At 37.5% G+C, this 57,985-nt stretch overlaps 3 protein-coding genes across 3 annotated transcripts; all 3 read left to right on the forward strand.

Annotated features, from left to right (window-relative positions):
- Nucleotides 1-1,117: 1,117 nt before the first annotated feature.
- On the forward strand, nucleotides 1,118-7,688 carry si:ch211-66e2.5 (hemicentin-1). The gene is made up of 5 exons (XM_059550381.1): nucleotides 1,118-1,456; nucleotides 1,940-2,206; nucleotides 3,349-3,681; nucleotides 3,768-4,016; nucleotides 7,657-7,688. Exons 1-5 carry the CDS (start codon nucleotides 1,408-1,410, stop codon nucleotides 7,686-7,688), a joined length of 930 nt encoding a protein of 309 aa, XP_059406364.1. The 5' UTR covers nucleotides 1,118-1,407.
- A 4,053-nt stretch (nucleotides 7,689-11,741) lies between these two features.
- Nucleotides 11,742-29,484, forward strand: tyk2 (tyrosine kinase 2). The gene is made up of 24 exons (XM_059559247.1): nucleotides 11,742-11,902; nucleotides 16,874-17,067; nucleotides 17,148-17,271; nucleotides 17,383-17,521; nucleotides 18,192-18,355; nucleotides 19,040-19,418; nucleotides 19,494-19,649; nucleotides 19,734-19,891; nucleotides 19,977-20,091; nucleotides 21,066-21,249; nucleotides 21,406-21,524; nucleotides 22,145-22,312; nucleotides 22,390-22,477; nucleotides 22,628-22,755; nucleotides 23,605-23,740; nucleotides 24,195-24,346; nucleotides 24,421-24,571; nucleotides 25,777-25,871; nucleotides 25,960-26,152; nucleotides 26,894-27,012; nucleotides 27,109-27,281; nucleotides 27,589-27,706; nucleotides 28,879-28,989; nucleotides 29,089-29,484. The coding sequence occupies exons 2-24, from the start codon at nucleotides 16,893-16,895 to the stop codon at nucleotides 29,230-29,232; spliced, it is 3,489 nt and encodes a 1,162-aa protein (XP_059415230.1). The 5' UTR covers nucleotides 11,742-11,902; nucleotides 16,874-16,892; the 3' UTR covers nucleotides 29,233-29,484.
- A 1,795-nt stretch (nucleotides 29,485-31,279) lies between these two features.
- Nucleotides 31,280-57,260, forward strand: raver1 (ribonucleoprotein, PTB-binding 1). Its single transcript, XM_059559229.1, has 15 exons — nucleotides 31,280-31,673; nucleotides 33,194-33,260; nucleotides 34,501-34,970; nucleotides 50,929-51,120; nucleotides 51,248-51,353; nucleotides 51,442-51,536; nucleotides 52,016-52,091; nucleotides 52,469-52,671; nucleotides 52,886-52,970; nucleotides 53,053-53,192; nucleotides 53,286-53,357; nucleotides 53,451-53,573; nucleotides 55,146-55,211; nucleotides 55,348-55,897; nucleotides 55,929-57,260. The coding sequence occupies exons 1-14, from the start codon at nucleotides 31,350-31,352 to the stop codon at nucleotides 55,492-55,494; spliced, it is 2,166 nt and encodes a 721-aa protein (XP_059415212.1). The 5' UTR covers nucleotides 31,280-31,349; the 3' UTR covers nucleotides 55,495-55,897; nucleotides 55,929-57,260.
- Nucleotides 57,261-57,985: the final 725 nt, after the last annotated feature.

Genomic DNA, 57,985 nt, shown 5'->3' on the forward strand with positions numbered 1-57,985 from the left:
CTTCATATTTATTTTCAAAGATGAAGCTCACGATTATGGAAAGGGGCATTACGTACATTGGCGACGAGTGCTTGCTGTGTTCAGCCAATCACAATGCACTGGGTCAGTTGGCCAATCAGAGCAGACTGTGTTTGTCTGAAGGAGGGACTTTGTAGAAAACAATGTGTTTGAGAGAGGCAAGGCAGAGGACCTACAATAATGTACAGTATTTGAAAAATAATGTGTTTTTTGAACATTAAAGCATGTCAGCATATTCACTTACACAGAATAATAATCTTTTTTTATAAAAGCATCATAGGACCCCTTTTTTTAAAACCCAAACAAATTACTTTCCATTTTATATTAGGTGGCCTAATATAGGTGACGTACTACTTACATAAAACAACAAGTACTTACTATAGTTATTATGTTCATGTTGCATTGCACTTTTGCTGCTATAGATAGGTAGATAGGATAGGTTTGGTGGTATGGCTCCCTGTAAAGGATGGGTCAGCAGTGTAATTATAAATGTAATTACAGAAATTAATTACAGGTTTAAATACATGAAGTATTTTTTTTTTAAGTACAACAAAACATGTAGTGCATTGTGCCAAATGATTAATTCAAGTGTAAGCACATAGTAGTAAAGGCCACCTAATATAAAGTGGGACCCATGAATCTTTCAAAGTCACTGTGGTGTGACTTTGAGGAAGTAGGGAAACATATCAATTCAAGGAAGTAGGGAAACACATAAAATCTGATCCTTATGTTGTTGTTGTTTTTTTAAACCAGGTCTTCTTTGTGTCGCTTTTGTGTGTTTAACACGGTGACCTGTGTGACTTCAGTCTGCCAAAACCTCTGCGAGTGAGTGTTGGCATAGCAACCTCGCTGCAGTGAAGCATTTTAAGACAGCTATATCTGGAGCTCAGTAGCTCTTTACTCATATAAGCTTGTTTAAAAATTAACAAGACGGTATGGGTACACGAATGAAATAATGAAAATTAAATGTGCACAATCAGTTAAAACATAGTTTATGTGTGATTAATGCAGTGATCCACTAAAACAATAAACATGAGCCATTTAACTATTTATTGCATTTAGCAAGTACAAGTTAAAACACAAATACGATTATAAGATTAAAGAGCCATTCTAATGTGGTAATGCTTCAGTAGGCTGTGTGACTCAAATGTGATATAAAAGGACAGTTTCACAAGATACAGGAGAGAGAGGATGAGAAATACTGAGGTGTGAGAAGAGGGAGAGCTGATTGTAATGAGGCCCACTACTTCAATCCCCCTCCAGGCCCTTCAGTACAAGGCTTTTGTTGGCTGTCACTGTTCACTGTTTTTAGTTGCCAAGCAAGACCAAGTCGGAATTCCTTTCGCCTCTGTGTGCGGACTATAGCAGATTTCAACCATTTTCATCAAAATGAAGAACAATCTCTTTTGCTTCCTCAGTCTGTCCATTATCGGAATAGGTAAGATGTTTCTCTGTCAAAATAACATTAATTGTTTAGTAATATTTCAGGTTAAGTTGAGAGTAAACTGTTTTGAGGTGCATATACTTCCCAAGAAAACTTATTGAACTGAACTGTAATGTTTCTGGAAGTTTTTAAAATTCATTCAAAACTTTTCTTTACATTTTTTTTACATCAGTATTTCTTAGAAAAAAATAAAATTTGGCTTACTGCAGAATAATTGTGTTCAAATAGCGTTTACATTTTCTATAAATAGCATATTACAAAAAAAAATGTTGGGTGGTTTCAACCCAACTTGGGGTCAAATATTTACTAACCCAACTTTTGGGTTAAAAATGTAATGTAAAAATTTAACCCAACATTGGGGGTTCCATATCCACATTTAACCCAGCTTTGGGGTCCCAATCCATGTTTGACCCAAAGTTGGGTCGAAACAACCCAGCATTTTGTGAAACTGTTGATTCTGATTCACACCTCCTTCAGTGTCCACTGACAGTTGCTCGCTAGAGATATCTCCCTCCAGAGTAGTGGTGAAATTTGGGGATCCGGTGTCGGTCAGCTGTGTGGCCTCGCGTCCAGTGCGCGTGCTGGGATGGGAATCGGTCATTGCCGCATCGCAAACTCAGAATGACCTCAGCGTTCAGTGGCGGGTGGACAGTTTGACTGACTGGATTGAGGAGCCAATCTGCTATGGTGTTTTTTTCACTGCACCCAGACAGTGTGAGGAAAAACTCAACCTTGTTCTATACAGTAAGTACACTATTTAAAACAATCTCCTGAAGAAATAAAAATCAGAGTTGATTAGATGCATCTAGCTTCAAATGACCAGCTTAGTATCGGTAACACTTTAGTATAGCGAACAGTTCTCACTATTAATAAGCTGCTTTTTAGAATGCCGATGATTAACATATTGGCTGTTTATTAATACTTATAAAGCACATATTCTGCATGACCATATTCTACATCTCTAATCCTACCCAATACCTAAACTTAACAACTAACTAAAGAAGCAGCCAATTTTATTGAGGCACAAGTCTTAGTTAATGGTTTGCTAGTAGCGAGAATTGGACCAAACGCAGATTATCCATTCTTATAGACTGATTTTCACATGGTTTCTTACACATTATAGGTTTTGGCATTTAATCACATAACCAGTCTCATATGTGTGGCTTTTCTGGCTTGGTGAAATTGGTCACCTGGTATAGCACTGCATTTGCGGTATGAGTCTCATGAAACACAAGGCATGTGACTTGTAGAAGCAAGCTACAATGGCATTGTTGCTTCAGCAAATGTGTTTGTTTCTCTTCTCACACTTTCTTTTGTTAACAACACTGGTTAGTTAGGTTTATGGTAGGGTTTAGGGTGTATGTGATCATATTAACAGTTCAGCACTAATCATCATTACATTTAATTTCTGAACTGTCATGAAACATAAAACAACCAATGTGATAAAGCATTTCCAGAGGAAAGTTCATCTGTTTCAGATAAAACTGAACTTTAAGTGCTACTCAATGCACATATTACTTTGAAAATGTTACGAAACATTTTTCTGAGTCTTGAGTGGCAGCATTTTTGGGAACATAAGCAGAATTTAAATTTCAAGAGATTTGGTGAAGAAAAAGATCATCAAGGAATAATGAGGGTGATTAAACAATGGCACAGTTGTCATTTTGGTGCAAACTATACTTTTGGTTACCAAGTGGCTTTTAACATGGTTACACTGGTAAAACAGGTTGACCTGCAACAATAACCAGCTTGTGCCAGAAACAGACCAGGACTAATCATCTAAAACAAAACCACTTTGGAATTTAAGCTGGTCCAAACTGGTCTAAACTAATATGTTTTTTGAACATTAAATGCCTTTGTATAAATTTGAAATTGTCTTCACGCAGAGAAACCAGACAGTGTATCCATAAATTTAGTAAATCACAGCAGTCCAGTGGCGGAAGGAAGAGAGTACCAGCTACAGTGTGAGGTGCAGAACGTCGCACCTGTCCAGTACCTTGTTTTGCGATGGTACAGAGGAAAAACTGAGGTTTACAACCACTCGTTCTCAGAGTTATCCCCTGCAACACCAGTCCAGGTGTCCTCCACCTTGCTGATTGTCCCAAACAGAGCTGATGATGGAGCTCAATACAGGTGTGAAGCACAGCTGGAACTGGGAGCGGAAGGACCTCAACCTCCTCCAACAGTTCAGTCTGATGTTCTCAACATTGCTGTTCAATGTAGGTGAATAAAGTCATCAATACTCAATAGTGAAGACATTTTAGCTATTAATGTTAAACCTTTGTTCAATTTTGTTTTTTATCAGACCCGCCGATCTTCCGCAGACCAGAGGAAGAGACACTGGACATCAGTGTGGATAGTGAAACGGTGCTGGATTGTACTGCGGAGGGTAACCCACCTCCTGTGTATGTCTGGTCCTCCTCAAACCTTCAGGAGAAGGCTGATCAGCCTGTTTTGACAGCTGCATCTTTGAGCCCAGGACTATATACATGCACTGCATCCAATATCCTGGGGAAAAAGAGCAAACAGTTTGTCATCAAGCACAAATCCAAAGGTGAGAGCAATAAAGCACTAGAAATTTAAATATTAATGTATTTTCTAATCAAGGCAACATGATGCACTTAGTTACTTGAGTTCTCTCTTAAAGTGATAGCTCACCCAAAAATTCTGTCATTAATTACTCACCCTCATGTCGTTTCAAACCTTTAGGACGTGTGTTTATCTTCAGAACAAATTAAGATATTTTGGATGAATTCCAAGAGCTCTCTGACCCTCCCACACACAGCCAGGATCCTGTCACAATAAAGGCACGGAAACATAGCAAGGAGATCGTTAAAATAGTCCATGTGACATCAGGGGTTCAGCTGTAATTTTACGAAGCTATGAGAATACTTTTTGTGTGCAAAGAAAACATAATTTCAACAGTTTGTTTTCTTTGTTTAAATCCAAGCGTAAACAATGTAGAAAATGTATGCGCGTAACGCAGCTGACACAGAGCAGCATACGCTGTTTACGTTCAGTGGATACTCTGCAAAATGGCGCTATATGGTGACGCGGAAGAGATAAAATGTTCAATGAAGTCATTATTTTTGTTTTCTTTGTGCACAAAAAGTATTCCTACAGCTTCGTAAAATTAAAGTTGAACCCCTGATGTCACATGCATCATTTTATCAATGTCCTTGCTACATTTCTGGACCTTGATTGTGGTAATTACATTGTTGTCTATGCAGGGTCAGAAAGCTCTGGGAATTCATCAAAAATATCTTAATTTGTGTTTTGAAGACCGAGGTCTTACAGGTTTAGACAGACATGAAGGCGAGTAATTAATGACAGAATTTTCATTTTTGGGTGAACTATCCCTTTAATATCAGTCCCAACTAATACTCGTTTGCCCACTCAGTTTTAAATTATTGATCATTGCTTAGCTAATTATAATTTAGCAACACAAGAAGTTTTCAGTTGTCAATATTTTAGTTTTAAACCTAGTTAAAATTAAGTGAAGCTTAAATATTTGACTTTGAAGAGTAAAGCATTTTAAAAAGCAAAAGATGCAAACAGACCTCAACCGCTACAAACATCAAAATCATATACCACCTACTTCTTTCATGCACTGCCCCAAGCTTACGAAGCCCTAAAACTATTTTTTATTTTTTGTGGCCAGTGTAGCATTGTAGTACCATTCACCGAGCTGATCCCCTCAGTGTACAGATACTCCCAAAAACAGATACTCCCAAAAGATAAGACATTCCACACATTTTGTTTCAACAGATAGCATACAAACCTTGTGAACAAGAAGTACACTTTTGCAGGTTTAAAAAGAATACTACTTTCAGAAATTATAATCATGTTTTCAAACACTTCTTCATGAGTGAGTGAGTGAAAGTGATATTCAGCCAAGTATGGTGACCCATACTCAGAATTCGTGCTCTGCATTTAACCCATCCAAAGTGCACACACACAGCAGTGAGCACACACACACCGTGAACACACAACCAGAGCAGTGGGCAGCCATTTATGCTGCAGTACCCGGGGAGCAGTTGGGGGTTTGGTCCTTGCTCAAGGGCACCTCAGTCGTGATATTGCCAGCCTGAGATTTGAACCCACAACCCTAGGGTTAGGAGTCAAACTCTCTAATCACTAGGCCACAACTTCCCCATTGCAGTGTTAATTGCAATTTAAGGAAATTATTATAGTTTAAATTTATATTAAATAAAATTAGCTGAACTTTAGAGTGTTTCTTGTCTCTTATGTAGGACATGAGTGCATTTTTATATTTAATTTCATAATTACTTCTGTTGTCTTTGAAATATGCTTAAAGTGCACGGCAGAATGCATTAACAAGCATTTGATGGTAAACTAAAATATACTTTAATGTCTTGTAACTGGAATGCCATTTATTTAAATGTAAGTGTAAGGACACATTTGAAATGAAGTAGCAATTTAGTACTTATAAAATGTATTAAGTGTAATACTAAAAAAAACATTACAGTTTAAATTATAAACAAAATCATGTGTACTTTTTATATCACCACAAAATCATTAAAAGATAACATTTTGAAACTTTGAATTCAATAGTATCACAAAACCTTCACTTTTTCTTAAAACACTTCCTTTCACAAGTGTTAGTGGCATTTAGAAATGACACAGTGATACACATTCCTTTCAGTTTGGTAATTGGTTTCCTGTTTCCTGTTCTGGTTTTGTAGCCTCTCTGTAGATTAGTTGTTGATCTGTATGTATAGGCCTATGTTTCATATGTTCTTGGTTCACGAGCTCTGACCTCTAGTTCCCTGTCCCTGGTTCTTCTTTTAGGTTCTTCTTTTGCTTATTCATCAGTAAAATGTTGTGATTAGATCCTCACCTCTCTTCTCCTTTAAATTTACGCAACAACAAATAGTCTGCTCTTTACACAAAGCTTCAAAAACCCATGAAAGGGATGGACTAACATACATGCTTAGAGCTTTGAAGTAAAAAAAAAAGAAAAAGAAAATCGCCATCCTTTTTCACTGCATGGAAAACAGCAGCTATAACTTTTTTTTTTTTTTTTTAAATATCGGCTTTTGTGTTTAGCAGATAAAACAAAATCACATGAGTTTTGAGTGAAGTGTGTTAAGTTTTTGGGAAAGCTGTTCTTTATAGGCTTTCCAGAGTGAAAGAAAAAAAAACGTAACATGAGTTAGTGCTGCTATGATATCTCTATATAACACCAACAGGAGGAAAAGCAGAGACAGGATTTCCTGTAACTGGTCCTCTTTCACAAGAGACCTAATCATGACCACTTTTTATTGTTACAGATACTGCAGTAATATGAGTCCTGCTTGCTTTTTATCATGCGTCATGGGTCTACATGGAAAATAACCACATTGCATTGTCTTTTAAGTAAATTAAACATTGATGTACAGATCCTCCTGTTTGTGCACAAAACATCTAATGTCAGATCTGCACAAATGAGTTTTGAAATGTTTTGTTTATGTGTCCTGCTCAACATCTAGGCAATCTCAAAACAGCAGATGTTTTAATGTTTCATGAGCATTTTTACAATCCTAATCTGGAATTCACCATTAATGTGTGTGTTTCACAGGTGTTTAAGTCCAGAGACCTTGAGAACGAACCGAAGACAAATAGCTCTAGATGGTACGCTCAGGACCTTCTGGACATGGGAGATCAAAATCTAACTTGGCTCTTACATTTTAGGTGTATTTTTAGAGGACTCTCTTTTCAGGGTGATTATGATTTGTTAAATATGAGAGTCAAACCTACATATGTGTAAAATCCATCCTAGTAAGCTTTATTAATATTGTGTTTAAGATACTTTTAACAGAGCATTTGTATGTTCCATGACACACTGTGATGGCTCTGACATCTCAATGTTTTTGTAGAAATGTACTCACCCAATAATAATATGAATAATAATAATAAAAGTTATGAATACAGTACAAAAGATAAAGCATGTTTGATTAATTGGATGCTCTTTAAGACTAATTAAAGTTTTGTGTCAATTGGGTTATCATTCATTATTATGTAATTTGCAACATATCATTAAAGGGATAGAAAATGTACTCACCCACATGACAAGATGTAGTTGAGTTTGTTACCTTAGTTGAAACACATTTGTTAATGTTAATTTTGTTCATTACTTTAACTCTCAGAGATTCATCCTGGACAGTTGTGACATGTGTCTATGTGATTCACAGTCTCCTTTGAAATAATTTCTGGTCCACAGTAGTTGTGTAAACCTGGTGTTTGATTTTATAATGCAGTGGTTTGCAAACCAATGGCGGAAACTCCATTCCATTGTCTCGATCAAGAAACCCAAGGTCAACCGATGGCTGTATAAATAATACTTAGAAGAACACGAGGAAGTACATGCAAAGAGAAACAGTTTGCTTTCAAGGAAGAGGATGTAGGTTCAGGTTTTCTAAAACCAGACAATTTGCATTTTATAGACATAGAGGTTGCCTTGAGATTCTTGTTTGGATTTATGAGTTGGCTAAATTAAGGACTGTGGTTAACTTAAAAAGCCTTAAATAACACACAGTCATATCTAAGTATGAAAACTCCTAAGCAGCTGTGAAATAAAAGGACATGTATTATTTTCCAGGGGAATATGAGAGATATTAAGTTGTAAGGATGTTTGATGGGGTTTAAAAAATGACTCCCAGTTACTTCCCACATCTCTTCTTCGTCAATTCTTCACTCATCCCGCCATCATTTCCTTGAGTGAGTGTTTGTTTGTCGAATTGCTCCCTCTAGTGTTTAATAGCATCCCTTTCTCATCACAAATCTGAAGTGTCTTGAGGAGGTAAAAAAGAAGCCTCGTCCTCTAAAGAGAGTGCAAGGAAATGTGGAATAAATACAAGATAAACATTACATGTGAAACGTTACGTCAAAGTTACACAAATGCGATTTAATCTGTAAATTAATATTATTAATAATTGAAATAATTGAAATAACTATATATATATACAGGTCCTTCTCAAAAAATGTGCATATTGTGATAAAGTTCATTATTTTCCATAATGTAATGATAAAAATTAAACTTTCATATATTTTAGATACATTGCACACCAACTGAAATATTTCAGATCTTTTATTGTTTTAATACTGATGATTTTGGCATACAGCTCATGAAAACCCAAAATGTCTGTCTCAAAAAATTAGCATATTTCATCCGACCAATAAAAGAAAAGTGTTTTTAATACAAAAAAAGGCAACCTTCAAATAATTATGTTCAGTTATGCACTCAATACTTGGTCGGGAATCCTTTTGCAGAAATGACTGCTTCAATGCGGCGTGGCATGGAGGCAATCAGCCTGTGGCACTGCTGAGGTGTTATGGAGGCCCAGGATGCTTCGATAGCGGCCTTAAGCTCATCCAGAGTGTCGGGTCTTGCATCTCTCAACTTTCTCTTCACAATATCCCACAGATTCTCTATGGGGTTCAGGTCAGGAGAGTTGGCAGGCCAGTTGAGCACATTAATACCATGGTCAGTAAACCATTAACCAGTGGTTTTGGCACTGTGAGCAGGTGCCAGGTCGTGCTGAAAAATGAAATCTTCATCTCCATAAAGCTTTTCAGCAGATGGAAGCATGAAGTGCTCCAAAATCTCCTGATAGCTAGCTGCATTGACCCTGCCCTTGATAAAACACAGTGGACCAACACCAGCAGCTGACATGGCACCCCAGACCATCACTGACTGTGGGTACTTGACACTGGACTTCAGGTATTTTGGCATTTCCTTCTCCCCAGTCTTCCTCCAGACTCTGGCACCTTGATTTCCGAATGACATGCAAAATTGGTCCAAAAGACCAGTGCTGCTTCTCTGTAGCCCAGGTCAGGCGCTTCTGCTGCTGTTTCTGGTTCAAAAGTGGCTTGACCTGGGGAATGCGGCACCTGTAGCCCATTTCCTGCACACGCCTGTGCATGGTGGCTCTGGATGTTTCTACTCCAGACTCAGTCCACTGCTTCCGCAGGTCCCCCAAGGTCTGGAATCGGTCCTTCTCCACAATCTTCCTCAGGGTCCGGTCACCTGTTCTCGTTGTGCAGCGTTTTTTGCCACACTTTTTCCTTCTCACAGACTTCCCACTGAGGTGCCTTGATACAGCACTCTGGGAACAGCCTGTTCGTTCAGAAATTTCTTTCTGTGTCTTACCCTCTCGCTTGAGGGTGTCAATGATGGCCTTCTGGACAGCAGTCAGGTCGGCAGTCTTACCCATGATTGCGGTTTTGAGTAATGAACAAGGCTGGGAGTTTTTAAAAGCCTCAGGAATCTTTTGCAGGTGTTTAGAGTTAATTAGTTGATTCAGATGATTAGGTTAATAGCTCGTTTAGAGAACCTTTTCATGATATGCTAATTTTTTGAGATAGGAATTTTGGGTTTTCATGAGCTGTATGCCAAAATCATCAGTATTAAAACAATAAAAGACCTGAAATATTTCAGTTGGTGTGCAATGAATCTAAAATATATGAAAGTTTAATTTTTATCATTACATTATGGAAAATAATGAACTTTATCACAATCTGCTAATTTTTTGAGAAGGACCTGTATACAGTACAGACCAAAAGTTTGGAAACATTACTATTTTTAATGTTTTGAAAGAAGTTTCTTCTGCTCATCAAGCCTGCTTTTATTGGATCAAAAATACAGAAAAAAATGTGATATATAATTATTGAATGTGATACATAATTATGAAAATAATTGTTTTAAAATTTATTATACTTTAAATTATCATTTATTTCTGTGATGCAAAGCTGAATTTTTTGGATCATTATCACATGATCCTTTAGAAATCATTCTAATATGATGATTCATTATCAAAGTTGGAAACAGTTCTGCTGCTTAATATTTTTTCACAACATGTGATTTTTTAGGATACTTTGATGAATAAAAAGAAAAAAAAAAAAGAAAAAAAAAGAAGCTATGTTTTTTAAATATAAATATTTTGTAATAACAATATACACTACTGGTCAGTAATTTGGGGTCAGTTATTTTTTCTTTTCTTTCTTTTTAAATAAAATCAATACTTTTATTCAGCAAGGATGTGTTAAATTGATAAAAAGTGATAGTAAAGAAAATATATTATTAGAATATATATTATTAGAATTTTTTTTATTTTGAATAAATGCAGTTCTTTTTAACCTTTTATTCATCAAATATATTAGACAGCAGAACTGTTTCCAACACTCATAATAAATCAGAATATTAGAATGATTTCTAAATGATCATGTGATAGACTGGATGTTACATGTGACACTGAAGGCTGGAGTAATGATGCTGAAAATTCAGCTTTTCATCACAGGAATAAATTATTTTTTTTAAAGTATATTCAAATAGAAAACTATTATTTTAAGTTGTAATAATATTTCACAATATTAAATTTTTTTTCTGTAAATCATATAAATGCAGCCTTGATGAGCAGAAGAAACTTTTTTCAAAAACATTAAAAATATGTTTTCAAACTTTTGGTCTGTACTGTATATATATATATATATATAATTTACGGGCAATTTGTTTAAATTTTTTACATTACGTGCTCTCTTTGAATATATTTAAGTGATTGCATATGTATTTATTTATATATAAATAAAGAAGAATGAATATAGTGACTGAACTTGGGTTTATCATATGCCTATCTGTCATAGTATGCAATCACTTAAATATATTCAAAAAGAGATTGACTTGAAAAGCACTTAATGTAATTGAACAAATTACCCGTAAATTATTATATTAAAGCAATATTTATTTATTTAAACCATCACAGAAAAAAGCATCAATGAATAAATGAAGTTCTCGTTCGATATCTAGATTTTTTTTTATTTCTTTATCTCTTTATTTATAAAATAAAAAGTGAATTATTATACCTAAATGGTATCTAAACTTTAATTATGTGCGCGTTATCTTGATCCACACTCCATACCAGTTGGTGGCGGAAATACACCATTGTGTTCTTTGTCAACCGCCAATAAAATCCAAGAAGAAGAAGAAGAAGAATTATGTGCGCGTTTAGGGTATACTATTTGCCATTTACGAACTCTTAATTTGAAGAGCTCGTGGACGAAAACACTTGCTGGCTGTGTCTCAATAGCGTTGGAACTGAATATCCAGACAGCATGTTTCACTCGCCCCGTCCTCTCTGAGTAGACAGCTCACTCGTCTGGGCTCGCGGTCTGTGTGTGGAGTATGTGACGCGTGCTCTTCGGATCGTACTCGGGAGAGAGAGAGAGAGAGAGAGAGAGAGAGAGAGAGAGAGAGAGAGAGAGAGAGAGAGAAAGAGAGAGAGAGAGAGAGAGAGAGAGAGAGAGAGAGTTCACGCAGCGAGAGAAACATACGCAATGTCTGCTGTGCGCGTCAGTGGCTGATGTTAGAGATGTGAATCCTGCAGGAAGAGGACAACTAACCACTGTGTGACATAATAAACACCGTCGTTCATCTGCCTGCAGGTAAATACCAACTCATGAGCAGTTCTCAACACTTTTACCAATTGTTTTTAACATTTAAATGAGATCAGGGATAGCAACTGTAGCTGCCTAACGGGGCTGTAATGTGAATCAGGAAGTATCTGTGAGTTTATACGTAATTTTCTTTAAGGAAGATTGTTATAGCTACTTTGCGCCTACAGAATAGGACAGTAAACACATTAGTGATTTAGTAATAGTAATAGTTGGCCTTTGTCGACTTGATCAATCAGTTTTTGGTCATCTAAGACCACATCTTCTGAGATTTGCCAACTACGGCCATTACAGCAGTACAACATGATATATTAATAGTAGCTCTAGGTTTATGATGATGTAGATGTACTGTCTTACATCAGAGGTGTCAGACTCTTTTTGATGGACCCTCACTCTAATAAGGCAATGTCCTTGAGAGGGACTCCTTCCTTCCTAAAATACAAGAACTTTGATGTGTTTAAGGTGTACAATAGCATTAATTTAATGTACAAAATATCATACTAATCATACAAAATATCAACTAATAAAAAATACAACTTGTTGTTTGCCAATTAAGTTACTAGCTCTTTTATTGTCACTGTTTTATTGAAATATTATGTGCAAAGTATTCAATTGAGTATTAATATGTATTACATTTAGTCATTTAGCAGGTGCTTTTATCCAGTGTGACTTACAGTTGATGACAACAGAAGTATTAATAGTATTAAGTTTGGAGTTTATCAGAGATGTTACAGCTATTGATGTTTGATGTTTCAGTCTGAAGAGGAAGGTTTCATTTCAATGCAAGTGTATTTGTGTATTGTTGTCACAGTAAGTGTTTGGAGGATGATGCCAAAAACACACTCTACTGTGTAAAAGTACTATTCATAACGTCACTAGATAAGAGTGATGAGCTTGAAATATTTTTTTTTGTCAACCCCCCCCCCCCCCCCCCCCCATCCAACTATGAGCAGTTTTTTTTCTTCTTATCAGCGTACCTACTAAGGGGTGTTAAAAACCCTAGGAAAGAAATTATTAAAATAAATAATTAATCTCATGATTCTCATGTCTTAGAATGTTAGAATGAAACAGTTATGCAACCACATTGGGCAAATGTTTAACTATTTAATGTAAAATATTATAGATTTTATATTATACCATGTAAAATATTGAATCATTGGTAGCATCTTGACATCACAAAATTGTATATTTTGTACAAAAAGTGCAAAAAATCTTGCAAAACATTTTGCACTAATCCTGTAGTTTTGCCATGAGTGTTTCATAGACTATTGTTTTAGAGAATAACTGTCAAATATGGGGCTGTTTTCCAAAAAGGAGTGTTAACGTGCCGTCACATTAACCCTGAAATCTTGGCATGACTAGGCCCCTTTTTGGAAGGGCTTCAGCCCCCTAGAATTCTTCCCAGCCCTTTGAATTTTAATTTATTTGCTTTAGCCCCTTTAAAACTCATGTTGTGAAGACAGCAGCACTATCTTCAGATATTTCACTTCGACACCTTTCCCAGCTGAGTCTTTGTTATTCAATGCATTCTTCAATCGGCAGTGCCAACTACACAGAAGCAGATGACAAGATCTGTGTATTTATTCAGCGGCTGCCGTGACACCTGCATCTGTGCTGTTCTTTGTTATGAATGCAGTTTACACAACCTAATGCAAGAGCAATGCAAAACTGTTTCCCATTTCAAAATAGAGTATGTCACTCACTCTTCACAAAATATGCCTTTGCTTCATCATGTAGCCTATTAGAATGCACACAGCATTCATATTCATATGTGTGAGTTATATTTTAGACACACTATTGTATGTTTAATTTCACGAACAAAAACTGTTCCAACTAAGCCACAACAGAACTGTTGCACATCGCTGGGTAACACGCAACAGTATTTCGTTACTGAATGAATCTGTAATTTTGAACAAAACAGGTGAGTCAGTGATTCAACGACACGTTCCTGAATGAATCAGCTGCTAGAACAAATCGGTTGGTTGAATGACTCCCTCATTAAAACCTAGAGCCTTTTGTTTTTTAAGACATTAATGGAAAGGGTTAATTTCTGTTAACTGGTGCATATAATTTATTGATAGTTTTCATGTGACGTCACATACTTATAGTAACGGCAAAACAAAGCTTAGCTCCACTGACCGCCAGTTATTTTTTTTGGATCGTTTGGATTAAGTTGTAGGAAAACGCTGATATTAAAAAGGCGAAATTCAGTAAACACCTTATTTATGATGTTTATCTTGTACAGGCAAGTATAAGACCCAGAATATAAACATATTCCCATAGAAAACCATTATAAGGAAAACACTGAACTATTAAGTTGATTTCTGGCCTCATTTGCTTGCCTAGGCTTTGTAAACTATGCATCATTAATATAGAGATTACTGAATTTGATATTTTATTATTACTGTTTTAAATATATTAAGGCACTTTAAGTGTTTTTACAGCACTTTGTTGTGCAGTTTAATGATTGAAATTCTGCCGCAGATGCTTAATATGGATTGCAAATGGCCAAAACTGGTCCCACTTTATATTAGGTGGCCTTAACTACTATGTACTTACATAAAAAAATAAGTACAATGTACTTATTGTGTTCATATTGTATTGTAAAACACTTTTGCTGCTATTTAGGTGGGATAGGGGTAAGGTTAGGGAGAGGGTTGGTGGTATGGGTAAGTTTAAGGGTGGGTTAAGGTGTAAAGTATGGGTCAACAGTGTAATTATAAATGTAATTACAGAAATTAAATACAGATGTAATTACATGTAGTTTTTTTTTAAATATAAGTACAATGTAAAAACATGTATGTACACAATAAGTACATTGTACTAAATTATTAATTAAAATGTAAGTAGTTAAGGCCACTTAATATAAAGTGGGTCCCCGAAACTTGTTTTTTTTTTTGTTCACATACCTTTGTTTTATTCTTTTAAGAGGTGATCTAAATATTTGCATCTGTGAAACAGAGGGAAAATTGACAGGCTTGTGCTGCAGTTCTGTGGATGTTTCACCCTTCAGGCCTTCGAGGCGGTCACATGACTGAAAGATATGAATTGAATATGCAAATCTTCAGGAATCAGACAGGCCTGAACCAGGCAATGAACCGGCAAAAAAAAAAACATGTTGGTGCATTTCTATGTTTGTGTTTGTACAGGGAGCAGGTGTGCGTGTACCATGTTTTTACATGGAAAAAGGAATTAAAGGGTTAGTTCAACAACAAATGAAAATAAGTCCATTATTTACTCACCCTCAAGTCATTCTTTCAGACGAACCCTTCCATGTACAACAGTGAGCACAAGCTACATTAAAGTGACATTTTGAATATGGATATTTTTCTTACAAAAATGCAGCGATACGCTACGGAAGGCATTTGTTTACCCCATGTGAGACAGTTTTATTTTTCATGGATGGGAGCTTTTTATTTTACTTCTTTTGGACTGATGCATACAGCATCCGCTAAGTGGCATTAAACAGATTGAAATATCAAAGACATTTGATACCATAGCAAATTCGCTTTAGGCAAACCTCTAAGGTTAGCAAAAATACACAATACTGCGATGAGGGAAGGAGTCAATGGAGGAGACTCTGCACTACACAAAAATGGCTTATCATTTAATGAATCGACACCTTGTGGATAACCTTTAACATGTTTGCCATTAAATATATATTTTTTGATTTATCTATTTACACCAAAAAAAGCTGTTAGAATTAAGTTCACGGCACTTCTGATTCATTCCAATGGTATTTGTAAAAAGTGACTGACTGTCATACATCTCGGACAGAGATTGAGTAATGTCAAAGCTATAATGTGTTATCAAGGCATATGTGATCCAAGTTGATGTTACCGTCTCTGGCCACAGTTCTTTCTTCTTTTGTTTAATGGAAGTTTACGGTCTTATTGCATATCACCACCTACTGCTACAGTTGTGCAATTATTTCATTAACAAGGCAACATGAAATCAAAATGGACGATTCTTGTTTTTTATACCGAGTATTGCGACATTTAATCTTATTATTATAATTTTTTTTACATGTGCCCTCAAAATCTTTGATCAAAAACATCTTCAAAATGTGCAAAAAGTGCAAATACTATCAGTGACGAGAATTTAAATACAATTCAGGTTTTGGTAGGGATGACAGCTTTTTTAAATTAAATGTTACAAATGACCAAACGTGTTTAAATGAGCATTGTATGTTAAATTAATTATAAATCATGTTTCGTAATGTTCATATCAGGGAGTGGTCTTTTTACACCCCAGTCTGTTTTTGGTGAATTGTTTATAAAAAAAGGGTAGGTTTGATCCTCAAACACCACTGTATCAGTTATGATATTAATGTATGGAACCCAGAATAACAATAATAATAAAAACACAAAAACATACTGTCCCCCTTTTTAAATTCGTAGACAATGACAAGTGATATTTCAGTGATATTTTGACCACTGAACTAGGAAATGCCGTTGGTTTTCCTTTTTTTTGTTTCTTTTTTTTTTTTAGTAAATGACTGATCAATTCGCTCGTTAAGACCTCATTCCTCATGTGGTATCCTGTAGAGCCCTTTAAGCTTCAATGAAACTTTTGACCTTCAATCATTTGGTAGCCATTGAAGTCCACTATAAGGAGAATAATCATGGAACGTTTTCATCAAAACCCCTTTTTTTTTTGATTGATTGAAGAAAGTAAGATGTAAACATCTTTCAATCATCTGGATTAAATATTTTTTCATAAAATACATAAAACTTTCAATTAGTGTACATGGATTGTTTCTTGTATGCTCTATAAAGTTACAATAGTTACAATATATGATATTATTAGTGTGATTAAATATGAAATTTCCTGAAGATGGTACAAATGTTTTGAAATCATAGGAAACCAATATACAAAGACTACATTTGTAAGATCTTGACACAAGTATTTTAAACTAAACATATTTTTAATCGTGAAAGTTCTTGTATATTGTTGACCCAGGTGCTGAACTCGATGTATAATGTCTCGAAGAGGACGGTCAAAAAAATCCAAAGCTCACACATTCACAGGACAGTGTGAAGGTCCAGGGGTCCATGTTTTTCTATTCTGGACCAAAGAGGGAGAGCGCTGCCTGACTTACAAGGAGGGTGAGGTGACTGCTGAAGATCTCACCATCTTCGCAGCAAAGGCTGTGGGTAGGTTTGGGTGTGGGTTCCAGTAAAAGCTTGAATTTTCTTTGCTCTCAGCCAGCTAAAATGTTTTCTGCCTTCCTCAGGGATCACTCCAGTCTGTCATGCCTTGTTTGCTCTGTATGACCCAGCATCGTCATGTTGGTACAGTCCAAATCACACATTTAATGCAGAAGACCAGTTTGGCCTTTTGTTGCATTTCCGTATGAGGTAAATATGAGATTGTGAGCACGTGAAGATTTATGCAATATGCATAGAGATATGTATTATGCTTGTCTGCTTGAATGGAGTTAAACATCAATAAACGTTATTGCTTCTTAGATTTTACTTCCATAACTGGCACGGATTAAGTGAAAAGGAACCAGTAGTGACACGTCATGCATTACGGACTGGAATAGGGGTTGAGCCGGTGACGTCTCCTTTGCTGGAGATGACCTCCCTGGAATACCTCTTTGCTCAGGTGAATTTTACAACCTGTAAAAAAGATATTACTGAAATGCCATAGCATCACTGTTTTTGAGATTTCTTTCTGGACTGAACAGCGATCTCTAGCGATTGTGAAACACCTGTATTACTCAAGCTAAATAATCTGTCCTTGTGAGGGTCTTATTATAATGTTTCCTCCTAATGTTGGCATGCAAGATCATTTAGGATGTAGTTTGTAGGACAGATTCATAAAACAAACCATGCACTAAAAGGTGTCGGATAATGTCAGGCTAAAAGGAGTCATTGTTAGATTCGCCATGCAATGCAAATTTACTCATTTTCTAAATGCATGTTATAAATCTAATTGTAAATGATTCATCCTTTTACATGGTACATTTAAAAGTAATTGTAACCTTTGTTTACTCAAAATGTCAGAACTGGTCCTTCCAGAGAAAATGACAGAAATCCTATTAACATCCGATTTATAGAATCCCTATATTTATTTATTTCTTTTTCAATAATATGCTACACTCGTGTGTGTCACATTTAACGTATATACATGTACACATAACAATAATAATGTAACGATAATAGAAAAACGAAATGATTAAGTTTTCTATGATACATTGTGTTTTACCATTTTTATGTACTAACTACTGTCCAAAAAAAGTCTTTTAAGTTGATTTTGTTGATTCTCTTACCAGGCTAAATATGATTTTGTGAATGACTTGACATGTTTGGATGCAGTGAGGGGAGAGGAAGAGATCAGTCGCTTTAAGAATGAATGTCTAGGTATGGCTGTGCTTCACCTCTCTTACACAGCACTGCAGAGTGGCTCTTCTCTACAGGATGTGGCCAAGCATACCAGGTGCGGGCTTCAGCTTTCTTTACTGAAACAGAGCTGTTTAATGAGGAACTTAATTCAAAGATATGTTATTGAAGAATGTTAGCTAGTGACTTTTCCCACCCTCTCTCATTTGCTACTGTGTCTTGTTGAATTCTGAGTGATTACTCTCATTGTATATGAAATACAATAGAAAATAGATTGAATTACAGCACTTTCCTGCAGTCAGTAACAAGCTGAAGGTTTGGTGTGTCAAATGCAGTTTTTAAATGTGTCATCTGTGAAATGTGACCCTGGACCACAAAACTAGTGTTAAGTTGCAGTAACATATTAAGTAAAGTAAAGTTAAGTAGCATATTAAGTAAAGTTCATGTTCCATGAAGATATTTTGTAATTTTCTTACTTTAAATAGATCAAAACTTTATTGGTAATATGTCTTGCTAAGATCTTAATTAGGACAAATTTAAAGTCGATTTTCTAAATATTTAGATTTTTTATTTTTGCACCTTCAGATTCCATATTTTCAAATAGTTGTATTTAACCAACCATACATCAATGGAAAGCTTATTTATTCACCTTTCAGTCGTATAAATCTCAATTTCAACAAATTGACCCTTAGGACTGGTTTTGTGGTCCAAATGTGCTATAGTCTATGCAAGTCATACTAAAATGATCAGGCACCTTGTTAAAAATAAATCTTTGTCTATCCTTCCTCCATTGCATCCCTCAATCGTTTTCGCGACACATTGCCCGGAACAACGTCCTGACGAGGTTCCGTATTCGACGCGTGTTCACCAACTTTGTGAAAACTTTCCAGCAGCACACAGTGGGCATGGGAAAACTTGGATTACAAGAGGTCGTGTACAAGTATATATCCACGCTGGAGCGCCTGGCACCAAATTTTGGCATCGAGACCTTCCCTGTGTTCAGTCTTGACCTGAGAGCTGATGGAGATGGCAGTGGGTCGTACCTCAATGCCTCCCGAACACAAGCTCCCTCTGAGGAAACTGTGAACGGTCAACCTACTCATGAGATCAGAGTGTCTGGCTCAGCAGGCATATGGTGGAGGAAGACATTAGCACAATGGGTAAGTTGATGAAGTGCATAGTTAACCTTCATCTGCACCAATAGAACTGTACTCTTAAATTCTTCCCACTTTCAGGAGAATGACTATATTCCTAGTCAGAACAGTGAAGCAAAGCCCCCCGATGAACAGGAAATAGACAACTGGAAGATCTTCTGTGACTTTCCTGAGATTTCTCTTATTGCCATTCAGGGCATAAACGTCTGCATCAGTCGCCAAGACAACATGTCAATGGTAAATAGTCGGGTAGAGCTGTATTTGGTTTCCATCATTTGTGTTCATGCTATAGGTGCTCGCCTACATATATTTGTGTTCCAGGACATGTGTTTGGGCTCCAGTCTCCAGGCTCGTTCTCTGGTTTCATTGCTGGATGGATATTTCCGCCTTACAACCGACGCGCATCATTATCTTTGTCACGAAGTGGCTCCGCCCAGAGTGGTTCTCAGTGAGACCAATGACCTGCACGGTCCCATACTGTACGTCACTCACATTTTCACATGCAGCCATGTGGCCTTCCACCATTTTTATAGATTTTTTATTGACTCTTTATCTTGCTCTTAGAGATGAGTTTGTGCTCCAGAAACTGAAGAAAGAAGCAGATGAGGGAGCGTTTATTGTGCGCTGGAGTGTTTTGGATTTCCATCGCATAATCCTGGCATCTCTGAGTCGGACACAGGTTATGCTCTAGTTCTGGGTTTGTGTGAAATGAATGTGAAAGTGCTGGGAAGGTTACTTTGGAAATGTAATAGGTTACAGATTACGAATTACCCTGTTTAAAATGTAATCAGTAGTGTTAGCTATTTCAATTACAGACTTTAGCACCTCTCTTTACTTTGAGATTGTTTTGTTTTTTCTCCCAGCACTGGAATGCATTTTTCTCCCATTTGCCAGGGTGGCAAGTCTCAGAGGTTGTAGCCAAAAGTTTTCAGCATGCCGCTATGCAAATTCGTTCAAGAAAACCAATTAAAAGCATCAGCTAACTAAAAGCCTTTAAATGACAGGAGGCAGTGTGCACATCGAAAACAGGCAAAGGCAGCTTTTTACAGAAAATATTCAGATGTAACCCCCTTTGTAACTGAACTACATATTTTTTCCTCAGTAACTGTAACTGATTCCAGTTACATTTAATGTGTAATTAATGGCATTACATGTGACTAGTCACTCCCCAACACTGGTTAAGTATTACTAGTGGTGCTTAATAATTAAGCTTATGAATGTGAAATAATTAACTTGATAGACAGGCAAACTTGTCTTGGCTTGACTTAGATAGGTGGCATCTGTGGAAGAGGTGAGCTTGTTTGTAAAAATCATGCCACTTTGTGTACAATTGCTTGCGGCACAAAGTGCGAAAGATCTTTTAGTGGTTACCATACATCATTGTGCAACGAAAGATGTCTCAATTCTACAAATCACATGGCATTTGTCCCATCCCTCTCTCTCTCTCTCTCTTCCACTCCACTTCCTGTCAGCCCTGAACTGTCCCATCATAATAAAGCCAAAAATAGGAAAAATAAATCTCATCCCCACCCTAAATTGTTTTATTTTATGATGACCAGTTTCACAGATGGACGTCGCAATACAGAAGAAAATGTCTGTGGCTACATCCTTTAAATGTTCATGTATATTTCCGATTGACTTTGATTCCGACAGGATGGAGAAAATCCGAAATACAAACAGTTCAGAATTACCCAGGACGGCTCCACGTTCAGACTGGAAGGCTGGGATCAAGAGTTCTCCAGCATAAAGGAGCTCACCAGTAGCTTAAAGACCTTCGTGCTGAAGTCTGGAGAAGACAGCTTCACTTTGAAGAAGTGCTGCCTGCCCAGACCAGGAGGTGAGCGTGTGTGTATTTTCTGCTCGGCAGACTTCACAATCAAACCTCTGAGTCATCCTGGAGTGCATCTCTGATTAGGGAAAATTTCCACAGAAATACTCGATTCTTATCATTTAGTGAGTCATGAGTCAACGGGTTTTTATGGTTCTCTTGCAGAGCTATCAAACCTTCTCGTAATGAGAAAGGGTGCCAGCAGTAGCATTAAAACAGTCTCTGAAGCCTTAAACCTGAGCCAGCTGCGGTTTCATCAAATTAAGGACAAGGAAATTACAAAGGTATGTGATCGTACGCAATCATTCGCCCTTGTATCCTCGTGAGCTGAGCACTACAGTACCAAACCATTGATCAGGGGCTTTTTCATGCATTCCGCTTTGGTAGATAAGGCGAACTGATAAAATGAAAGCAGACAACACTTCTCTAGATATCAGACTTGTAGCTTTTCAGAAACAAAATGAGTGTTTCTTTTTAAGTTTGGGCACTTTTAACCTTGAGACCTTAACCTTTTACAAAATAAACATTAAAATAGTGTACAAAACTTAAATGAATTATTAATAGATCGATTGGACTGGAAATAGATTGGAAACAATGTCAAATACGATGTGGAATAACAAAAACAATTTAAAAACGCATCAACAAGTAAATAAGTTATTTATTTATATTTTTCAGCCTCCGCTGACATCATCTTTAAGTATTTTTTTTTGTTGTTGTGATGAAAATGGCAGTGAATGAGGTTGCGTTTTTTATAAACCATTTGAGTAAAAAACAATAAAATCTTGTTATAAAACCCATAAAGGATGTGAACTTCATGTAGCAGAGAGAAAAATGTCAACCCTTGGATCAATAAACTGTTTCGGAAACTGAAGAAAATCTTTTTGGCATTATTTGCTGGATGCAGGAGCAGCACTTGGGACGAGGGACCAGGACTAACATTTACTCGGGCTGGCTGAAGGTTCACGGTTCACTAGAGGATGAAGACGACGAGTCTAATAACAATCACCGCAACGTAAAAGGCATCCGAGTTGTCCTGAAAATTCTGGACCAGAGCCACAAGGATATAGCACTAGTAAGAGTCCTCTGATAATGTATCGTAAACTCCAGCGAATGCCCAGACGATATCTGATTGACTGTGTTCATGTCCAGGCATTCTTTGAGACGGCTAGTCTCATGAATCAGGTGTCACACTGTCATCTGGTCTTTGTGCATGGAGTTTCAGTCAAGGGATCTGAGAGTGAGTGCCGTGCCCTTTTAGACTTCCTCTTTAAAGGCCACAAGTGTCGTCAAAGCTGTTTTTGTTGTCTTTTTGTAATGCAAACTGTACTTTTTACCATCCGCCAAACCTGTTATGTATCCGTTGACTGTACTGTTGTTCTGTGAACAGACATCATGGTGGAGGAGTTTGTGGAGTTCGGCCCATTAGACGTGTTCCTGCACCGAGAGAAGCAGCGTGTCACTCCTCAGTGGAAGTTTACTGTGGCTAAACAGCTTGCCAGCGCTCTTTGCTATCTTGTGAGCTATTAAGTCAGTGTGGGATTTTTAAAATAGAACAGCTTACATCAATAATTGCCAAGATCATTCTCTCAGATCATTCTATGTAATTAGTCTCCTTTGAGTGAATCACACGAAAACGGTCATATTTCACCCTAAAATCAAAAGAATGTGTTTGTTTTTGCATGGGAACATTATATAATAAAAAAATATGATTCTATAATTTTAACGAGCAAGGTAAAACTCAAGAAAATGTTGAATTTCAAGAAATATTAATAATTTAAAATGGTTACACTTTATTTTAAGGTGTCCTTGTTCTTGTTACAGTGTAATTCTATATATTTAATTTCAAGAACAATTCATTAAATATCAATCAACATAAACAAGTAATTCGAGACATATTACACCTCTAAATCAATGGGAAAATATTCAAATAAATTATATTTTTATTTTTTAAAGCCTATTTTTAACATGATTTTAATACGATTGACAGTTACATCCAATTCTCATTACTGTAATCTGAAAAATACATTTGATGTTTTTGAATTAAATATTCTTTTTTTAAAATATACTGTACCTTTTAAGAAATGTCAGACATTTCACCTCAAAATCAAAAAAACAATTACTATTATAAGAAATTGTGTTTGCATTAAGGAAATGTAATCCTGTATTTAGGGACATTTGTTTCAATGTAACAAACTACTTTATATAATTATTACAATATTTTTTATGTTAAGCATATTTGGTGTAGGATGCATACAGAAATGAGAATGAGATAAATAATCATTAAATGTCAAAAAAAAATTCCCAACATCCTAATAATATATATTATTTATTTTATTGATCCATCCATAACCTTGCTCTTCACAGGAGACAAAGCGTTTGGTCCATGGAAATGTCTGTGGCAAGAATATTCTGGTGGTCCGGACGGGTTTGGAGGAGGGGACGTCCCCATTTGTGAAGCTCAGTGACCCTGGCATTTCTCTGTCGGCTCTGTCTCGTGCAGGTAACCGAGAACTGTGTTGTTATTCACACGAACTGTAGAGCCGAGTACATCCTGTACCCCTCTATCTGTGTCATTGCCCTAGTTACCTCAGTCCGCTTGTCACTACTGTTTACTTCATCAGATTCTCAAATGGTTCACAGAACAGGAAGCTACGAACCAACCACTTCCTTATGGTGATGCACACTTCCTTTAGTCAAGCACGTTTATTAATGTCAGGATGATCATATTTACAGCAGAGAAGCAGCTGTCCAGAATGTACAGTGACAGAAACCCTTCAGCACAGTTTGTTGCTCAAATCCACATGGCTTTTTTAGGAGAAACATCATATTAATTTTCACGAAATAAATCTTCCTGATGAGTGCTAAATCATCCAGACTGAAAAATTCCCTAGGATCGCATTTTATGTCAGAAAATGACAAAGGCTTTGTTTCACATGTTTGTGTTTTACTTGAAGAGCGTGTGGAGCGCATCCCGTGGATTGCTCCGGAGTGTATCGCCGACGGGGCCCGTGTAGGAAGCGCTGCAGACCAGTGGAGCTTCGGAGCAACTCTGCTGGAAATCTGCAACAACGGAGATCTTCCGATCAGCGGCAGCACACTGCCTGAGGTACGGCTTCCTCCAGCTGTGTACTGACAGCACATACTCACACCGCCGCCTAATAAGCTCTCCTCCGTCTACAGAAGGAGCGATTCTACGAGACGCAGAGTCGTCTGGCGGTGCCGTCTTCTCAGGAGCTGGCGAGCTTCATCAGCATGTGTCTGACCTACGACCCCGCTGCACGCCCGTCCTTCCGGACCATCCTGAGAGAGCTAACGGAGATTCAGATTAAAAGTGAGTGTTTGAACACCGTGTGCTCAGGGGTTTTCTGTTGTTTGGTTGTGCTATCACTACCATGGTACTATTATAGTGAAAGTTCATCCAAAAATGATAATTCTGTCATCATTTACTCGTCCTCATGTTGTTCCTAACCTCAGAAGAAGAACAGATGTCTTCTTTTATCCATATGAGGAAAGTTAATTGGGCCTGATGTTGTTTGGGTCCCAGTGTTCTTCAAAATATATGTTTTTATGTTATATAGAAGCAATTCATGTAGTTTTGATATGAAGGTGAGTAAATGATGACAGAATTTAAATTTTGGGGGGAACTGTTTCTTTAATACTAGGCACTCACGATGTTCAGTATCTCTATCCAACTCTCCTAAGGCATGTAAAAGCAAAATTGAAGATGAATTCATGATTGCTGTCTTATTAGCACCACAGTAACCAATTACAAGCATTTCCCTGTTCTTGAACAGAAGCTGCGAGGCCATTTAATGCAATTAGAAACCATCTCTAAAGTGAGCAGATAGAGAAGCTACTGCTGCTGCTGATAAAGAACATGTTGTTAGTCTTTCAGAATTGCAGAAAATACATTTTTGATGTTAAAAGGCATAATAAGTATGGAAAAATGGGATTTGTTTTGAGATCTCTGTTATCCGCACATCATAATAGTAATTGTAAAATCAACAAGTTTGCTTGCAACAGAATTTCTCTAAAGTCAATAATGCAATCTTTCAATATGGTTTAATTTACAAAATGTTTAAAATATAAGGCCTTTATAATATTTCAATGTTGTTGAAACTAAATGAAAAGAAGAGAATAATGTATTTCATGATGTATTCATAACATTAACATTTCTGTTACAATTGTGTAGTAATTCCAAACAAATATCACTTAAAATAGGCATTTCTATTAGTCACAAAACATTTATTTGTCTTTTATAGTATATTAGCATATATTAATGTCTGGACGCATCAACACTTACAGTATTATGTAAAATAAAGTGTGTACGTTCATATTATCAGCCATCATATTGGTTATTAACCATAATATCACTTTTAGGTAATATCACTACCTTAGGTAAAACCATGTTTTTGAATAATATATTTATGTTCCATACATTGAACGGCAATGAATAATTATACACTGTTAATTCATGAAAAAAAAACTGTGTTTTGTGACTTCAGAAATTGATATGTTATTGTCTTCTTCAATGAGATCCAGACATTTCATCGGAATGTGAGTCACTCCCAGACAGAGACCCCAGCCTCTTTTACAAACGTTACCTGAAGAAGATCAGGGATCTGGGAGAGGTCAGTTTACGGTTCCTGCTCAATCATTTGTTTCAGTTTGTACTGTAATATTTCAGTTTTGTTAGGATACTCTGTGACTTGCTTCCAGGGACATTTTGGAAAGGTGATGCTGTACGTCTATGACCCTGGCAATGATGGAACGGGAGAATACGTGGCGGTGAAGGCATTGAAACAAGAGAGTGGAAGTAACCTCCACGATTCCTGGATGAAGGAGATTGAGATACTCAAGTCACTTTACCACAACAATATTGTCAAATACAAGGGGTGCTGTACTGAACTGGGTGAGTAAAGTCACTAGCTTATAGCCCACATTAAAGAAAAGAGTCATGTTCATTAGCTTTCTATATTCTAGTGTATGGCTAAAAGACACCTGTATTGGAGAAAAACTAATTTGAAACTGAATAAAGCATAAAGAAAAATAATAAACAAACAGCTCTGGTCTGAGGCAGTGACATTTTAGTGTTGAGATACTATTATTATATATATTATATATATTTTTTTTAGGTGTGTACATTTTGTTTGTTTATTTCAGTTTCAGTTTCAGTTATTTCCCTATATGAAGTTAAACTAAATGAAAATGAAAAATGTTTCCTTGGCCACTACCTGAAATGAAATAAGAGTCTGGATTTTATTTTATTTCAGGTAATGTTTATTTTCTTGGCTTTTAGTCATATGTTTATTAGTGTAATATGACCTGTACATACCACTTTTAGCATATATATGTTTCACATTCTAGGAATATGGACCCAAATTTGAATGTTAAACAAATATTACGGGCCATAGATAATTCTTCTCTTGAATAACAATAATTTATGTAAATAATTTTTTTTTTTTTAATTTAATTTAATTTAACTCCACCTCCACCAAATGTATAAATATCAGCTGCCTCCGACTAGGCAGCAAATCATCATTTCCTGGGCTATGTCCCTCCCCACTTTCTGTTTCTATTGGAAATACTTTATAAACTCATGCAAACTGTGACGGCCACACTCACGTGTACTATATGTGCTATTTTGTTTTAGGTGGACAGGTGGTGCAGTTAATCATGGAGTATCTTCCACTGGGAAGCCTCAGAGAGTACCTTCCTAAACATCGGCTGGGAATCGCACAAAGCCTCCTGTTTGCGCAGCAGATCTGTATGGTGAGGAACTCACACCCTTCAGAGTCAAACTGTATCTACTACAGAAAAACGAATAGTCCTTACTCTGCTGTCCGATCTGTACTGCTGCACTTATAGGGGATGGACTATCTGCACTCCAAGCGCTACATCCACCGGGATTTGGCTGCACGGAATGTGTTGGTGGAGAATGAAGGCGTGGTTAAGATCGGCGACTTCGGCTTGACAAAGTACATTCCCGAAGGGGAGATCTACTATCGTGTTCGTGAGGACGGAGACAGCCCTGTGTTCTGGTGAGCTGTAATAGCTGGAGGCTTGGGGTGATGGGTAATGTTCTCTAACGTTGAGTGCTTTTATCAATACAACATGATCTGTTAATGGATTTATGGACGTCAGTAGACATAATGTGGTGACAGCTAAGTGAAAGCATAAGTGTGATTGATATCCATCGACACAATTATTGAATAATTCAGCAGAAAATAGAATAATTGAATAAGACAAAAACAAATGTTGGCAACCTTGCATATATCTTTGACATATTGAATTCATCTCTAAAACAAACAGCTGTTATTCCAAAACCCATTCTTTTCTGCTTTTTAGGTATGCCATAGAGTGCCTCAAGGAGAGCAAGTTTTCCTTTGCCTCTGATGTTTGGTCCTTTGCTGTGACCCTCTATGAGATCTTAACCCACTGCAACCATCGCCAAAGCCCCCCTTCAGTATGTCTCTTGCTTTGATAGTTTTGCATCATTTTGTAATGTTAACGCAAAAAGTGCATTCTGATATATTCCAGATTTGCACATAAAGAAATACAAGTGTAATGCTGTACCTTCAGTAATCAACAAAATGACCAAAAATGTAATGTAAAAATTATATTTACATGCATCATATAATACAGAAAAAAAGGTTAAAAAAAAGCTCTGGTGTGACGCAGTGTGATTTTAGTAACTTTTTTTGTAATCCTTGTATTACTTTTTTATATTTATATATATATAAAATTTGTTTGATGTTTTCCTTTTTTATTTTAGTTCAAGTTTTAATAATTTAGTTGTTGTTTTTTATTTCTTGTGTCATTTTAGTTATTTTATTTAAATTAAATAAAAATACTAGCTGAAATAAAATGAGCTTCAGAATTTTTATACATTTTTATTTTATTTGAGTAAATGTTTTTTCTTTTTTTCATCAGAGTAATTTTTTTAAGGTTTTAGTTTTAGTTAACCCTAGTGTGATGCAGCAGCAGTGAAAGGGATAGTTCACCCAGGAATTAAACGACTTTTAGGAAAATATAATTGGAGTTATATTAAAAAAATGGTGTGGCTCTTCCAAGTTTTATGAATGAATTGGGTTTAAGATTTTGAAGCCCAAAAAATGTTATCCATCCTTCATAAAAAGTGCTCCGCAAAGCTCCGGGGGGTTAATAATAGCTGTGAATTTTCTTACACAAATGCATGGGTTCACTTCAGAAGATCTTTATTAACCCCCGGAGCTGTGTTTAGCACTTTTTATGAAGGATGGATGGATGCAGTTTTTTATTTAGCTTCAAATTCTTAAACCCCATTCACTGCCATTATAAAGCTCGGAAGAGCCAGGACATTTTTAATATAACTCTGATTGTGTTCGTCTGAAAGAAGAAAGTCATTAGCAACTAGGATGGCTTGAGGGTGAGTAAATCATGGAGTAATTTTCATTTTTGGGTGAACTATCTCTTTAATAATAATCAAACTTCATGCTCCAAGGCCAAAGGGAGTTAGAATGTTCAAAAAGGAAAAGTGTGGACATTCTTTATAATTTCACATTTGTCAAAATCAATTATTTAAAAAAAATTTTAGTGAACTATTCCTTTAAGTTTGCAGTGTCTTTTAAATTGATGGATAACTTTGTTTTTCCATAGAAATTTTTTGAGATGATGGGATTGGTCCATGGTCAGATGACTGTGGTTAAACTTATTACCCTCCTGGAGAAAAACGAGAGACTGCCGTGCCCTCGAGACTGTCCTCGTGAGGTACTGTCAAACTGAGCAGCACAAATATTCGTTCATGCAAAAAAATACAGCACACATATTTTTACATATTTATTTGCACAACCTGAATCCTCATTGCAGGTTTATTTACTGATGGAGCAATGCTGGGATTTCAACCCTGGGCAGCGTCCATCATTCAGTTCCCTGGTTGAGTTTCTGAAGGACATCCGGCAAACCTACAAACAGCAACCGTCTGTGCAGCTCGCTCAGCTCAACCATCGCTGACCTGCTCTTTCTCTCTCTCTGTGCCGTTCTCACAGCCTGTAACCACAGCACTTTACTGTGAGCCTGATCACACTTGGCTCATTGGGCCGTATTTTTAGAAAAGGGGATGTTTTTTTAAATGTTCGGTTGAGGGAACCCACATACTAATGTGCTGGTGTTTGTGCTAGACCCAGAGCTTGGTTCTACAAACCTCTCTTTGAACTGTTCACCGCTTTCAGTCACTTGAGAGATATACAATAACTCAACTTTCTGTTACTCTATAGCCACCAGCATCAGCAAAGGTCCTCTGTCGGTGGCAAAAAGTTAACTGTGACATTAAGTGCTCTTTCATGCAACCGTATGTAAGTTTTTACCTTAAATAATCAGTTTTAAAATCATTCTGGTGGTACACTGACTTCTAAGAAGGTGACTGGCTTCTTTTCCACACTCCACCACAAAAGTCTCTTCTGGGAGTATGTCAGTTTGGTGAGCAAGTACGAAATCCTGGCAAAGCATTGACTCGCTTTACGGCAGCAACATATGCACGTGTGTACAGCTGTCCACTGTAAAAACTATAGTGAAATCCTCACTTTACTGTTAGGGGTCTCAAAAATGCTTTAAGTCAAGTGGCTTGCTGTTGAAACTATAATAACCAAAGAATGCATGGTTTTGGACCTTATTCATTCCTTATTTCATTCTAAATGTAATGTATTATTGTGTAGATACCATCAGGTGTTTAGTTGCTATCAAATTTTACTTCCTCTTTCCGCAGTTCTGCTGTTTTATATATATATATATACACAGGTGCATCTAAAAAAAATTTGAATATCATGGTAAAGTTCTTTATTTTTTTCTATTCTAGATTCATTGCGCACAAACTGGAATATTTCAAGAGTTTGTTTTAATTCTGAAGGTTATGACTTTGAATTTAAATGTAAAATTCAGTATCTCAAAAAATTAGAATATTCCATTTTGAGCTTGATTAGTTTGATTAATTTTGAGTATAAATACTGGGACCTCCTGGGCTAGTTTAGAGCATGCAATGACAATTATGGAAAAAGACTACAGACTTGACAGTTGTCCAGAAGACAATCATCGACCCTCAAGCAGGGTAAGCCACAGAAGATCATCGCTGAAAGGCTGTCTTTGCTTACTCTCAATATATATATGGAGTAAGCAAAGACTGTGACAAGCTAATGGCCTTAAGAATAAGAATTAAGATGTTTACAGTATGATTTAAATGCCACTTTGAATGTTTTTCTTTTTATTTATATTTTCTCTTTTCGAAAAATGTGCAATTCTTCCCACGTTTTATGGATGTACATCTTCTTTTGTGAAATGCTGTCGTCTTAATGTTCAGCTGAATGTATCTATAAAACTCTTTTAATAAATGTAATTATTGAACGTGTATACAGAAATAAAATCTTTTGAGGGGCATTATGTTGTTTAAAAGTGGATCCTTTTGGGGTTTGGGGAAATAGTCAAAGTCAGCATGAAATGAAAAGGCACTGTCCATTTATGTTGTTATTTTTTTTCTTTTTTTTTTTACCACATAACAAAATATGACTTGATCTTCCAGTGAAATGAGGTGAACCACTTATAAGTTCCCATGAGGACCACTGAGATCTTTTATCTTGATCTGGCAACCAGTGCCCATTTTAACGCCTTTAAAACTAGAGAACTGTAAAAATAACTAGCTATAAGCATCGGGGTATTAATATTAAACAAACTCTGTGCTGCAGCTCATAGCAAGGACGTCAATATTGTAAACTGTATGGTTGGCACAAAGTGATATCTTGTAACCTGTACACTGAACAACATGATATCAGGTATTTTACTCTTTCTTTCTAATATGAAATCAATAAAACAAAAAAGCAAAAAAAAAAAACGGAAACGAATGCCATAAAAAAGAACAAGGACAAGTTATTATGTAAATTTTTAACATTTTGATAGTATCTGGCAACCCACCTGCTTTGTGTTCAAATTTGAGCCTTGACTCGTTAGCCCCGCCCCTCAAGTATGAAAGAAAAATGCATTTCCCCTCGACCAATCAGCGGGCGAGTTTCTCGCATGTGTGTATTGTTTAAACTGGCCAAAACCAAACGACCGAGTGAGCACACAAACTTCCACACGGAGACATGGCGGCCGTGGTGTCCGTTAGCTCAGCTGCCAGAGACGAGAAGTCCTTCACTGCTGCCAACTCTGCCCCGAATCCACACTTTAAAAGTTACGACCAAGCAGCCGAAACCGAAAGCTGGGGGTTTGAAACGGGCAAACACGTTGATGCGCACACCGGCGATGAGGGTTCATCGACGGCCAGCGACTGTCCGCGACGACTCGATGATGAACCGGCGGCCCTCAGTCCAGAAGAGATTACTAGTCGTTTGGAAAGAACGAGAAGAGAGTTTTATAATAGGCGAAAAATAATTATCAAGAACCTCCCTGCCGATATCAGCAATCAGGTGTGTAACATTACTTCAAACAACTGATGCCCAAACACAGATTGAGTCACACTAACACTTTCAAATTTCAGTTATCGCTGACTCCATAGTTAACAGACTGGGTTTAACATTGGTGTCGATAATTGAATCTGGTGTGACAATCAAAAGGCGAATGCTCAACGGTCGTAAATATGTTTTGATCACACTGAACCGATTCTGATGCGAGAATGTGAAACGTTACGTTATTTGTTGTGAACGGATACGGGCCGTTTGACCGTTCATTTAATCGAGCTGAATCCCCGGATGCTTATCCTGAAAATGTGCCCAGTCACAGATTGTGAAGTTACAGCTTCGTGTTATATATTCGCTGCTTCATTTAACTATTTTTAATTTCTTTAGGCGACGCAATTATCGAAATCCTCTTCACTCTGAAAATGTTTCCCATTTCCAATTAACATTAGTTGCTTGTCACGAATGTTATTTGACCAACGTTAACTTACCTGCTGACCAGAGTCTGTTTTGACTGTTATTTTGTAAAACCAGTTACTATTCATTTGTTTATTTTTTTCCACTCAATACCAAGTAATCCAGTTGTGACTAGTATATTTAATTATACTAATGCTCACTAATGCTTATTTGTGAGTTACTAGAGCTACTCCATTCAAATAGTACATTTGATCACTATTGCTTAATTATACTAGTAATTTTGTTCATTTTTTACTAGTCACTATCCCAACAGTTTTCTTGCATTGAATTGTTTCTAGAAAATGTTTGTTGATACTCATGGAAACTGGTCTTAAATGCCTTTAATTTCTATTGTAAATCAGCAGCATACATAGTTTTCATCATGAAAATGGCCGAAGACGCTGGCATGCCATTAAAAAAAGTTACAGATTTTCTCATCTATGTACTAAAGTGGTCTGTGGTTCAGACTTCAGCTATTCATTATGATTTTTTTTGTGGTTGTCAACCAAGTTCTCAAACTGTTATATTATGGGAACAAGCAATGTTAAAATGGCACGGGTTGGTTCTTTTTGTTTGTGGATGTGGTTCTCTTAGGAAAATGCTTGATTCATGGAGAAAACAGGTGTGTGTGTTTGAGTGAGTCTAGTATTGTTCCAGATCGGAATGGGAGCAATGAGGATGACAAAGGATAGAAGGCGCTGAAACAAAACGTTTTGCTTTCACTGACACTGAAAGAAAGTGCTGGTTCATATTATGGTATCACGTAGGAAGCCTGAAAGCAAAAGTGGAGTTTTTTTTGTTGTTGTTTTTTTTCCTTATTGCTGTCAAAAGTAATTTATGAATCCCTCAATCATAACCACTGAAATATCAATTTATTTGTGACACTCTGAAATGAGAGATGTGAGAATAGAGGGTGCCAATATGACAAGAAAATGATACCTGAGCCAATCAAGTGGTTTTGAATCTATTAGATTATTATTTTTTTTTATTCATGCAAAATGAAGTATACAATCATTATGGTTAATGAATGAAAGTCTTCCTGAATGAGGAATTAAATTTTCTGTTTTTCTCTTTAGGAGGTGCATGAGCTGTTAAGTAACTATGATTTGAAGTACTGCTTTGTGGACAAATACAAAGGGACAGGTGTGTATGAATCATCACATGAACACATGAATGGATATTTTTTTTGTAATCGTGTTGTTGGGTGCATTTTTTTTTTTTAATAGACATTGGCAACATTTATATAGTTCTGAGCAAATTAAGTCTTCATTTAGCATCACCCATATTTTTATTATTATTATTGACTGATTATTGTAGTCTTTAGGTGTTGGATTCATTTCTTGTTACTTATTTATATTTGTTTTTAATAGTTTAATTTTTTTTTAAATGAAAGGATCATCTTTTTTTTTTTTTAATCAGTGAAGAGGATTAAAATTGATCCACTGACAGTCAGAACATTTTGAATGTTACAAGAGATTTTTGTAAAAGATTTAATGAATGTTCTTTTGAACTTTTATTTTAAAGGAGCATTGCGTAGGTTCTGAAATTTCTAACAGTTACTGACACCAGTGGCCGTTAGAGGAACTGCAGCCAGCCTCATGCTCGTTCTCAGTGCGCACGCTTTTTTTTTTTTTTTTTTTTTTTAACTTATGAGGAGTGTCCGTGGGTGTCTGAATTGTGCTGGAGGCTGGTCACTTCTTTCCATCCGCAGAGTCCATTTGAAAACACTATTGCCGCTGCTTACTATAATGGCTGGCGTGCCGTACGGTTATAAGCCCAAGGAGACGAGAACGCGCATGACATCACATTTTGTGAATTTTCGGGCCCGACTCTTCCACACACAATTGAGCCCACAGGCTGATAGAGGCAACCGTGGTGGACAGTCGAGGTGTCATTTCTTTTTTTTTACATCATGGTTGGCTCATACATGTACAAATGAAAACTCTATCTTAAAGATTTTTTTTTTAATCTTTTTTAATTTTTTAAAAACCTCCACATAGCTCCTTTAATCCAACAATTTTAAATAAGGAATCTCTGGATCCACAAAAATATTAAGCAGCACAGCTGTTTTTAACGTTGATTATAAATGGTTGAGCATCAAATCAGAATGTTGGAATGATTTCCGAAGGGTCTGCACTGGAGTAATGATGCTGAAAATTCAGCTTTGCATAACAGGAATATTTTAAGTTGCATTATGATAGAGAACATTTATTTTAAACTGTATCAATATTTCAAAAGCTTTTTGTTTTTACTTTTATTTTTGATCAAGTAAATGCAGCCTTGGTGACTTATTTTAAATTTTCTTTTTGACTACTAGTATATCATTAGTTTTTCTTCTTTTTGCCTGGGAGTTTTTACTAATTATTGTTTTTTCCTATTTAAGCCTTTGTGACTCTACTGAACGGTGAGCAGGCTCAGTTTGCGATAAAGGAGTTTCACCAATTTGTTCTCCGTGAGCGTGAGATCTCTGTGCAGCTGCAGCCGACCGACGCTCTGCTATGCATCGCCAACCTTCCCATGGCTTTTAGCCAGCAACAGTTTGAGGAGCTCGTCCGCCCCTTCGGAAACATTGAGCGCTGCTTCCTGGTGCACAGTGCCACAACAGGCCACTCAAAGGGCTATGGCTTTGTGGAGTACATGAAGAAGGACTCTGCAGCCAGGGCGAAGTCCGAGCTGCTGGGGAAGCAGCTTGGGTCACGAATGCTGTATGTACACTGGACAGAGGTTGGCTCTCTCACGTTTCCCATGCTGCACTCGTGCTGCCTCTGTGTGGACCGACTACCTCAAAACATCCTCACCTCTCAGGATCTCTGCAGTGTGCTGACTGACACACACACTCCCATCTTCTGCCAGGTTGGTACGAGTGCTTGACCCACCTGACCGGAGTCAAATGTGGAAGTAAGGGTTTGTTCATGCAGAATGTGTTTTTTCACTGTTTTTCCTGTTTAAACATGCGTTAAATTGGCGTGTTTGCCCAGTGGCTCACATCTTTTAAGGCCCGTTCCCACCAAGAGCGATAACTATAAATACAATAACTATTTGTGTCCACACCAGTGAACGATAAAGGTCTGTTTTTGTTGCACTTGTTGCATTTACACAACCTCAACCAGTAGATTTCCTCCGCATGCACATTTCGAGCGCATCTAAATGGTGAATCTAGCGTAATCTGTCTCATCTCTAACGTCCAGACGGAGACGTGTTTCGCTGTATACGCATAAATTTTGTTTTGTATAGGCGTTTCATCCACACAGATCCAGCGTTTTGGGAGAGTGAAACCAATATTTTTTGAAACCGTGTCCTCGATTGGATAAATTTGAAAACGCTGCGTTTGCGTGTGGGCAGTGAATCCAAATATTTTCTGAAACTATGCTGTCAGTCATCAGACCACGTCTTGCCCCTAGTCAGACACCTCTACGTCACATAACAGCAACAAAAACATTAACGCAGATTAATAAATGAATTGTTCCATGTTCATTTGTGTACCATGCGCAAGGTTTATGCGCACAGTCCATGTCTTCGTCGTTTTTAGTTTATCTCCGTGGCAGAATTACAGCACCACATGCTGGTCTTGCATGTATACTACATTGTTTTGTGTGGACACGGATATTTCTTGAGACGAGGGGGGGAAAAAAAGATCGGATAGGGAAAGCTTTGGCTTCGTGTGGACGTAGCCTCTGTGGAATAAAAACAAAACTGCAAAGGAGGCAAGATAATGTTGTCAAGTAGCGCTGAAGTAATTTTATTTGTTACTCTTTGCTGTGCATTGTCTGTTTGCTTCTTTACAGTAGCTGTTTCCATCCGAAGATGCAAATCTAATTTGTGCACAAAACTGAAATATCGCATAAAACACTTGCAAATAAAAAAGTTTTTGTCCAACAAATGAGAGAAAAAAATCGACACTTCCTGAACAGGTTAAATTGAAATATTTTTCTTTTCTTGCTGATCCAATCCGTGGGTCAAAAACCTTAATGTGATCGTGAATATATATATATATATATATATATATATATATATATAATATATATATATATATTTGACGTTGTAGCAACTCGTCTAATATCAAAGACAAAAATGAAACACAAAAAAAAACAAAATAAGGGGGGAATCACATCCAAATATAATTGCCAACCACCAGCTCAAAATGAATATATATCAAAACAATATATCACAACACCATAAAGCAATAATAGCTTACAATCACCCAAAACCTGGTCCAATGAGACCTTCAACAGTAGTTCAGTCCATACAAGGTAAACACAAAACCATAAAAGGATAATATGGATGATATGTGTGTAATGGAAATAATGAACCTGCCATCCAGCGATGATTAGTCCAATTGATAGTGCACAAAAGTTCAGTTCAAAATTATACCAGTTGCGACCACAGTCCCATCACCGCAAAAAACCCACTCAGCCAAAACTTGTAGTCCTCTGGGCCAGGTTGGAACAGAAAAAATATATAATCCACCAAAGAAATCCGTTCGAAGAAGATTTGATGCAGGGGTTAAGCCCGTATTGAACACAAGGATTCCGGGTAACACCAAACAACACAATTGAGGAAATATGGCCTACATTGAGTATTGCAAACGCACTGTTCCTCAAATAGTAGCCAAAAGAGGCATAACCATTGAGCCTTAACTCAAAACCCCTCTTTAGTAGAAAGAGTGAGTCCTCCCCAAGAAAAGCCACCACATGGCCTCTCCAGCTAGATCACTCATTCTCCCTTATATGGGTACTCTAACCCCCTTACCTGAGGGCGTTGCCCCCTGGTGACCAGGAAGAAAATTACAAAACAGCTATAAACAGCCAGTAATAGTGAACACACTCTGAAACTGTTACAACGTCATCTGTGTTTACACCAGTGGCGCCCCGAGAAAATGTTAACAGGGGTGGCGAAATGAGGCCACAGTAAATTTTGGGGGTGGCACATTAAAATAAAGAAAAAATTAAGGGTTTGCAAAATAGACAAAAAGTTATATCTCTGTGAGTTCTAGGATTTTATCGATAACGATAATTACACTATTTTGCTGAGTGTTATTGTGCTGATATCTTGTTTTTAATTGTGCTGACACCTGTTTTTTTTTTTTTTTTTTTTTTTTACCTTTACACCATTGTTTCTAAAAGTGTGCACCATATTTTAGGTCAAATACTTGCATTTGGGCTGTTACCAAGCAAATGCAATCAGTATCAACAAAATTGATCTTTGCAATGCAGATAAAACAGAAGCTGCATCTGAAGTGCCATTTAGATGTTTTTACACACTGTTTAATGCAGCTCCGTGGAACATGGAATACTTTAACCTGCAGTTACAAATGAATAAATAATGTTTTGATATTTTAAAGATAAAACATTGTAAACTGATGTTTGAAATTATTTAAAAAATGAAAAGGTTCCGTTTAAATGTGAAATTAAAACCGCCAATAGGTGGCAGCGAGTCACTGTTAATAAGTGAGTCATTGCGATTGAACCGAATCATTTAAACGGTTGATTCATTCAGGAACGAAACACTTTAATGTTGCTCAGAGATGCAAAACTGTGGCTGCAGCAGGTGCTGCACTTTTCACTTTTCACTTCTTAAACTATTGTGAATTTACATTCTGCATTTAAATTAATAGTACCAACTGCAAATCTTCCTAGGGGTGGCCGCAGGGGTGGCCAGAGTTTATACAGGGGTGTGGCCACCCCTTGGGGGCGCCCCTGGTTTACACGCCTGTGCTTTCGCTTCGTCTCATACTCTCACTCACTGTCAGTCAACGGTTCGCGCTTGGTAATGATGGCTGCGGCTGCAGTAAACTAAATGTTCGCGGTCACTGTTCAAAGTCATACGGGTTCGGGCACCATAATACATCTAAAAAAAATCATTAAAACAGCTCGACACCACTTTAACTTGGCACAAAGTTCTGGAAAAACTGTGCCCAGATCTTTTCCCATCCCTTCTCCTCTCTAGTCTAAAACCGTGACAGTGTCGACTGTCACTTGATGTTCGAAAATCTATTGCACGAATCAACCAACACAAGTTTCAAAAACGAAAATAAGAAAATGATTTTAACAACCTTTTCTCGGAGCGCGTCCAGGTTTTTTTTTTTTTTTTTGAACAGGCGTCACATAGCAACTGCAGCTTCGGACAAATATGCATAACAGCAAATAATACTTCTGCACAATGTTTCTCTTTTTACAACAGAAATGTGAATTCAGCCGGTATTCAGTCTCATACAGTTTCGGGCTTGAATCGCCTAGGGCTGTTAAAATAGCTGAAAAAACTAAATTCGAATTTTTTACTTAAATATGATCAATTCTAATTGTATTCGAATTGTAAATGCATAATTTCAGTTAGGGTGAAGAAAAGCTTTTTGCTTCTCTTCTGAGGCTCAAGATGGCGCATCGAGCAAAATATTACTGCATGTTTACTCAAAGCATTAGAATACATGACTGTGAAAAAAACATTTAAAATGTTTATGAACCAATTATTAAGTTGCTTAAAGAACTATAAACAAACCGGCATCATGTATGCATGCATTGTTAAATAAATAAAAAGGGCGGAAAACCAGTCACACAGAATAAATTTTTTCATTTAAAAACATGAGATGCGCGAAATATGCGTTCTGTGTGAACGGCTTGGTTTCAGTTTTGATGTAAACAAGATCTTCTCCACATTGATTTTTTTTTTTTTTTTTTCTCAAGTGGCTTCAACTGGATAGGCTAACATAACCGTATAATGCAATGACACATATATTGTCATTGCATCTCGTGCGCGTACATGAGGTGAAAGATGAGAAAGCAGATACTGCGTGTCGAGCTCGTCCGCCTTTTGAAAGCTGTGTAGACACAGCTGTGCGCACGGCGAGATGGAATGGAACACGTACCGGGGCTCATATGGCAGCTTCCTTAATGCACACTTAAAATTCATATGCGCATTCGAATGTCGATTTTTATTTTAAATTCGACGAATATTCGAAAAAATGTTTTTTTTGATAGCCTAAGAAAATCGCCTATGCGTCTTGGTTTTTTTTTTTTTTTTTTTTTTTTTTATCGTAAACACAGCCATGTTGAAGCCTGCAGTAAATGTTTTGCATTATGGCAGTCCACTCTGCTTATTGTTTTTCGAAAATGTTGCACTCCTGTTTGTCATTTTGCACGTAACTTCACGCCAATAAATCATCAGAAATATTGGTCTTTACCAATATATTGAATCTTTACATTCCTCTTGCCTGTTGTCCGTGGATTTACCTATATTTGGTGTTATTTGCCATATAAAACTTTAGACATGCAGTTAAGTTAAATATATATTTGTATGTATATATCATAAATATGTCATATATTTTGTGACAAGTACACACTTCCATTGCCAACACTTAGTGTCAGAGACCTTAAAGACATTGCTATTGCTTCATTGCTATGCCATTGCTACACTTTCTATGCTATGACTGCTCCACAGACTTCTTGTTGCAAATTTTGCTCACACACACACACACACACACACAAACCTGGACCTGGAGATGGACACGCACACACACTCAAACTCACAAACTTACTGACACACTCAAACACAGGCTCACACACTCAAACATTCAAAAAGACTCACACACACACTCACAGACTCAGACACACACAGGCTCACACACACACCAAACTGGACCTGGAGGTGGACACACACAGACTCTGACACACACACACACACAAACCTGGAGATTGAGGTGGACAAAAACCAACACACACCAACCTGAACCTGGAGATAATAATAATATAATGTCTAGTCTGGTGGCTGTGATATATATAAACCAACGTCCGTTGCCATGATTTTTGGAGTGACTGATCGCATAACATCGGTTAATGGAAACGCTGTCATTTCGCAATAGTTGTTTATCGATATTTTTTTTAAAAAACACTAAAGTTTTGCACGAATCTGTAATGGAAACGCGACCGCGCTTAACAGACTAACTTCTCAGAGTTATGTTGAGCAACAATGTTCATTACTAACCATTCAACTCCGGATTGATTCTGGAATCTTCGCTGGGGGAATACGCATTAAGCACCGGCAACAATCCGGCGTCCTCTAACGCATGCTCATGTTTTATTCAGATCGTGTTCGAAGAGGAGGGGCTAGTCGTGCGTGCCTCCGTTGTCAGTTTGTGAGAGGGAGGGAGCAAGCAGCGAGCAGCTCTACAATAAAATACAATTGTAGCCTACCCATATTAAATAGTTTTAAAATCTAAATCAATCCGTGGCGGTCAGCGTTGATATTGTGGCGGGCCGCCACAAATTAATGAATGTATGGGAAACCCTGAACATGTTTTTGACAGACTTAAATTTGTTTGTGGTCTATATAGCCTGCATCAAAATGAGGTTTGCAATGATGCGGCCGAAGGCACGGGTTGAAGACCCCGTCAGTGACGTCACGATATGCTAATTTGTTTAAATTCATACCGACGTCATCACCATCACAAAAATTTACTTTTTTTTTTTTTTTACATTGAAAATTAAAAAAGAAAATAGACCGACCTACCGACCCTTTTTTTTTATTTATTTTTTATTACGGTTACTCCAAACCAAAATATTTTTAAGGATGGCCTGAATGCAATGGCCAATCAAAGGAGTTCAGATGAGTCATCGCTGAAATGGCAGAGTTTAAGTGTGTGCACTCAGAATTAATTTTGCGCTTGCGAATGTTCTTATAGCAAACAAAGTGCAGATGTACATAATGTAAAGATTCATTCAGCATAGTGTAGACCGCTTCAGTGATTGACAGGAGTTTTTTCTAGAGAGCCTGAACTTAGACTGAAGTCATTGATAACTTTGTTGGCTTGCTTTCGCTGTATAATTTATTAGCTGTTAAACTGTGGAAATTAAAGCATTATAATTAACTTACAATGTTTTTATTAGATTGTGATCACGTTAAATACAAATTCAATCATATTAAAATATTTCATGACATGTTCCATTTCTGGTACTTTCCTAAAAAGAAGGGTTTATTACTCGAGTTAATAAATGACTGTAAAGTAGAAACTTTTAGCCTTACCATGGAGTTGGTTCACACTCTGGCTATGGCCAAGATAAGTAATTCTTATTTGCTTAATGAATGTTTGGTACACCTAATTTACTAATATTGAAGCATTTATCTTGGAACCAACGGACAGATATTTAATAGGTTTTTTTGTCAATAAGACAAATATGGATATTAGGGCTGAAATGATTCCTCGAGTAACTCGATTAAAAAAAATGATCGAGGCATATTCCTCTGCCTCGAAGCTTCTTTTTAATTTATTTTAAATCTCACGTCAGGTTCTTTCGCAATGATTTTTTTAATGTGACAACACGTTTACGTCACCCAGAAAGCGGAAGGAGACACAAGCGCTGTGTCTGAAGTCGCATACTGCAAGGAGTCAGCAGTGTTTTGATTTGAGGGCGCAGGCAAACGTAAAGAGAACGTCGTGGCGTGTTTCCATTGCAAGATAGAGCTGGCATACCACAACTATGGCCCTATGATTTCCGCGATGCAGAAAATGAGGAGGGAATCGCAGAATCCAGTCATAAAGGAATTTACAGTTTAACGCGGAATGGCACGGAATTTGACAAATTTTGAATTCATTAATCAAAAATAGGTCATTGCACTTACATCAAATCACGATATGGACTAAGACTGTTCCGGCTTAATATTCACAGATATATCTAAATATGAATGCTGTGTCTCTGTTAATGAATGGCGCAGAAGCGCGTCTCCGTTTATAAACACATACTGAAGTGCGCGTGACTCTCCGGTGATTTCAGCATCTGCTGTCTCACTAAATAAGGACGTGAACACATGAACAACATCTCCAGAACTGCTCTGACAGTCACTTTATGAGCATTTGACCGTTTGATTTGAGTAAAACTAGCGTCACATCACATACACGGAACTGTAAAGGTACGTCAAACCGTCAAAATAAAAGTCCAGTTAAAAAGACAATTATTTGCAGCCTACTACTGAAAAAAAAAAATCAAACTTTTTTTTAAGGTTTAATCACAACATTTCTTCCATGTTTTATTTTTAATAGTAAATCCCCTTTGTTTATCAAAAAGTTAAGTTTGCTTAATTTTCAATAATTAAAATATCTATTAAATGTTTTGTTTTGTGTTTAATGTGCATCTCAGAAAATGCTTTAAAACCCCAACTGAATGGCACTTAAATGCATTTAATTCATTTGTCAACTTTATTGTCATTGTTCACAAAAGAAAAAAGTTCTAAAAAAGGAAACTTAGTTGTTCATTTTAAGAGACCCAGGAGTCTTATTTTCTCTTGCATAATTAATATTGCACTTTAAGCAAAAATGCATTTTATCCGATTAATCGATGGAATTTTTGGTAGAATACTCGATTACTAAAATATTCGATAGCTACAGCCCCTAATGGATATTTGATTAAAACAAGGGGTCCTCCCAAGAGCTTTAAAGTTTCGAACACTGACTCTGATCACAGCAATAGCAAGAGATTCAATCAATTACCAGTGGAAAAAGTGCCCCCCCCCCATATTAGAAGCTTTTTCATTAAAAAACAAATTCACAAGGAAGACAATATTAGTTTGTTTAAACGTTAAATTATGGTTTAAAATAATCTGAAACCACATTCAGAATCTCATTAAAATGTGATTAAAGTGAACATTTTCAATGGGAAACTATAAAGGGTAGGGTTGATATATCTTTGCCAGATAAATGTAATTTTTTTTTTTTTTTGACTGGTCTTTTCTGTCTACAGAAAATTACAAGGGGTGTAGTTTTCTTATTACAGTGTGTACAATAAGACATTGATATTAAGGAAGTAAATGGGGTCAATTTTGACTTAATGTGATTTGTATGTACACTGAGGCAGATGGCAAGATATGGTAATCAACATGCTACTTGATTGTTTCTCCAGTGCTACAGTTTTATTTTAAGTTTAATTTGCATCCATTGTGTTCGTCTCTTCATATGCGCCGTCACGCTTATTTACCTAATTATCTGGTGGAACATTATCTGCCTTCTGCAATATTATAATGATGAAATCTAGGGTGCTTGTGTATATATCGCTAATGAAAAACTGGCTGAAATGTTGAGCTAATGTGACTGCTGATCCAAAAAGCTATGATCTATCTCCAGCCTTTCGTGAACGAAGCGGTTGAGGAAAGGAGCAATATTATTTTTCTAAGTGATTGTTTATTTGCATGAAATAATAAAAATGGCACAAAAAAAAATCTTCTTTTTTTTTTTTTTGAATTAGCAACTGCCGCCCCCCCCACCCCCCCCCTTCATTCCAGTCAAACTTGTAAATTTCCACTTGTTCTGATCCTCTTACTGCAGTGTTGCTGATAAAAGCTGTTATAATTCAGTTGCTCTACTGACATTTATCCACTGGATGACTGACATTTTAAACAGTCTGGCTGAGCACCATTGAGTCTTAGTCGCAGTTGTCTTCAGTGGAAAATAATGTTAACGTCCTAATGTTTTTCCTGTGTTAAATGGAATCCTTTACTCAAAAATGAAAATCAATTACACACCCTCATGCCTTTCCAAAACTGTGACTTTTCATAGTTTCTTAACCTGCCATCTAACTTAAAAAAATAAAAATACACCACTACACGACAGTAGGGGAGTAATTTTCCTGGATGAAATATGAAGAGTTTGGTAAATATAGACATATATACACCGAGCAATAATCTATAAGAAATGTTATGAACTTAGATAAAAATATAGCTGCAAGCAGCAATAACGGGGCCAAGCACCACAGAAGCAAGCTTCAGACAAACGGCAGGAATGGGAAATTAAAACCGTTTTAAGATTATTTTAGGCAAAATGGCTTCAAAACAATAAACCCAACTAGTAATAGGATTTATTGGCTTATCACGTGTAACCAACAGGTGGCGCTGCTACCAAATTAGTTTGGAATGGTCAGTGTGAGGTGACAATGACACATACAAAGTTTGGTGCAAAAATGTCAAAGCTTTGCTGAGATACAGCCTCAAATGCATGTTGGCATCCTTCCAGCAAATTCGTTGATGCGCTAAATGAGAACCGTTTCGTATATCGACACGAAATCCATATCTTTTAGGTGGCTCAGTCTGAAGATATGATTCAATTTTGGTGAAAATCGGACCAACTGTTGATGAGGAGTTTGAAAAAGTAGGTTTTGACTGAAATTCAAGATGGCGGACATGAAGTTAGGCCAAATAAGGAAAACTTATCTATGTTCTTGGCTTGACCCAAAGAATCTATTAAAACCAGCTGCATTTCAATAGCCAGATTTATTCAAAAGTTATTAGCCTTTTTGGAAATTGTTATAACTTCTGACCACTAGGTGGCGCTGTTTCGAAATTGAGTACCTTCAGGGGATGGTGTTGTTGGCACATTCTGAGTTTCGTAATATTACACCAATGCATTTTAGTATAGCATTCTATTTCAGAAAACTGCATTGAAATCAATGGGAATTTCATGTTTTGTTCTATTATAGTGCCACCAAGAGGCTCAGTCCCACCATTTTTTTTAATGTGTCATCAGAGTGAGCCCATACATATGTGTGTCAATTTTGGTGAAAAATCTCAATTCACTTCAGAGTTATAGACATTTATATGAAAAATCAGCTGAAACGCAGCAAGTAGCCTCAGGTCATGCTTATGACATGTACCAGGTTTGGTCTGAATACGATAAATCATTGCAGAGATACAGCCTTACAACCGTTTTTGTAAGCTTTACGTAAAATTTGTTTGAGAGTTTATCGAAAACAGTTTGACGAATCAATTTGTTTTGCATAACTTTTGGTCAGCACTGACTGAAGATGATCTGGTTCAATTTTCGTGTGAATCGGACAAATCGTCTAGTACGAGTTCGAAAAAGTAGGTTTTTCAAAAAATTCAAAATGGTGGCCATATTTCTATGACTGAAAAGGACTTCATAGGGCATTGGAATTGGCATGAGCTCAGAAATCAGAGGAAAAAAGAATTTTGTTGATTGGCCTTATGGTTAAAAAGTTATTAACAAAATTAAAGTGAAATTTTGGACAGTTGGTGGCACTAGAGGGAATGTCTTAGACACACCAAAATTGGTGTAATTAATGTTGGCACTGTCCTCTATCAGAATGTCAAACCAAAACAACTTTCCCGCAATTGGTTCTATGGGCTGCCATAGACTCCCAGTCGGAAAAAGGAAGAATAAATATAGCTGCAAGCAGCAATTACGGGGCCAAGCACTCCAGCGGAAAGTTGAGTAGCTAAGCATGGCAAGGAGCATCACATGAAGTGCAACAAGGAGCAATTAAACCAATTTTAGGATGATTGTAATTGAAATGGCTAAAAAAACATAAATGCAATCTCTAGTAGTATGATTTCTTGGCTTATCAAGTTTGACCAATAGGTGGCGCTGTTATCAAATCAATTTGGTGCACTCTGTGTGACTTGCCAATGACACACACAAAGTTTGGTATCAATATGCCAAGGCATTGCAGAGATACAGCCTCAAGTGTCATTTTGGCATTGTGCCTCAAATTCGTTGCTTTGGTATGCAAAAACGGTTTCGTCTATCGACACAAAATCCATAAGATGTTGTCAGCACAGTCTGAAGATCATTTGATTCAAATTTGGTGAAAATTGCACCTACGGTTGATGAGGAGTTCAAAAAAGTAGGTTTTCAACATGAATAAAAATGGTGGACCGGAAGTTCAGCATACACTGGCATATTTGGTATCTATGTTATCGGCATAAGCCAGGGAATATTTTGAGACCAGTTTCATTCAAATAGGCTAATGCAATAAAGTTATTAGCATTTTGAAGTGTAATTATTCATGGTTAATTAATGGTTTATTACTCTTGACCAATAGGTGGCGCTGTTACCAAATTTGTGGCATGGTCAGTGTGAGGTGGCGCTGACATATTTGCACCAAACTTTGTATGTGTCAAAGCATTGCAGAGATACAGCCTCAAATACATTTTGGCACCCTTCCAGCAAATTCGTTGATGCGCTAAATGAGAACAGTTTCGTATATCGACACGAAATCCATAACTTTTTGCCAGCATGGTCTGAAGATGATTCACGTCAAATTTGGTGAAAATCGGACTAACGGTCTAGGAGGAGTTCGAAAAAGTAGGTTTTCAACATTAATCAAAATGGCGGACAGGAAGTATGGCCAATTTTCGCATAATTGACATCAATGCTCTCGGCATGACACAGAGAATATAGGGAGACCATTTTAATTTTAATAGTCTAATTTATTCAAAAGTTATTAGCATTTTTGTGATATTTCATTATAACTCTTGACCACAAGGTGGCGCTGCCATTAAACTTTTTGAGTACCTTCAGGGCACGGAGACGAATATTTTTGTAATTTTCGTAACGATACGATGCTGCGTTAAAAAAATACAGCATTTTAAAACAATTCAAAATGGCCAACGCCTAAAATGGCCGACACGGGAAAATTGGATATCATATGACTCGACATGACTCACTGAATCTAAAGAGACCAGTTCTGTGATTTTTGGCCAAACCATTCAGAAGTTTTAAGCCAAAATATGCATTTTTCATATCTCCTGACCACTAGGTGGCGCTGCGTCGAAACACTGCAGGTAGTCTCAGGTCATGGTTACTATTACACACACCAAGTTTGGTCTCAATATGCCAAACCGTTGCCGAGATATAGCCTCACGTGTATTTTTGCGTGCTTTTCGTCAAATTTGTTCACGTGTCATTCGAGAACGGTTGGATGAATCAACTTGAATTCCATAACTTTTTGCCTGCATGGTCTGAAGATGATCTGAGCCAATTTTCGTGGCAATCGGACTAACCATCTAGGACGAGTTCGAAAAAGGTTTTTCAAAAATTCAGAGGAAAAAACAATTTATTTTCTGGCTTACGGTTCAAAAGTTATTAGCATACAAACATTGAAAGTTTGGACAAGTGGTGGCGCTAGAGAGGAGTTAGAGACTTCAAATTTGCTATAGTTAATGTTGAGACTGTCCTCTATCAGTGTGCCAAATTATACAACTTTCCCACAATCGGTTCTATGGGCTGCCATAGACTTGCGGCGGAAGAAGAAGAATAATAACGCCAACGATTACAATAGGTGCCTACGCACCTTCGGTGCTTGGCCCCTAATAAGAACGGGAACAAACACAATAGGGTCCTACGCACCTTCGGTGCTTGCCAATTTAACCATTCAAAAAACTTTAAAGCACTCAAACACAAGACGCGGAAAAGCTGAACTGAGCAGCTGGTTACTCGCGCTGTGCTCGGTGCGCACGTGAAGAGAGAGAGCTGCGTCTGACAGACAGTAACACTGAACTGAGCTCTCCTTTGCGGAATTGCTAATGCAACCTTTTCACACCACAGACTGAACACAATTAATCATTGCTTGGTAATTGGCCAACAAAGTATTGACTGTTGTTTAAGTTTTGTTTGATTGTAATCCATTACATATCTTTCTATCAAAGTTATCTGATATTATCAAGATGAATTTGTTCTGACAGTTTAACTCTGAGTTCTTGTCATATTTTATTACCATTTTAGAAACTATAGCAAATATATACAATATACAAACTTGAAAAAACTTAAACAGTGTAAATGGCACAAACAAATAAACAGAACAAACATAAAAATTAAACTCTTTCAAACAGGGCCCACTGGTACAACCTGCACCGGGGCCCCGCTGACCCCAGCTACGGCCTTGCACAAATGGTACAAACCTTGTCAGTGAACTATGAGGGCAAAAAAACAAAACGGAAACAAAATAATAGTTCATTAATCGTAATCGAGGTTTTGATTTGAGGCCATAATCGTCCAGCCCTATCTTATCGCATATCTTGCACTTTGCAGACTCGGCATCCACTTTTATAAAGTGTAGCCACACTTTAGACCTCTTGTCTAACTACACTTGTGTTGTGTGACTGCAAGTATCTTCAGAAATCCTCCCCGTCACGTGGTGGTGGACAGCCAATCACGGCGAATTTAGGTCCTTACATGCATATATGCTACAAGCACACATAGACACAGCTGCTTGGCAAAAAAAAAAACGACCGCTTGGTGTTTGGAACCGAAATTTGGCACCAAAAGATAATTTTTCGATACTCGTATCGAAGTTTTTCGTTCGATACCATAAAGGCATCGAAGTTCGGTACCCAGCCCTAAATGTATGGAAATAAAATTGATTAAATTAATAGATTAGTTGGTAAGAGATAAGTGACATTAACCTCAACAATGGACAGCAGGAGGCGTGAGAGTACCGGGATTCGTATCGTGGGTGGTGTATCGCGATCTTTCGGTTTGGTTTACATTTACTGTTGTTGTTACCTGACTAGCTGCGCAAATAAATGCTGATAATGAACTTGGATTTGCACAGCAGTTAACAACGTCTCTGTGTAGTAACCGCTGCTCTGTGAAATCACGCACCTGATGGAATTTACTGCTGATTAGAGAACCGGCTTTACTGACGAGATGCGCATTAACGTTCAGCCGATCGTGATCGGTGCACCCCTACTTGTGGTTTTTTTTTTTTACTGAACGTAACCGATACTTAGTCTAGGCGGCACTAGGCAGGCATAATGAAATGTGTAAAAAGGCTAGGGCCATTACAAATTTATTGGACAGGAAAACAAGTGGATCAGCATTTTCGGGGGCCAGAGCAAAGCGTTTTTTTTATTCACTATATGTCCAGCTGTTGAGAAGACGCGCTCAGGTACTTCATTGCCAGCTTTGCAAGGTGGGGGTATTACTGCCAATCTTCCACCACAAAAGCCGGTCGCTTGGTGGCACGCAATGGTGGCACCTTTTTCATAACTCAGCATATCCTGTAAGAGGTTGCTTTCGACGTCACTGGGTCTTATAAGCGTGTAAAATTGCTGGTATTTTCTGTCTAGCTTTTGCAACACCTACTGCACTTTCGGAATTCTTTATTTTCTTTTTCTGCTTGTTTGTGAGTTTTGTTAAATCTATATTTTTAAATTGTTTAATTCTTTTAAAATTAATAGTGTACATATTTGGTTAAAATCGATTCCCCTACTTTCATTTTCGAAACTTTTTGGTTGGTCCGATCGATTGTGCAATCGATTTTTGAATAAAGTGACTGCCCTAAACTGAACTAATCCTTAAGTTAATGAAGAACGATAACTGCAATATACCGACCAATGAATCTAAGCGTTGTTTATAAGCATGTGGTCAGTTTCGTAATTCAACAATAGTTTCTTTGTGAGAAAGGAATCTTTAGTTAAATATGCTGAATTTATGAAGCTTAAATGGTCTTTTGTTGTGGTTGTCCTTTTGGTGCTTGATGACCCCTGTACCTGTTCACCATTATTGAATGAAGAAAAAAAAGCTTAATTTCTGCTAACTTTTGCATCCCACTGATTTTTCAAAGTACTTGAAAACAAAGTGGCGTGTGTTTTGCTTCCTGCATTATTATTATGTGTGTGTGTATATATATATATATATATATATATATATATATTTTTTTTTTTTTTCTTCTTCTTCGTATAGCCTTTTGTCAGATTTATTAAACTATAGAGCTAAATTTCCTTTTATGGTTCCATTTTATGTTCAGCTCTTTCACCTTTGACCTGCTTTCCATGAGGCAGTGTTGAGTGCTCCATGGCAGAGAGTGCATTGGTTTCTATGGTGATCACCACCTGACTGGGCCAGGTGCTGTCATTCTGGAACGAGAGAGCTGCTGCCTTTCATGTTAAACGTGGATCACGTACTCCACAGGGCATTGTTGGGAATGACACTTTTCGTCATGTTCCCCATTGCTATGGAATTAACAAAGGCTTTGGAAGTTAATTCTCATTAAATCAGCTGTGCTCCCCGTTCAATCTCCTCAGGTTTTAGGCAGGTATTGAATTGGCCTCATGTGGATGAGGCTCCAATCATGCGTAAAATGGGCAAATAATGTTTAATGAATTTTTTTTCTAAGAACATCTAATCAAGGCTTTAGCGACTCATTGTGTTTGCTTGTTGAACACCATTCCACCCAAAGCAGAGAAGCTCAGGAGCTGCATTAATCTTAGTGGCTCTGTCAGGAAAGGTTGTCTGTCTTTGTATTAGTATGCATGTTTTTTTTTTTGTTTTTTTTTCTTCCCCATCTTGCCTTACTTTCTCCATTTCTTTTATCCCATCAACTTGAGGTGGTATAACTGAGCTCTCCCATTAGCTTACTGATTGTATTTGTATTTCGGAGGAGAATTTTTGATTTGCACGAGAGAGAGAGAGTGCTAGATGATATTAAATGAGATGAATGTGAAAATGTTTTTGGTTTGTACCTTGTAAAGTGGGCTTGTTTTAACTTTTTTGGAATATAAAGTGTATTTATATACTTGGTTCTTGTGAAATTGCAAAAAAAAAAAAAAGGTACATCAAGGTGGTTTCCCCTCCTCCGTTTTGGAGGTTTATGCTGCAGTAAACATCTGAGAAAAATCTATTCATATCAGCAGCCTGATCACATCTATTTTATGTGACATTGAAATGGCCAGTTCCCCAGAATTTGTAAACTATCATTTATTTGCCTTCCATGTCATTCTAAACCTTTATGACTTTCTGTGGAACATAAATACATTTTGATTTTTAAAGACTGTTGGTTGGTAACCAAGCAGTTTTGGTTCCAATATAAGGATGGAAAATGCATCAAAATATTTGTTCCACAGAATAATTTAAGTCATGCATGTTTGGAACAACATGAGGGTGAGTAAATTTTTTTTTTTTTTTTTTTTGAGGAGGGTGAGCATTTATTTCAAGTCGGTTGCTTCATGGGAACAGCCTTGTTGGAATTCCATGACTGACTTAATACTGATAAATACCCCCCCCCCCCCCCCCCCTTTATTTATTGTTTTACAGCTTGCTCAGGGTCAAGATGGTAATTTTCGGCGGTTTGCAGTGCTGGAGTTCTCCACGCCTGAGATGGCTGAGGATGTGCAGCGGCTGACTGATGGCAGAGCTCTAGGTGGCACTCACATACGTGTGTCCTTCTGTGCTCCAGGACCACCAGGAAGAAGCATGCTGGCTGCCCTCATCGCCGCCCAGACTATGGTAGACACCCAACCTCCATTATTTGAGAACATTCCCTAATTTCCTCAAACTACATTTTGCAATGTCTCAGTAGATCCTACAATTAAAATGAAATTATAAAGTGATTGTGGTTTTAATTTTTGTACAGGCCTTGAACCGAGGGAAAGGTCTCCTTCCTGAACCCAATGCTATGCAGATCCTTACTGGCCTCAGTAACCCTGCTGCACTGAAGATGCTGCTGCAGCATAAACAAGGTGCGAATGCTCATCGTTTTTCTTCTGTAGGCTTTTTTTTTTTTTTCAATCCAAGCAGTTAATCTTTCACTCTTCTCTCAACATGCAGGCCTGCTGGGAGCTGCGCCCTCTGTACCTCTGCTGGCTAACCCTGCCCTCTCTGCTGCCCTCATGCAGCTGCTGCTCCAGAACCAAGTCCAACAGGTACTGTCCATCCCTCCCTCCACCACTCATCTCCTGCCACTGTCCCAGCAGCATGTGTTTTAGCCCTCACTCTCTTCTTCTCCCCTCCCAGCAAGCTCTTTTAGGGAATCCTCTTCTTTGGGCACATATTCTGCACAATAAAGAGTACAGTCTTCTCCCTTGTGTGAGTGGTTCCTCTGTGTGGGTGTGAGGTGCTTGTGTGCTTTTCTTTTCAATGATATTTTCTAGTTCAAGTGTCTTCTGGGAAAGTACTAGCTGTTCAATTATTGTTCCACTACAGACCAATGATTTGAGCTTAAGTAATTTAGTAAAAACCCCATTAGCTACTTCTGCTCAAGTATCGGCCAGAATGTTCATCAAATGTCTTTTTCCTTGGTGTAATTGACAAGTGTCTTTCTGAAGGATTATTTGTGGTGTTTGACATTATTATTATTCTATAATAAATAAATAAAAACTAATGCAGTTCTGCCATTCCTCAGGCTGGACTGCTGAGTGAAAATCCTCTGGCTGCTCTTCCTCTTCAAGGCATGAACATGTTGGGAGAGATGCCTCAAGGTACCACACGTTTGGAATGTTTTGTCCCACAATTATGGGATAAAAATGTCAGGGACACTGCGTTTTAGAATTATTTGAGATTTATTTGGTATAATGTCATTTTATTTGTTTTACGTTTTTATATAGTTTAGTACTTTAATACACCTTGATTTGGAAACTAAACTTTGGAAATAAAATAAGCTTTAGTTAGTGACAATGACCCTGATTGGTTGCAATTGTGTTAACCGGCTGTTACTTTTACGTTAAATGGATAGTTCACCCAAAAATGAAAATTCTGTCATTAATTACACTCCCCCATGTCATTCCAAACCCATTAGACCTTTTTTCATCTTATGAACAACTGTCATAAGTGAAGTTCTAAATTTAATTTCATTCAGGCACTATTGCTTCGACACTGGGCTTGCAGAATGAAACTCTTGGCCCCGTCAAACAACCATCCCTCAGCCGACCTCTTGGGAGAGAGAACGAGACCCCAGCCACACCAATCGGCCTTCCCCCAACAGCCTCTCCTGCACTGCAGGGACTGAATTTGCCTCTCCTGAGTGGGATGTTAGGATCAGATGGACCGACTCTACCGGGGGTGAGATGGATGCTAATGGCTGCTCCGGTTTATGCACTTTTATTGTCTCACAACCTACATTTACTGCCATGATCTTTCATAGGAAAGCTTTGAAATTGCTGCAATTTGTTTTTAGCTTGGCATGAGCTGTTGTTTGGTCCTGTTAGTCTTCATTGTGTTGCCAAATTGTATCTATAGTGGGTTTGTTTATTCAGACCCTCTCTTTTTCCTGAAGGCATCTATATTAGGCGAGCCTCCCAAAGAAGTTGGTGCATCCCAGAACCCTTTTCTCAGTGCTCCTAGCATATTCCCATCTTCAGGTCAGTCCACCCGCATTTTTATTTTTTTTTACATTTCTTGTTTTTATCTTGTTGCATTTCCTAAAGCATTACGTTTATTTAGGTGCCAGCACAAGGGCTCACCCCTACAGGAAGAGAATGGCACTTGGCAACACAGCTAACCAACGTGCAAACCACGGCATCCACTCGAACTACAGCCTGCGCTTCCAGGAGTCTTGCACACCAGAGTTTTCTCTGCACCAGGTCGGTTCATGTGTTAAGAGCAGCTTCACTAAATGTGTTGCTGCCTCTCACCTTTTCTGACTGGATGTTGTCTCTTTTTCACTCCATCCATAGGACCCCTTGTCTCATTTGTATGAGCAGCAGGAGATTCTGGAAAATGCAGCACTTCCCAGCTACGGTTTGCAGGTACAGTTTCCACCCCCCTCCATTTACCCCACCAGAAGACTTCTGTTCCGAGATTGGACACGTGTGAAATCGTAATTGTCTCTGTCTCTCAAGCACTCCAGGCAAACCGGCTTCAGTGATGCAGGGTCTCCTTTCAGCTATCCACCCAGCCCCCCTCAGTCATCTTATTTCAGCTTTGGAGCCCATACCAACATCCCCTCCACCCAGCTTAATAAGGTACTCAAAACAAACCATTCTTTGTTACAGCTAAAGCACTGCAACATCGTTTAAACTCCCTCAACGAATCCTCAAATTTCAGAATTCAATCTGAACCTAGGTCTTTTTTTTTTTTTTTTTCACAAGTGCTACTCAAGCTGCATTTTCATTTCAAAAACTTCTGTGATTATTTATTTGGGAGTTTTTGAAAGAATTACTGGTTTACTTGGGGCGTTACTTCAATTTGAAGGGTAAAGGAAAACCGTATATTCTGCTTGCTGCCAATTACATACAAACACGCACAATATCATCAGTATATACGTTTCTTCCCCTCAGTGTTTCCCCTTATGTATGCTCTACAAAGGCATCGTTTATGCCGTTTAAAGAGCAGTAGATGTTGGATACACGACGCTCACATACTGATCGGTGGCTGCTTTCAAATGCTCACTTACACATTGTGCATCTTTCTTACAAGAAGCCCTCACAGTATGCAGCTGTGTGTAACTGTGAGCGGCTAAATGCAATTGCATCTCCAAATGCTTTTATGATATGCAATATAAACTTATGAGGATCTGATATGTCGAAATGGATCTGTGCATTAGTGTGAGACCGTGGCAGCTCTATTATGTCAGTAATAATCAAAAAAGGAATAATGCTGAGAAAAATCTATAAGTTCACCTGTCTGGAAACTTTCAGATACTTAAGGGACTCAGAAGTACTTTTTTGTTTATCGATTTGTTATTTTTCTTTTTTATATTTGCTTGTTCATTTAGTTGGTTGAATTCTTAACTTACAACTTTTTTTAATTGATTGTAAATATTTTATTGTAGCTTACTTTATATAAAAATATAATAAATGCACAAGTTTGATATTCAAAATAGGTAAACTAATTAAATAAGATTGCTATTGTAAGGTGAAGCTTTCCAACCCTTAAATATAACTTCCATTTGTTTTATTAATGAAATGTATTAGAAGTAACTTCACAATGGATCATTACAGATACTTTGAAAGCATAATGTAATGAAAAACATAACTCTCACATGGAGGGGGAAAGTCCAGAAGTCCTTTATAGAAAAAATAAATGCCTCAAGTTGCATCAAAACTGTTTTTATCATTCGCATACCAGCCCTCTGAATCATAATTGAATCATGAAGTGCCAAGAGATTCACACCTCTAAATTTAGTATGAACTTAAATGTTTATGTGCATCCCTATCCAAAACGATTTAATAAGTGTCTTAATGCCTTCTTGATCTGGCTTTGATATAATCCTATATTAGTGAATGTATTGTGAAATTCATTGCAATAAATTCAGACAAAATATATTAAACATCCTTTCATTGAGATGGACAGGCATATTTAAAGCGGCTAGAGTGGCTGTGCGGCTCAACACTTGTTTGATCACAGTATTGGCCGTGAGCCCAAGAATCACTCATCGGGACCCATTTTCGAAAGCTCTGAAATCCTTATCTGAAGCACGACATCCTCCCGTCACATAATATCCATCTTTATTACGATTTCTTTATTTGCATAGATGTCTGGAACATATGTAACCCATCCCAGAGAGTTTAATAAGTGCTTTTGTGTTTCTTCAGGCTGTTGGAATGCCTCCAGTGACTCATTCCAGCCTGTTTTCTGCTGCACCTGGTGCTGGTGTGAAGGTAGGCCATCTTCAGCCCTGATGTCTAACATCTATATTTGCTGCTTGTCAATTATCGTCTAAGTGTGCCAGGAACCTTTAACAGTTATTCTTAGTGTGGCTCTTCGATTTGATTTAGATTTTCTGTCCATGTTTAGACTCCCGTCGGTGGGCAGAAGCGTCTGTTCTCCCGTCTCATCCCGTCTCCAGAGCCCAGTCCTGAGGGTGGATATGTAGGTCAGCACTCTCAGGGTCTCGGGGGGCACTACGCCGACTCCTACCTGAAACGCAAGCGCTTCTTTTGACCAGCACTCAACGGCTTCCTCTGAACCACCAGCTCTCTAAAGGGATCGCTGCTTAAATACCATCTTTAAGTGAGCGTGAAAGAGCAATGAACCATCTTCGAGTTCACGCTGGTGAAAGAAAGGACCCTGAAGCTGAAGGATGATTGCTGAAGTTTGTGTGTATATAATTTCCGTGTCTGTAAATATTGTTTTTTTTATTTTGCCTTTTTAATTTTGTTTTAATTGTTTTATTTTTCTAAACCTAAAGATGCAACAGACACCACAATGAAAGAAAAAGGGTTTTTCCTGTCAAGTTCATTTAAATAGTCCTTTTTTTTTTTTTGTCTTTAATTTGAGTCATTTAAACAGAACAATAGCCTTTTTCTATTGTTAGTCTTGTTTGTGTGTGTGTGTGTGTGTGTGTGTGTGTGTGTGTGTGTGTCTGTATAGTTCAGTTTTCTGAAAAAGGCTCCTCAACTACAAACACTTTCTCTCACGTACAAGTGCCAAGGCTAACATGCTTGAAAATCATGTATCTGTGCAACGGCTACAGTAGCTGTCTGTTTTCTTCAGTGAGTCACCTGTCTGTGTCTTTATAGGGAGCTCTGAAGCTCGTTTAGTGTTAGATTTAGCTCAAAATAGTTGTATCCCCACCACCACCACCACGTATTTGTGTTGCACTAATTCCCATCTTTGCATCCCATTTTTACAGAGTCAGAGTTTTCTGTGCGTTGCACTTGGAGGATATGGATTATGTATATTCATCCTCCGGAATCTGTCCTTTCCACACCAGTCTCGTTCACGCTCATTCCTGTTTTCTGCCTGCATTCACACCTCTCTTTGACCTCGTTCAGCCTGCACAGTTTTGCTGTTGCAAAGCGTTAGAGTCTCGGCCGTCATGTTGTGAAGGCCCAGCTGGTTGGAGACTGAGTATGGGCTGCCGTTCTCCTCTCACCAGACTCTGAGTACTGCTCAAAGCACAGTGTGCCTGCTGTTGCTTCTGTGTTTCCACACACACATACTCATTCGCTCCTCAGTCTTCTGTATGGTGCCTTTCCTCTGTAGACCAGCAGAGGGAGCCAGGTAGCTTTTCAGTTGGCACTGCTCCATATCTTTATATTCTTTTTTTTTTTTTAAACAAACAAAAAGAGCCAACAGTCTGAAGCAGGCCAAACCTGTGCCTTAGTGCGGCATTTACTTTTGCCGTTGTAATTGTGACTACCTTTTCCCCTCTGGTTTGAACTGCTGCACCCCCCAATGGGAAGAAGCTTCTACAGACTGGAATGTGATTGACGTATGATTGAGTACTTGGTCTGTGTGTGCAATTTTTATTAAACTGGTTGACATTTGATTTGTGATAATGCATTACCTCTGACTTGTACCGCAGCTTACGATGGAGCCTTAAAACGGCAGTGTTTACTGTAATCTCATCACACTGTGAGCCTCGAATACATTTTAGTTTGTTTATCTGCAGTGTACATGCTTGAGTTTGATTACATTGCTTCTCTGGAATCTTGAACTCGTGTTCTTGTATTTCTTCTAGTCTGTAATGGTACCACAATTGCTGCTCTATATTTTGTATCCCATCTGAGTGAAGTTACACCGTGCAGTATCTTGTAAATGATTTTTCATGTGTGATACGTGGTAACAGGAGCTGCTGCTGCTGTGTGAAATGAACTAAACCTTCAGATGTGGTAAATGACCTCTTCATCACCAAATCACTCTTCTGTACAGCTCTTCTGCTCTGTTTTTGTGGCATTTGAACAAGTAAATGTTATTTAAGTTCACCTTCATGATGTCTGTGTGGTCAATCAAACATGCATATCACTATACCGAATGGACTTAATGGTTAACTCAAAGGGAAGATTTATTAATATCCAAAACACCATTAGACACTATGCAGAAAATGCTTCAAATACATGAAATTGGAAATGTATAAATCCTTTATAAAATGTATTAGAAATGCTTAGAAATTCAAATTTTATTAAGGCTTTTTATCCTTTTTATTTTATTTTTTTACTAGAAAGTGTCTGTCATAAGCTTAAAATGGGGGGAAGGTTATGCAGTAGGGGCTTTTTTTTTTCTAATGGATCGTTAAAACTAGCTAAATTAGCTTAATTTTTTTAGACAATTCAAGATGCAATCTTAAGTCCTGTTACTTAAAGGAATAGTATGCCCAGAAATGAAAATTCTTTTGTTAATTGCTCTCACTCATGTTGATATTTTGATGAAATCAAAGCGTTTTCTGAACCTGTGTAGGCCGCAACGGAACCGCTATGAAGAAGAAAGGTATTAAGGACGTTCAAATAATTTCAAGCTACGAGGATACTTTTTGTGTCCTAAGAAAATAAAAATACTTCATTCAATGGTTTATTCTATTCCGTGGCAGTCTTTGATTCACGACTGTATCAAAAGGCTGATGATACATGGCAATTTTGCCAGGCAATTTTTTTTTTTTTTTTTGAGCTATATTGCTTGGGAACTTTCCCATTGAGAATGGGTAACAAATTTC

This window comes from Carassius carassius, chromosome 1, assembly GCF_963082965.1.
Source record: "Carassius carassius chromosome 1, fCarCar2.1, whole genome shotgun sequence".
Classification (NCBI taxonomy): domain Eukaryota; kingdom Metazoa; phylum Chordata; class Actinopteri; order Cypriniformes; family Cyprinidae; genus Carassius; species Carassius carassius.

Bases quoted from the DNA above. Each gene is read 5' to 3' on its own strand.
- si:ch211-66e2.5 (XM_059550381.1), top strand. From the start codon at position 1,408: ATGAAGAACAATCTCTTTTGCTTCCTCAGTCTGTCCATTATCGGAATA. The intron at 3,682-3,767 runs GTAGGTGAATAA...GTTTTTTATCAG, and splicing joins TCTCAACATTGCTGTTCAAT to ACCCGCCGATCTTCCGCAGA. The intron at 4,017-7,656 runs GTGAGAGCAATA...TGTGATTCACAG, and splicing joins CATCAAGCACAAATCCAAAG to TCTCCTTTGAAATAATTTCT.
- raver1 (XM_059559229.1), top strand. From the start codon at position 31,350: ATGGCGGCCGTGGTGTCCGTTAGCTCAGCTGCCAGAGACGAGAAGTCC. The intron at 33,261-34,500 runs GTGTGTATGAAT...TTCCTATTTAAG, and splicing joins GGACAAATACAAAGGGACAG to CCTTTGTGACTCTACTGAAC. The intron at 53,358-53,450 runs GTACAGTTTCCA...CTGTCTCTCAAG, and splicing joins TTCCCAGCTACGGTTTGCAG to CACTCCAGGCAAACCGGCTT.
- tyk2 (XM_059559247.1), top strand. From the start codon at position 16,893: ATGTCTCGAAGAGGACGGTCAAAAAAATCCAAAGCTCACACATTCACA. The intron at 23,741-24,194 runs GTAACCGAGAAC...TTTTACTTGAAG, and splicing joins GTCGGCTCTGTCTCGTGCAG to AGCGTGTGGAGCGCATCCCG. The intron at 26,153-26,893 runs GTGAGTAAAGTC...ATTTTGTTTTAG, and splicing joins GGGGTGCTGTACTGAACTGG to GTGGACAGGTGGTGCAGTTA.